The 60,948-nt window shown below is 48.3% G+C and overlaps 1 protein-coding gene across 1 annotated transcript; it reads left to right on the forward strand.

Moving 5' to 3' along the window:
* Window positions 1–4,953: 4,953 nt before the first annotated feature.
* esrrb (estrogen-related receptor beta) lies at window positions 4,954–52,602 on the forward strand. The gene is made up of 8 exons (XM_062470003.1): window positions 4,954–5,344; window positions 9,527–9,595; window positions 18,923–19,332; window positions 25,189–25,305; window positions 31,904–32,014; window positions 32,450–32,611; window positions 45,323–45,592; window positions 48,964–52,602. The coding sequence occupies exons 1-8, from the start codon at window positions 5,295–5,297 to the stop codon at window positions 49,206–49,208; spliced, it is 1,434 nt and encodes a 477-aa protein (XP_062325987.1). The 5' UTR covers window positions 4,954–5,294; the 3' UTR covers window positions 49,209–52,602.
* The last annotated feature ends 8,346 nt before the right edge of the window (window positions 52,603–60,948 follow it).

Below are 60,948 nucleotides of genomic sequence, written 5' to 3' on the forward strand. Positions count from 1 at the left end.
GACATCATAAAGGGACAAACATTCATGAAGCTTGTTGTGGTCTCAATCAAGAGTTGCCATACCTTCTGCAAAGGAAACTTTACTGTGAGTCACTGACACAATTCTCTGGGTGAGGGGCATGTATATAATGCACTGTTGAAGTAATAATAATTGTAATATAAATCTGTGTCAAATTAATTTGACATTTGAACACAAAAAGATCCACTAGTGTACAGAACATTTGAAGTACATTTTACTCTGCGTTGATTAATTTAATTATTAGTGTTTCATAGATTTTAGACTGGGCTTAAAAAACTTTTCATCTTTTGACATGAGTTAATCCATTAAGAATATGAATGAAATCATTTCCATATGGCGCTTTGATGACAGGGTGTAGGTAGTATATATGTGCAGCTCTGCTTTTGGTAGAGACATGTCTGTAATTTGTACAGTTTATGAATTACAATATATTATAGATATATAAATATATAAACTGGCCTTCCTCTATTCTCAGTGGTCAAGTTGTGAGATGGTGCTCCCTCTAGTGGTTACTGCTGATAGGTTTCTCAGTAGTGTCCCCGACCTCAAAGATGCATGACCAGGTAAGGCTATGTACTGAATGGTAAATTGAACATAAAAAAATAATTGTATTATACATGGCAATCAAATAGTTGTATTAAATACGCTATAACTTGTAAAAATAACTTTGAAAACTTTTGTTTCAAAATGTCTCGCACGAGAGTCACCAAGTTTTTAACACTATGGACTGAGACGCTTGCTGTAAAGGGACATCCTGAAAATATGATATGCATCTATGAAATAGGATATTCTTTCCTATTACACAGCTAAACACACTTCCTGAGAATCCGACACAATTTGTAAGCTGCTATGTGATACTGTTGCGACGCTGCTCTCATTCTGCTACAGACGCGACGCTACTATTGTCTTGTTATTTATTCATCAACAGTGGAATCCGACCGACCTTTTCCAGAACTACAGTGGTATTCAAGATTTGTACCGCGTGTCAACTGTCTCTGCTGTTTTCTTGCTGAAGATTTAAACTAACCCAGCCACACGTTGCTGTTAATGGACTCTGTTAGGGAGGGGGAGAGCGCGAATATTCAGTGGCACTTATCCAAATTATCCCCGACTTTTTCTCCGTAACTGCTGCAGTAAAGGTCAGTAATGGCTTCAAACAGCTGCATAGGCACCTAGGTCTTCAACGCTGGTGTAGCCGCGAGGGATGGAGTGAGGACACATGCTGGAGGAGGAGTTGATAGCGGGGCTGTCGTATGTGAAACAGCACATTCAGAATCACATTGGTGAGAGCTCCTACCTGAAGACACCACTCCTACGCAGTTGCACCTGGGGGATTTGATATGACCTATCTTTGTAAGGTAGACTTCTCTCAACCTTACTTTTCCTCCTGCATTGTTTTGACTGGGCCTTTTTTGAGCCTAGACTGCTGGCAAGCTTAGCCAACCGCTCTGAGTTTGTTTTAAGTGTTTTTCTTAACTAAACATGGTTACCGTTTTAATGTTTTAAGTGAAGTTAAAGAATTTAGACTAATCCCTGCGTTTTTGGTTTGCCAAGTTTTGTTCCCGCTATACTTGAATGCGGTCTCATGCACATTCATACTGTAAAGATAGGTGTAGAAAATCTGACAATTATTTAGTATGATGAGTATATTTCTTTGTATTGATTGTGGTGCTGAAAGAGCCATAATTTGGGGCTGGCTGTTTTGAAAGAAAGACTTAATCAATGATGCTGAAATTTAAATCAACTTGAAGTGCGTCGCACGCGCTCGGTAGGCATAATGACAAACAGGAACGTGTGAGCGAGGGAGGGCAACTCTCCAAACGGTCAACAAGCTTGCTGCCCTCTGTTGTATTCCTAGGCAAATTTCCATTAAACTCACAATTCAGATAACTAGTTTATTGAGTATGGTAATGTCAAGTTTTTTTCCTCTCACTCAAATTAACAACGGTAAACGTGTTGTCATGGAGTCTATCCTTCCCACTACCGCAGGCTATAACGAATCCCGGAAAGGCCCTTGCTCTCACGTGCAGTGATGCACTAGCTTCTACCGTCTGTCCAGGTGGGTGCAATGAACCACTAATTAGTCGACACCAATTAGGTCATTTCATGTTAAAATGTGAAACGTTTTTACTTCCACAAATCCACAGTGTAGCAAAATCCTAACCAAGCACAATAATTTGATCTGGCAAATGTTATCTTTATAATCTAAAATCCCCTTAATAACCTCTGTCACCGTCATCAAAGAAGTAAAATAACAGCCATACAATAGGACACAATAAATAGATCTTAAGAGATAAATTTTCCTATAATATTACTTCAGTTAGTCTACATATAATCAACACAATATGTGCCATATGTATTGTGTTAAGAATCATTGTTGTTACTGTTATTCCCCCTCTTAATTTCTCTTTCTACCTAAACTTTAAGATCCTTCCACCTTCCCACAGTAACTACACACGCACAAACCCTTAAAAACACACCCAGGTATAGTTTACACACACAAACTATTTAGCACACTAACGTACACAAAAACTTAGAGGTATGTCTTGTAAATATGTTGTATGCCAATAGATTTGCGACATACTATTTTGATCTGTGTGAAGGAATCATGGCATGTTGTGTACTACTGTATAATTTTGTATCGTAATTCTGTTATCACATTTACTCTCCTCGTGATTAACTGTGTGCCTTCTGCAGGTCTATCTTTTTGTATCAGATTTCCCAATGTCAAATCAGCTGCCACGAGCAGTAAGGTTTTCATAATACAGCTCATAAGGGGTGACGATATGACCAGCCTAGCTTTCATGACTGAGAGGACACTGCAACACACTGTAATATCACCCTAAAAGCTCTGCAAGTAATACATCCTAGAGACACTTGAGAATGCAAGTGAATGAAGTGTTATCTTCCTAAAAGAGACCGTGCTCTCTGAATCCCAGTGTGTTCTCTTTGTAGTTGTGCAGAGTAAACTAGATATACTGAATGAGAGGGGTTTTACTGAGAGAATCTAAACAGTGACCTACTGTGGCCCTCTTGATAAGTATTCAAGTATTCAAGAGGTCGATCCTTTCTTTCCTTGACCAAATCAGTTGAATTAAATATTTATTTTTCTTTTAATCCAGTGTTTGAGCCATTAGATTACATATTAGTTTTGAGAAGTAATCAGTATGACTAGTAAGACTAGTTTGATGCTACTTCAGTAAAACGATAGGCCTGTGTACTGTAGGGTGGTCTTCAAAGTCTGTCTTTCTTTTCTTTGACATATCATGTTGATTTGTATGTTTTACTGAGTTAGTCGGATGTTGACTACATTAAAAGGAAATTATGTTATGTTTTTATCAGAAGAGTAATTTATGTGGATTTTATTCCTCTTTACTTCATGAGCTTGTAATTTTACCTTAAACAAGCTGTGCCGTTGACTTATACAAGATTGTATATTACAATGTTAGTTCATTGACTGCGTCATTTTATATATTTTATAAGACCGGATGTTTTACCCGTGCAGCTCTGAAAGAGATGTTGCTGAACATCAATAGGCCTGTGATGATCAACAGGGATTGCGTGATGTTTTTGCATCGATTATGGAAACGTGAGCCGATGAATAGAGATGGATTAATCTCCAGAGGGAATACCAACACGAGCAGCAGAGGGACATTCCTGTTTCCCCTCTAACAGACTGTTTTAGTACAAGAAAAAGAAGGCTACCATTATCCACCTCTCTCTCTCTCTCTCTCTGTGTTATCTACAGTACTGGTAGAGGGGGTCCTCATTTCCCATAGTGCTCACTGGCACAATCTTGTTTTAGTAATAGTAGACATCTTTTTAGCCTCGGCCCTCTCCTAGCTTAGTTTGAACGATGTGGGCGAGTTGGTCTGTTCCAAGTGTCAGCTCTTTTGTGACCGCTCTTTTCTCTTTTAAGATGCCATGGTGAGCTTTGCTCTTATAATATGGGGATACTGTAACATGGAGACCCTCATTGACTGTGAAATGGTATCTGCATTCTCTGCATTCCTCCTGAGCTTGATCAACAGCGAAACACAGGCAGGTTTAAATCTGGGGGCAGAGAAGACAGGGCTGGATTTTCCGCTGCTTTAGAAGCTGATGTGCTCCCACAGTTTGACTCATGACTCGAGATCATCTCTCACAGGTGGTGAAAGATTCACAATAGTCCTTCACATGCAGCACTCACAAACGAGGCTCGCTACTCAACTCAATAAATACGTTTACAGTCCTAGATTGTTTAAAAGTTGTCTTGCGTGTTGGAACTGATTCAGTTCAAAAGCAACTTCGCTTCATGTTTTGGTTAAAAAGCACCACTTGTCAAGTATTTGTTTTGAGATTGCTGAAAGAATTAATAAGTTCTCTATTAATAAATAGAGTAGCGCATTGAATCTTGTTTTATAACAAGTACAAATTCAATCACTGAGGAGTTTTCTCATTACGGGCCCAAACCATTACTTCAATAAAAAATAAAGCCAAACATTTTGTGCGTACATTTTTAATCTGGGCAGTAAAATATTCAGCTTTCACAAAAACATTTTTATTTTATTTTGCAGCAGAATATGAAGTATAAAACTATCTGTGTGCATATGCTGCGTAATGGGGTTTATCTGTCCTCTCTTGTAATAGTAAGCTTGTGTATGTGTGTTAAGCATGTGTGTGTTTTGTGTGTGGTGGAGTGCGCTATTGAACGAACGAATGTTCAGATCCCTCCTCCCCCGTTCTCTCTGCCGGCCTGTAGCTTTAAGTCCTGCCCCTCGGAGCCAGCCAACAGCAGCTGTTCCATATTCATCAAGCCCTCGAGTCTTAAAGAGCCCTATCCTAACCATGGAAAGAGTCATTCCTCCCGCTTGCTCTCTCACGCTCTCTCCATCTTAGCGCTCATCCTCCACTGCCTGCGCTTCTCTCTCTCTTTTACCCCTCACTCTGTCTCTCTCTCTCTCTCTCTCTCTCTCTCTCTCTCTCTCTCTCTCTCTCTCTCTCTCTCTCTCTCTCTCTCTCTCTCTCTCTCTCTCCGGCACACACGTTCTCTTACATACACACACTCACATACACTCAGACACACATACGCTCTCTCACACTCACGCGGATGCACACCCACCCACACCCTCTCACATCATCAAGGTTCGGCGTACCTGTGCAAGCGGGGGGGGGTGGCAGTGCTGGAGGTGTTTGTTGTCTCTGAGGAAACTGGGCTGGCATTTTGGGGCAGAAGCAAGTCTCAGTTGTCGTTTATTTCTTCTTCCGCTCATTCCTGGAATGCTAAATCTGGACTGATGGACATTTCAGAACTTTGTCTGCCAGACCCTCTCAGCTATCATAACCAGTAGGTGCATCTCTTTACTTCACCCCTTCTTTTAGCCCTGTTCTTCTTCTGTGCTATTGGATGTATTTTTTCTTCCTTCCTTTCTTTGTCTTGCTTCTCTTTATTATTATTATTTTTAATAATATATAAAAAATTTTTTTGAACAGATGTTTTTGTTCTCTTCACAAAGGACCTGCAGAGCTAGGAGCTAAACTTTTTTTTCTGCCTTAGTGAAGATGCTGTGAGCTTCTGCTGGCTCTGTATTCCTCATACACACACACACACACACACTCTTAACACACAATCACACACTCTTAACATGCGCACACACACACTCTCAACACACACACACTATCCAGCTCCCTCTTTATTGCTTTTCCGCGTGTATTGGGGGCTATTCAGTCTCGGTGTCAGTGTGATATAGTGATACAGTGTAACGCAACAGGGCAGGTGTACTGATGAGACTGTGTTGATAGGGGGATGCATGGTGGCCCATTGTAGACGCGTGACACTATTCACGTTTCATTAAAAGCATGGCTGATCAATTAAGGGTGCCTGTTTGCCATGCGTGTGTGTTATTCCTAAAGCATTTGGGTTGCGTGTCCTGTTGGGTTAGGGGGTTGCTGAGCGATGGCATTGTTCCCAGCCAGGGCCACCCTGGGAGGATGACAATACGTTTAAGGAGATTAGATTAAAGCGAATTCACAGAATTGGACAGGGTGAATTCCGCGCTGCAGTGTGTACCTTGAGAAAGACGAGCCCACGGATCAGTCACCTCTGTCCTAGACCAGAGCACGGGAGACAAGCTGCCCACGGGCAAAATGTAAACTTACTTCCTGTAACACGCGCCGTCAATGTGGACCTCTCATTATATGCACTGTAGACTCCCGATGCTGTGACACACTGTTTCAACTCAAGAGTGTTCTGTGTTGATCTGCACTGTTGACAGAGAAAGTCAGAGTTTTTTTTAAACAGGCTTTGGGTCAAACAGATTTTAAACCGTATTTCTATCGTTTCTCTACTCAGTGTTTTCTTATTTATATTTTAGGGAGAGAGACAGAGTACTACAAAAATAACCAATAAATAGCTCATATTGATATTAACTAACAGTAACTTAATATCTATTTTTGCTTTTGTATACATGGACATATAATACTCACAAATTGAATCTTGAGTGGTAGTGTTGTAGTTTTTATTATAAAAATGTTTGCTGCCTGTGTAAGAAGAAAAACTTTAAATGAAAATATTATTTAAGGCTGTTGTGATTTAAATCTGATCACACAAATATCAAATGAGATGAAACTATTTTTATCTTCTCTAGGTGTATAATGAAAAGGTCCCATGAATTTATACTGACATTTGAATTGTTGAGCAGTATAGATTTCCTCCCTGTATAGTATTTCAAAGTGCTTCAAGCACAGGGCTCCTCAATAGAATAGTGCAGAGCGATGGAAAAGGAAACAGACTTTGTCAGCATGGATTTAAAGACTTTCGGTATTTATTGGGATTAGGTTGTAGGCTAATTATTGTACATTTCGAGACAAGACAATGTTGTGAACTCATTACCTACCAAGGTGCGCATGTTGTAATCTCCTTAGTTTTTCCCGGTAATCTGGATTACAAAGGTTCAATACATCTCTGCCATTTACACCTCCAGTTAACAGTTGACCAAGGAGCATTCAATTGTTTATCAAACTAATTACTGATGATTCTCTCAGGTCCTTCTTTGATAAATGTTTGTCATCCAAAGTATATTTTGTGTATTCTTGTGTACATTCTACTGTACATTGATTAAACAAGTTACAAGTGATGTGTAATAGATGCATTGAGAGTAGAGTTCCTTCATGAACATTTTTTACTATATATTTTAAGTGGCCATTTAAAATGGGTATTTTTGTCACACCTATGACAAATGATCCATGAGCTCTCTCCAAATCTGTGTTCAGTGTTAGTTGTCATATCATCATAAAATCATACATGAAAACTAATGTTTCATTTATGTATTTGTATGTTTATTTCCCAAAACCTCTCTATATATATATATATATATATATATATATATATATACACAATATAATACTCTGCTAATATTTGTATTAGAAGAGTGAACAGCATGTTATAATATTTTGAATAATTGACCAATTAGGTTTTGCTTCACATTAGTTCTACAGAAGTTGTGCTTATAAAAATCTTATCACATAGTGTTTAGTGACATTAAGTGTAACATTTACATTGTTTTAAAGATGAAATATGAAATGAGTTGGTCCTCAGCAAAAATGTACATTGTTGTCATAGGAAGCAAAGGAGAAAGAAAACACATTATAAATAAAAGCTGACAATATTGGTAATACCATTAACTGTATACATTAAACAATTTATACATATAAATATATATATTACAAAAAAAATGTATGTTTTTTAACTCACACCAATATTTGATCACAAAATGTAGAACATTTTGAAACAGTGTATTTGGCATATTTCTGATATACACTTAATAACATTTTCACAACAACAGCTGTTATGTGAATTCTAATGTAAAATAAAAAAAATTCTGATAGTTACTCCAACGTTTATTGTAAAACATTAAAAACAACAATCAAATGTTATTGTATTTTGTGGGGGTCAGTGTGTATAACTATTGCAATGAATGCCTTTTTGTCAGTAGTAGTAAATTAATATTGTTTCATAAAGACAGAAAAGAGAGATAAAGCATCTAAAAATAAAAATTAAATCACAAACCAACAATGGTAAATTTACAACAACTAAATCCAATCCAATTGATTCGACACAAGAAGACGTTTTACGTTTCCTCTAGGGCCTCTAGTAAAACAAAACGGTGTTAAATACTTGAGACACTGTGCATGGAACCTCCTCGGCAGTGGCTCTGTGTGTCCCCGTCTGCGAGGACAGGATCTCCTGCTCCCTGTCTGGGCTGGAGGGAGGGTGCTCCGTACAGAGGGTTTGGGAGGTGCACGTCCTCCGTGTAATTAGCACAGCACTGATGTGGAATCGGCACAGTATGGAGTGTATAGACCTGGGGGGGGGTGGCTGTCGTTGCCTCGGAATAGGATTAAAACACTGACAGTCTTTATCTCAGATGATTTACCACGATATCTTATAGTTTATTTGTATGTGAGCTGGAGAACTCAGAGCAAGGGGCTGAGTTACTGTATAAAGGATGACTTTGCGTCTCTTTTTCTTTTATTTTTTAAGACTCCTTTGTTCGCATCTATATCACACCTGCTTTGTGTTTCCTTGTCCGTGTCATGGGGGTTGTGTGTTCAGCCTGGGCTCTCGCTCACTGGAGCCCGCTGGGCTGCAATGTCACTCAGTGTCGTCTCTTTCAGCACGGGAGAGGAAGCGAGGGTCTGGCAGGCTCGTTGCTGCCGTGCCTCTCTGACATCAGCCAATGCTGAGGACTGTCAGTTTAGGTTCATGTGCGCTGGCTTGCAAACACACACCCTGAAAGGTAGAGAATCCAGACTCGTCTTCTCTCTGTGCCTGAAATGTCCTGTCAACACCCATGTTTAGCCATGCCATATTCTAAATGTCCAGTTTGCCTTTATGAAATTAGAGCTTTTTAATGTATTTGTAGAATGGTGGCAGTCTGCTCACTGTGATGAATTAGATTCAAATTAGTTTTACTTCATTCCCAGGTTGCTGCTTCAGGTTCGGAAAACGCGCGTCTCAAAATTCCTCCCCTTTTTCCCCTCCTCTCTTCGTTCTTATTAGGTTTTTGAAAACAAGGCGAGGGAATTGCATTAGTGTATCTTAAGTTAAAAGCTCTTTGCTCTTTGACCAAGTGTTTCAGTGTTATTGGGTTAATCAGATTTTTGCTGTCTTCATGGAGATGGTATCACAGTGGGGTTGGCGGGTAACCCAAGCAGCCCTGCTCAGACACCACCCAGATGGGATCAGCTTACGGTAATTTGGTTTCAGAATACATTACCAAAAGAGGCTTCTGGCCGAGAACGGCCGGCCCGTGTACAGCCTGTGGCCGCAGTGGCCGGGGCCTCCCAGAGCCCCCCCCGCCGGCCCACAGCCCCCGGCTGGCCCAGAGCCCCCCCGCCGGCCCAGAGCCCCCCGCTGGCCCACAGCACTTAACGGGAGGTGTCGGGACATGTATGCCTTTCAAAGAAAACCTAATGTTTTAAATTCAATTTGTCACCCAATTCTAAATGCATCTCCTTGTACCAACAGGGCTTCGTTGTCCAATTCATTAGGGCGATTACTCAGTCCCCTGGCCACACTGGAGCCTTCCCATTTCTGGTAAGCCCTGCATATGAGTATCATTTCTTTCACTGTAAATATGTCACTCCGATGAGGGCCGACCAGGGAGAGAGCATCTCTCCGGGGCATCTAGGGATGCACTGGCATTCCCATTCTGCATCTCTCTCTCTCTGTCTCTCTCTCTCTGTCTCTCTATCTCTGTCTCTCTATCTCTGTCTCTCTATCTCAATGTTTGTAGTGTTTAGCTGTCTGCACAAACTTGTTCTTTTCAAACAGCATTTCCTTTACCCACTCCTGTGTAGCAGCACCCTGTATTCTCTGGTCAAAATGTGTACTGGTCGACTAGGTTTGACAGAATGTTAATGTTGGAGAGTAGAGAAAATCCAGAACTAGGTTGCAGTGTTCTGAGTTCCAGAATGTTTGTTTGATAACCAGGCAATCTCAGAGATGTCTGTGTGCTGTGATGCTTGGATACACTGTGTAGACATTAATAGGTACAGCAAATGAAAAAGTGAAATGTTTTCCCCTCATCAGTGATTTAAACATCTTTGTTTATATTTCACATTCATTCACCGCATTTATTCACTCAAGGGGCTTGCGCCATCGCCTCCGATAAACACACCGCCCACAGCATGCTAGGGGAAGTCAGTGCTGAAGATGTTTTATTTTAGAAGAGGTGACTCAGAAGAACTTGTGCAGTGTCAGGCCTGTCCAGTGTCCTGTGATTAGCTCCCACTATTTCCCAACATCCTCCTGCTCTGAAACCACCAACCTTCACCACAGGCGTCCATCTTGCTTTTCGCCACGGTAACCTTGAACACCTTCGCCGCAGTGTGAGAATTTGTTTAAAAATAACCAGGTCCATTAGAGTGGGAGGATAATGCGGCCTGTGTGGATGCTCTCCGCACCGTGGCAGGGAAGTGCTATCACTGATACGGTGTGTCAGCATTTCTTCCTGTTGCTCCAACACCGAAAGGCCCCTCTTCATTTACACACACACACACACACACACACACACACACACACACACACACACACAACCAGACAGAGAGAGATTTGAGTCAGGGTCAGAACATCTTTAGATTTGTTCAAGCTGATGAGAAGAAGAAGCTGTAATAAAATATTGATTATTATTATTATTATTGTCACCCGTTCTGTGATTGTAAAGTGGAAAATAACTCAGTAGTTACGGATGAGTCGGACCTGAGTTTCTGTGTCCAGTTCTTTCTCAGTCTGGTTGGTGTCCTGACAGACCTGAGGGGTAGTGACCACTCAGGTGCTTTAAGGAAGGGAAAATGCAGAGTCCGCTAATTTATACTTGGTAAGGAGCGTGGCGTGGAGTGGGTGGCTACACCGGTGTTTATCAGGGTATGTTATTGGTATTGAGCGCCCCATCGTTTGAAGGTTATGTTTTGGAGCAGTAATTGAAATGCAAAATAACGTTAGGATCGATGGTTAGCTCTGTTTATTTATGAAATCAATATTGAAACCGTCCGTCACAATAGCACCTCTGATTCCTACTGACGGGTTAACCAAGTAGGAGGCGCTGTGTTAGGCCTGGCCAGACACACGCTTTTGACCTGACAGCCTCGCGCCACACGCCCGCCCACACACACGGTGGGGGTGGGGCCGTCTGGCTAGTTTGGAGCAAGGCCTTCTGGGTAGCAAAGACACGTCTGCTGTTAAGTGACAGTTTTGTGGTGTGTATCAACTCTGCTGGTGTTAAGAGTTCAGGAGTTGACTCTGGGGTAAGTTCAGTCAAGTATCGGCTGTGATGCGATCGTGTGTGTTGACTCCAGTGGACCACTGGTAGGTGTGTCTTTCAGAGAGAATGATGCTTGTTCCTAGTTTGCCTAGAGAGACTAGTCCTGATGAGTAACCATCATTCAAAGTCATTCAGGAGGGAGGGGGGTGGGCTGTTGGTCGCTCTCTTGCCTGCCTCGGCACGTTGACTGGGCACATGTCGGCTATCGACGCGTTCGTGTCCTGAGGCCTTTGTCAATAAGCTCTGCTGTCACTTTGCAAAATGGAAGCGAATGTTAGCGTTCTTCCGTTAACAACAACGTAGTAAAAAAAAGGATTATGTATTTGTGCCACAGACAGAGAGGGATGTTTTTTACATGTTCTCGTCCTCAGTTTGTCATCTGCCGTTTCCTGTCGTCCGTCTCCAGGAAGGTTACAGCGTCCATTTAATTTCTTTGTTTTAATTCAATGTCAAGGTGCTATCTTCTCCACGTAAATCAGAGTCCATTATACGGGCGCTCTGTCCATCCGCCGGTGCTGTGCTGACCCAGGAGTGTCTGTAAACCAGAGTGCATTATAATGTAAATCTTTATTCATTCCTCTGCTGAGAGAAGCTTCTCTGAAGCCATATCGGGAATGTCATACCAGGGACATGGGGGTACATGCTGTAGAGGGGACTGGGAGAGGACAGGGAGAGAGCACATGTGGACAGGGGATGGGAAGAGAGAAGAGACAGGGAGAAGGGACCCCACAGGGATTGTTGGGCTACCTCATCAAACTAAACAAATATTTAAACGTCTCCCCAATTTCATATGACCATCGATCTGTAGAGATGTTTTTTTTTACCCATTATTGTCATTTTCATTTGGTTGTGTGTGTGTGCGCGCATGTGTACGTTTGCCTTTCCTGTGTTTATGCGTTTGTGTCTATCCACGCTAACCGGTGCAAAACGTTAGTTGTCGAACCTGCCAGTTATACGTCCCCCCCCCCTGTGTGGGGCTGTCAGCCCCCCCCTGTGTGGGGCTGTCAGCAGAGCAGGCAGGGACGAGATGCATGTTTAGATTGCCCCTCAAGGAGATGCTCCCATTCAGGAAATATCCCCAAACTTTAATTATCCCTGAATAGTGTGGTGCAGGACCCAGCCGTATAAATCAGTCAGGGGCTCCTGGCTTTTTACTATCAGCAGTATTTATGGGGGATGAGGGGAGGTGGTGGAGAAGACACAGTAAAGAGATGGTCCGCTGGGAGGTCCAGCACATCTCCACACCCATCAGGAGGAGGGTTTCTGCGCTACAGACTGCTGTGGACCAATCCCACTAGACGAAGACCGCTGTGGACCAATCCCACTAGACGAAGACCGCTGTGGACCACTCACACTAAACAGAGACACGGTTGTGATTGGTGTCTGTCCGGACATTGTTAACCAGGACATATTTTTCTAAGGTGTTTTGTCAGTGATGGATTATTTAATCAAATTTACTGCACGGTCGATTCTTCACCAAACACTAGTTTTTGATAATACTCTGTTCTCTACTAGTACACACTGATAGTGATGCTAGTGACAGCTAGCAGGTGGAGGTCCCAGTAGCTTTGTGTGCACCAGTAGCATGTCCATGCTGTGCCTGAGCCTGAGCCTGGACTAACATTTACACATTTGATCGCAAATAAATTGTCACGGGCACCTGAGAAATCTGCAAATTTCAGACAGTTAAGTTTTTACTCGTATATTTGTGTGCGTGTTTTTCCTGTGCATGTGTGTATAAGTGTGTGTGTGTTGCTCTGGTGAAGAGTGTAATTTATGAGTGGGGGAAGAGGGGCTCTTTGTTTAAAGCAGGTAGAGTTTCCCCCTAAACATGGACAGTCTATCAGAGGAAGATTAATGAAGTAATTTCATGCATGGCTCCTTGCCTCTACCCCCCCCCCCACACACACACACACACACACACACATCCCAGCCGTACTCCAAGTCACTGTGTCTAAACCCAGGATTTACATTGGCCTGTGTTAAATGGCCTTAACCCTTTACAATAATACTTCTCTCTGTTGGTAGTAAACACACACACATGGCCGAATACATGCAACCCTAATATGGTAGTTTCACACACAATAGAAACTGTTTACTCATTATTGCCTCCCATAGTCTTTGTCTTTTTAATTCTGTTTACTCCTCTCAACATGTCTATTTTTAAATGTGATAACTGAAGTCTATCTACCGTACAGAGTTACTATACTATTAGTAGACCTGCCTTTCAGGAGTGCTGTCTCTCTCTTTGCTCACCTGACCTGATGCAGTCAGTCGATATGAGAGTGAATGAGTTGAATACAGGTCACTGACCAGTGTGCTGTGGTCACTTGGAAGGTTGGTGATTGAAAAGGATGGAAGTCTTGATGAGTTCAGTTTGCCCACTGTGTTCCCAGCTGTCTCACTGTACTACTATCGTCTACAAAGGATAACATGCTCTTAGTGACGGGGTTGAAACCATTTATTTAGTTTTAAATAAAATGTTTATTCTTTTATCCATTTTATCCAAAGCGACGTGCAAATAATGCATTCTAGAAAGAACAGCAGTAGATGAAGGATCAGGTGTATCTACAGTCGACCTCATGTAATGTAAGGCCACTAATTATTTGAATTAAAAAAGCCACTATTCTATTTTCAAACTGTAGTTAAAATCCAGTGGACTGTAAATGTGTGCCACTGTAGGCGGGTGGTACAGTAAAACACAACCACTTTCCACAGACAGTACAGTGCTCTGAGCGGTGCCTGCTGGGAGCCAGCCTGCTGCTAAACACAGCAGCTGTTAACCCTTCACCCTCCCCAACTAGGTAAGCTTACTCCCAAACAGGATATTCAGCCGTTTAAACCCGATCCTCATCGTTCAGGCTCGTTTCCAGGGACCCCAGCCTCCCTCCTGCCTCTTCAGACGGCCTCGTCAGACTCGAGGCAGCCTGGAGGGAGGAGGGCCTACTTGTCTGTTTTCCTGCCATCATCGTCAAGCAGGAAGGAAGCGCCGGGCCGGGCTGGGGATCGATAGATGTGATCTGCGTCTTGCCTCTGGAACGCGAGGCTCATGTTTTCGTAGTGAGTGAGCTCATGGCTTTATAAAGACTACAGTGACATCGCTGTGGAACAGCTAAATTTAATCCTCTGCTGGAGACTGAACATCTTAATTGCCCGGGCCGCTCGCAGCCAGGTCCTGGTGGTAACCCTGCACCAGGACGGGCCTACGGACTATCGATCTAGCCGTGGCCCTCGCCTTTCCATCGGCACGCACAGACAGCACTCTCTCCCTCAAACCATGCCGTCTCTCTCTCTCTCTCTCTCTCTCTCTCTCGGTTCTCTCTCTCGGTTCTCTCTCTCTCGGTTCTCTCTCTCTCGGTTCTCTCTCTCTCGGTTCTCTCTCTCTCGGTTCTGTCTGTCTCCTCTCTTTGTTTTCTTCTGTAGATCCGCACATCATAAATCTCTGTCAGCCCCTCACCAAGCGTCCCTCCCCCTCCTCCCCTGCCCCTTGTCCCCTCCTCACCTCCCCCTCCTCCCCTCCCCCTTGTCCCCTCCCCCCTCCTCACCTCCTCCCCTCTCTCCTCCCCTCCCCCTTGTCCCCTCCCTCTCCCCTCCCCCCTCCTCCTCTCTGCTTAGAGCGCGACTAATGAATGAGAAGGTCCAGAATTAGGAGCATCTCTCAGACTCTCACATTAGAGTGGAGTCTGTGGGGACCCTTCCACACACACACACGATTTGCTCCCATATTCCCTTGATGGTCATTGACCTAAAACCAGTTATACAGAAAGGCGTCATCCATATTTCACACCGTTTGTCAGTGTGTCCGTTCCTCCCCCTCTCCCAGGAGCTAGTCTCCGTCCAGACACACACAAACACACACACACGGCATTAACATGACTCCGTGAGAAAACACTCCTGCAGTGAAGATTGTTTTGGTGTCTGATGTGTATTTTATATAAGTGTAGCTATGGTGCTGAGGGAGCAGCCAGGCCTCCCATCTGCAGACGGGCGCGGAGGTACGCGGGCGCGGTGAGGGGTGGCGGAGGCCCTGGAGGAGGGGTCAGCCAGGCAGCTGCTAGCGGGCCGGGGCACCAGGCACCGGCAGGCTGAGAGGGTCTGGCAGGAGCTAATTGAGTTCCTTCTCCCACGCTGACTCTGGGGCCAGTGGCTTATCAGGGACATCGCCTGGGGCCCTCCAGACAGATCTGCCCCCACTGGGGCATCTGATATCGCCATCACCCTGCCTGCGGATGTCATCCCCCCCCCTCAATCTCTCTCTCCCCGCTGCACTCTCTCTCGCCCCCTCTCTCTCCAATCCCCCCTTCTCTCTCTCTCTCTCTCTCTCTCTCTCTCTCTCTCTCTCTCTCTCTCTCTCTCTCTCTCTCTCTCTCTCTCTCTCTCTCTCTCCACTAGGACTGGGACGAGGTTGGCAAACGTTTTCGTTTTTTTTTCACGTTTTTTCAAACCGTGTTTTTGGCATCCCACATCACGGGGAGTCGCAACAAGGACTCTGTCTGAGTCCGGACTGAGCTTTCATCCCGGCCCTCGTGTGTCGGGCAGTGCGGTGCTAAGTGTGCAACAGGAAGCACGTTGGAGTGGTGTGTGATGGTGTTCTCCTGTACAGTACGAGGCATTAGCACCCCAGCCAGCAGAGCAGGAAACACTCAGATGGAATACCTACAAATTGGGCCAATTAGCTGCGTCCTCGTCACAGTGTCGGGTTCTGCCCCCGGAGAGAGACGAGGGGACTCGCTCTCCTCAGCTCCTCTCCCAGGGATCGTTAGGCCAACTAATCCAGGTCTCTGCTGCAGTGGAGGAATGATATTAGGGATCCAAAATGCTGTTAGGAGGGCCAGGTGGAATCAGATTAAAACCAAACTGCACAGTGTGCTTTTGCGGGCCCCATAACCCACCACTCAGCATGAATTCTGATCAGTACAAAGGGAACAAAAGGAGTAATAGAGGAAGAGAGAGAGAGGGAGGGAGAGATACTGTATCTCTGTCGTACAGTCCTCCTGTGGGCAGCCTGGCAGCAGAGAGAGAGAGAGGAGCTCGTACCCTGAGCGCGGGACAGAGCTATAGATTTCACAGTCGGTTCACCTCTGGGTTTCTTGTCCTGGATGTGCAGAACCCAAACTAATGAACACCCAGGCCCCATATTTTATTTATTATCCCAATTGATGCTGTCAAGGTATTTAAGACTCATAACTCATTTGACACATAATGGTATTTATAGATTTAATTTGGACCTGTCCCATTTGAGATCAAGAATATTTATAGAAATATTCAAGAAATGTTGATTAATATGCTGGGTTCAAATGGTTAGTATTCCTTCAGTGTCATTAATCAATATATTCCGTCTTGTTAAAAACATAAGCACAGCAGTACTATAATGTGTCATCGCAGAGTGAGTTAAGGGTATTCCAGCCAGCACATTTATTATAAATGACCAGATAGAGCTGGAGGAGAAACGGTTAAGACACTTATGCAATTATGCTAAGTGTCACCCTGGAGGCGACCTTTGAACCGGGGTTAAGCTTACTCTGAATTTGTGAAATAAAAGCTAAATGGAGCCATCGTCTCTGCTTACGTTTTAATATATCGCCTTTAATAAGCCGAGTGCAGGTGCCCTATCGCACAGGTGCATGTGCCATCTGAAACAGAACATAAAGCAGATGAATAGAGTCACACATCCATCTATGTGGATGCAATCTGCATTCATTATTAGGAGCAGGGAGTTAAGTGACAAAGTGAAATGAGCTCCACTTTTTCACATCCAGAGTGTTTCTGCAAGGACATGTACCCAAGATCTTTCAGTACAGAGATATTTCTTATTTTTAAGACGAGATTTCACTTTTGGCATCCTGGCTTTGACGTGTGGGGTTATAATTTTTATGGTTATTGTTTAACCGGTTTTTATAGTTACAGTGGAAAATACTGTAAATCGAGGACCATGGTTTCCAGTAAAATCGCGGTTCTGGGTTTTATATTGTGTACGCTCTATATTGAACAAAAACGAATCCTGGACTCTTCAGCCAGAGGGCTTATTCCACAAGGTCAACGGCTTTAACAGGGGGCATTATTTATTATTTTAGCAGTTAACCTTTTTGTGAATTTCCAGAGGTGTTGGGAACCTGGAGCAGCGATGAATATACATGACAGCAGGGAGGGAAACCCAGGAATGAGATTTAATTTGACTCGCTGACCCCCATCTCCACGGACCAGGAAGCCAGGGTGAGGAAAATAAGGTTGACCCCTGACCCCAGGGCCCGAACCCTGCCGGCACCCACCCTTACAATTAAATCAGCCAGAGAGAGAGAGACACAGAGAGAGATAGAGTAAGAGAGAGAGGGAGGGTGTCCGGCACGCAGACAGGCCCCTGCGTCCTCCCTGCCTCCTCCCTGCTCTCCAGCTTGCTGGGTTATCCATCCCACCGCTGTCCGTGGCCGAGAGACCCAGAGGAGAGCTCCCTCTCTCCTGCTGTGTTGACAGGAACCCGACATGTCAACAATGTAAACATCGCCATTAGTTGGCGATATGCTAATGGTGCTAATGTGCTACGGCAGAACCTGGGCTGTCTGTCTGCCACTCATCAGGTAACCCTGGTGTCTGAATTAGCATAAACCACGCCAGGCTCAATTTCAGTAATGTGGGCTGGCACTGGCGACCTTTCACCCCGCTGCTGGAGCCTAATGCAGAGGTGCCTGTGTGTGTGTGTGTGTGTGTGTGACCTCGCCCTAACCCTCACAGGTCGCCATGGCTACACAACCTCTCCGACACGGTGAGGTGATCTGCCCCTCCGGGTGCTCGGTCGGCCTCGCTCGCGGCGTCCCCCGTGGAGAGACCGTCTCCTGGCTGATGCCGGGCCGCTCTGTGCTGCGGCTGGACCCCCCCTGTTTGTTTGGGTTAGAGGGCGGAGCTGACACACTCGCCTGAATCTGTATGAAGGAGGAGATGCTGCAGTGTTAAAAGCTGCACGGTATCGACACAGCCAGAGGCAGCACTTAACTTTACTCACAGCACAACATTAGATAAGATGTAGTCCCAAATACCGTTATTAGGCAGACGGGGAGAAAGTCAATATCCTGCCAGGCTGTGTCGTCCTGCCTGCTGACTGGAGGAGAGCGGGAACACACTCCTCATCCTCTGTGTCACACACTGGCAGCTCACTTCTGCTTTACCAACGTATTTAAGGTGTTTGTGTGTGTGTGTGTGTGTGTGTGACACACATCAGAACATTCTGCAGCTGGTCGACTGTGAGGCTAATGAGGCGCTCCTCCCTCCTGGTTCATTTGTTCACGGGCAGGGTTAGGACACACTGTGGTGCTCACACACATACACACACACACACACACATACACACACATACACACACTGACTCACACACACACTCATACATACACACACACACACACAGACCTTTAATGCAGGGTTAAAGATTAAAACTATGGAGAAAAGGTCTGACACGCAGATGAAGAGAAATCTGTCTATCTAAAAAAATCCCTGCTTGTGACTTGTCAGTCTAAATTCCCTGCTAATGACCCTTTTCCCCTGTTGTCACTCCCTCTCCCCCTCCCCTCATCCTCCTTTCTCCCCTCCCCCTTACCTCCCCGCCCCCGCAGGTTACTGAATAGGATGGCTGCTGATGAACGTCACCTGCCGTCCAGCTGTGGGTCGTACATCAAGACGGAGCCGTCCAGCCCCTCGTCAGTCATCGACACGGTCAGCCACCACAGCCCCAGCGGCAACTCGGATGCCAGCGGAGGCTATGTCAGCACCATGAACAGCCACTCCAACGGCCTGGACTCCCCCCCCATGTTCACACCCGGCGGACTGGGGGCAGGCGCCTGCCGCAAGCGGTACGACGACTGCTCCAGCTCCATCATGGAGGACTCGCCCATTAAGTGCGAATACATGTTGAACTCCATCCCCAAGCGGCTGTGCCTGGTCTGTGGAGATATAGCGTCGGGGTATCACTACGGAGTGGCCTCCTGTGAGGCCTGCAAAGCCTTTTTTAAAAGGACGATACAAGGTAACTCCTTCCTTCTGCCCCCCCCCTGCAAACACGTAAACACACTTCATGCAAGAGAACCCCCCCCCCCACACACACACACACACACACACGTCCATGACCAAACACTAAAACACACTCCAAACAGGGAGGATACCCCTAAACCTGCTGAAACACGTAAACACTCTCAGGGTTAGGGGGTTGACCAACACTCTCACTGCGTTCCCCCCTCTCTCCCCAGTCAACAGCATTCCCCAAAGGATCTACACTGTCTCCATCCTGACCCTCTAACCTAGTCTCCCACTGCCCTAAACACACACACACACACACACACACGGTCACTGCACACTGCTTTGTTGCATGGACCTTTTATACTGTATTGTTTGAAAATAACTATACCTTATGTTATGCTTTCATTGATTGTACTGGAATTGTGAGGTGGGGAGGGGGAGGAGACTGTAGTGAGAGAGAATCACTTGCTGCCCTTGATGGTGACAGGCAGGCAGACGCATGCCCACATGTGGACATCTTCACATGGGGCAGGCTGGTAGTGAGAGACCAGGATGACATCATCAGCCAGGGTCAGGCTTGGCAAGGAGCAGTGATTGTGACATCATCAAGAGGGGTCAGATCTGGGTTGGGAGCGCTAGTACTGTTTGTTCAGATGCCTAGAGGGAGCGCAAAGTGTTTGGTTGATTATTCTCGTCCTCAGTGTGTGTGTGTGTGCGTGTGTGTGTGTGCCTGGGGACTAGATCTGCATGATGTATCGCAGGTTCCTGTTAGAGAGGTAATGACAGACCCCCTGTGGAGAGTGTCTCTGTTTGGCCCACATTCATCAGAGGATGCAGGAATGACTGAGCCGGTGAAATCCTGTAGCACGTGCTGAGAGCTCAGCCCGATCTGACCGGCAGCCGGAGGAACAGACACCATGCACAACGCCAACTCAAATAAGATCAAATAATAAAGTACTGTCAAATCTTGACCAGTATTTTATTAGTATAGCAGTAGAAGTAGTAGAATTCCTAAATAGCCACAGTAAAATTCTGTGAATTCGTGAGTTTATGAATTTGATTTTTAAGTTCAAGTTGAGGGTGTGATTGCAAAAGATGCCACAAGGAAAAACAACTGTCTGTCTGTGTTCTGTCAAGTGCAGACGGCCTACTAGTAGGTGTTTATTTAGCCTCCTCATCCTCTGTCAGCTTCAGTCTGTGTACCTTCTGCAGACAAACAAAAGCATTAGACGTCCCTGTTGACTGATGTTGCCATCCACAATCCTGTCTGTTGACAAAAGATGAACATATCCTCTCAAGCAACATCCAGTACTGCAGCTCGGCTTTGGTCCCATCGCTAAAAATACCAACGGCAGCACAAAGCAAACAGAACAGAGCCATCGGAGAAGAAAGAGATGTCTTAAGTGGAGCAACGACCCGAACAATTAAGAAAGAGGTGGATGAACGAGAAATGGAACAAAGTTTTTCCTTTTATTTCTGCTCCTTTCCTCTACTTTGCATTGTCAATTTGAAATCCCTCTCTTTTCTCCTCTTGGAGGGCTGCCTGTAATGGAGCTAATCTGCCGTCGTTTGTCCGAGCCACAGGAGTTTTGTCAATAACAATCAGCGTTTGGAAAGTGTAATTAAGGACGAGGCTTTTCATTAGGAGGAAGGGTGGGGGCCGTCTCCAGGGACGAGCCGGCCAATTAGAAACTCAGGCACGCGTCGCCGGGTAATTTCAGGGAAAGGGGGGGGGACAAAAACCCCAGGACTTCTTTAGATTGGAGAGGGACCCGACTGCTCTTTCAGAGGAGGAGAGGAGGAGAGGAGAGGCTTAATGGCATAATAATCAGACAGGGGTCCCAGCCACAGCAGCTGGGTGAAGGGGGGAGAAGGGGGGGGGGGGGGGGGAGGGCGCCGTCGGGACTTTTGGAGGGGAGGGAGGAGGAGGGAAGGGGGGGTGAAAGAATGGCAGGCAGGATGGGAAGCAGGGCTGAGGCGGTGATGGGAGGGATGGAGAGCCCTTGGAGGGAGAGGAGGGAGAGGAGAGAGAGAGAGGAGGAGGGAGAGGAGAGAGAGAGAGAGGAGGAGGGTGAGGAGGGAGAGGAGAGAGAGAGAGAGGAGGAGGGTGATGCGTGCGACAGCGTTGGCTAACGACCACAACAGAGGATGTGTCTCCATCCGTCCGTCACGCGGGCCTGAAGATAAAACCGGAGGAGCGGAGCGGGAACACAAGCCGCTTTATGTGGACGCTAGTTTAGGACCCGTCCTTGATATCAGCATCATCGTATCCCTATCCTGTGTGATAGACACAGAGCTTTATTTGTGTCTGTAGGGCAACATGCAAAGCGTATTGAGTTGCACATTTATCCAACAATACAGGGTACAGTGAAGCGGCAAGAACACTTTACCTACCCGGAAACATTTTAAAGAGTATTTCTGTTTGTCTGTCTGAGCTAGCTAGCTTTGTTCAGCTTTTCATCCACTTCCTTTCTCCCCTCCGCTTCCTGAGGTTGGGACTGGAACTGATTCCCCTTCCCGTACAACAAAAGCGGGATGGCAAATCCATCTTCTGTCACCTATTTGTCCAGTGAACTGCCCCCTGAACTCCTACCTGGAGATAGTTACATTAGTCAAGCCGAGGCCCAAATTACCGTCAACCTAGATCACCATCCATCCCAGAACCCCCTGCTCTCAGAGCTCCCTAATCGTACAGCCATCCTAGCAATACTCAAGCCCCAACAATCAAAAACATACATCTCTTATTGAACCTTATTTTCTTCCCATTTTGAACCCAAGTGTAAAATTGCTTGAAAACCAACTGAACTGTATGGCCCTCTTCTTTATATGGAGTAATAGACCTTGACAGTAAGCCTGTAAAAGTCAGTTTAGATTTTGATGAGAAATACCTGCCATTTTACTGTAATTTACTTACAAGACCTGACTTTCCCCTCTGTGCCCTGGCACAGGTCCTGAAAAGCCATAAAATAAATTGAGACGAATACATACCTGTGTCCAGCGAAGGAAGCCTTCGTCTTCTTCTGCACTCTGTTCTTATGTTATCCGTTTAATAAGGTAACCTCGGTTACGGGAGACGCCCCTGGAGCCAGCTCTGGGTTCCAGGCGCTGAGTTAACCCTACAGACGCTTGACCCACTGTAAATCTAGGAATGCATCCCTCATATGTCTGTCTGGTGTCCCCTTAAGGCTCTCAAACAGACCCCAAGCGGACCACAAACATTTTTTATGGTCGATTTTAAATTTGTGTTCTTATTGTCATGGTCGCAGATCTTGTGAGAATTGTCAAAAGAAATATCAGCTTTGTGTTTTGTGATTGTTATGAAGCTTCATAACAACGTGAGTGTGAGGTGAGAGAGGAGATGAAACACGTTAATCCCCCTCCCCCCCACCCCCCCGCTCAGTGGGGGAGATGAGTGGACTGTCCCTGCCTCAACATGAGACATGCCCCCCTCCCCCCCCCTCACCCCCCCGCTCAGCGGGGGAGATGAGTGGACTGTCCCTGAGACATGCAGGGGCTTTGATGTCCCAGTGGGCACAGGGGATTTGTGTTTGTACTTTCTGTGTGTGTGTGTTCCCTGTGCATAACTGGGTTAGTTAGCCTCCAGTTGGATTGTGTGCACATGTCCCCCCTGAGAAGAGGGAGGGAGGGGAGGGAGGGGAGGGAAGAGGGAATTCAAATGCCCCTGTAAACACCAGTGTCCTGAGGGACCAGAAGGGTCAGTCCTGAAGCGGGGCTCTGGGCCTGGCAGGCAGACCGGCACCACACACACACACCTGCCACACACACACACACACACCTGCCACACACACAGGCCACACACACACACACCTGCCACATGCCAATTTTGCCTTTTTGCAATCATGATATAATGAGGCAAAATGACAATGATGAACAACATCTCCAAATATTTTGCCACGTTTAAATCCATAAACAGAAAGGATTTCAGGAATTAGAATTGAGTCGTAAAATATATATATTTATGTTTTATATAAACTATTCATAGCAGCAGAGTAACAATGAAGACTTCAGGCTGATTGCATTTTCTGAACAGATGGGAAATAGATGGGATTATTATGGTCTGGTTATGCTGTGACAACAGAGAAAACAACAGGAGTGAGAAAATCAGACCTCATCAACTCCTTTTTTCACACCTTTATTTACTCCAATCCCAAAGAGATCAGAGTAATTAGCATAACGGTTTCTAACCCAGATATAAAGGAGGAATTTCTCATTATTTAGCATATCTTGGGACCGTCTACTTGATCTGTCCAATAATGTTAACATAATTGCATAAATTGTCAAAAGGGTTCTAGAGGTGGAAAGTCACTGGAATATTACACAGCTCTCTCTCTCTCCCCCCCCCCCCCTCTCTCTCTCTCTCTCTCTCTCTCTCTCTCTCTCTCTCTCTCTCTCTCTCTCTCTCTCTCTCTCTCTCCCTATAACAACCTGGGATTGAGGGTCAGCACAGTAGCTGGTTGAGGGAGTCAGGATGGAATCCCGATGTGTTTGTTTGTCTACATTCAAGCAGGGCAACCAGCAGGCTGACCTGCTGCACAACACAGGCCCAGTTTCCCAGACATGGATTAAACCTAGTCCTGGACTAAAACCTGTTTCAGTGGAGATCATTGAATTTTCTTTTTACTTTAGAATTGGGGTATAACCCACGTCTGCGGAACTGGGCCCTACTGCTCTATTGGTTAATTAGCCTTACGATTGTATTATACAAAGAGCAAATATTCACGTTGGTACTTTATATGTATAGGGGATTCTCAAAATGTTCATATTTTGTTGACACAGCCTACTACTGCAGTAGAATAGATGGCATGGCAAGTGATGTGACTGAAAATATTATTTTCCTAAAAAAGGAAAACAAGGTCTGAGAAAATCTCAGTGCTGAAAACAATAAAAATGTTTTTGTCCCTTTACAATCCAAGCTACACCATGATTTAAATTCAGAACCAGCACCACCAGCTATTATTTAGAAACCCATTATTGAAAACCCTTGAACAGCCCTCAGTAAAAACACAGGTATTGGGACACACAAGGAGATCTGCACCATACATCCTGCCCTTTATGTCGCTAATGCTACACTACAACGGAAACATCTCTTTCATTGTGTTGCAGTGAAACAGTTTTTTTTTTTCTTTCTTTCTTTTTCCCTAGCGCTGTCCTGGACTCAGTCCTCTACAGTGGCTGGGCTGAATAATGCATAAGGACTCAGACCCGTGCGTTATGTAAATAGTCAACAATGGCAACAGGGGTAACAACAGGTTTGGATCCGATGGAGCATTATGTAAAAGTGTACAGGGGCCTAGCTCCCTACCCTGCTATCGAGGACGGTGGCTTGGGCCCCCAGGAGTGTGGGGAGGGGGAGTGGAGGGAGGTTGGGGGAAGGGCAGGCTGCACACGAGACTGGAGGGGGACTCGTCTCAGAAAATTAATGAGGCCAATTTAGCAAGGGGCCAGGGTGTGACTGTGGAAGGGTTCCTGGAGGACTTTGTGTAGGTCCCCCCCCTCTCCTTCTCTCTCCTTCTCTCTCTCTCTCTCTCTCTCTCTCTCTCTCTCTCTCTCTCTCTCTCTCTCTCTCTCTCTCTCTCTCTCCTCTCTCTGTCTCTCTCTCTCTCCATTCCCTTCCTCTCCTTGGTCTCTCTCTCCATCCCCTCCCTCTCTCTCCTGGAAGTTACCTTGTCGCTGGAGGACAGATGTCTCACCCCAGCCACTCCGCCCCTGAAATAGATTCCATAGGATGTGATTAGGCCAGCGTCGCCCTGTGGGGAGCCAGACGTGTGTGTGCTGCTCGTGACACAAACCGCTCTGGGGCCGTCTCTCTGTAGCCAGGGCTAACCTCCTCTCCTCTCCTCCTCAGGAAACATCGAGTACAGCTGTCCGCCACACCACGAGTGTGAGATCACCAAACGGAGACGCAAGTCGTGTCAAGCCTGCCGCTTCATGAAGTGTCTGAAAGTGGGGATGCTGAAGGAAGGTGAGCCCTCAGCCCCAGCCCCAGCCTCCCTGTCTTCCCCCTACCAACACAGCAGTAAATAATGTGCAGTTGAGATGGGGACAGAAATATGCTGAATAGGTCGATCCGCTGTCTGAGTAATAGAAAAGTAACAGTATTCCGACTGGAAAGGCTTTGCCCGGGTCCCTGAGCACACACTCGGGCCGGTCACAGCTCTCCCCGGAATATTGATCCGCTAAATGTTTTCCGAACATCTCAGCTCTCTTCCTGTGGATGTTTTTTTAAAGTCACGCCAGCTGGGAATTCAGTGACAATTAAACATGCTGCCAATGGATTTCTCTGGAAGCCACCACCCACCCCCCCCATCCCAATCCACACCCACCCACCAAGGCCCCGTGGGACCCCTGTACTGGGCCGCGGACCCCCCCATACCAGTCCTGCCCTGCATTAGTGACTGTCCTCCTCCTCTACCTCCCTGGTTGGGGCCTGTATAGGACCAGACACAGGACCAGACATAGGGCCAAGGAGAGATGGCTGCTGGGGATCGAAGGAAGTGATGTCACGGTTACTCATCTCTCAGCTCAGGGCCTTTAAAAAGGAAACACATTTAGTTTTCCTGAGCAACTGCTGAAAACAGGTCATGTGGTGATCATGTGATACGGTACAATCACCTCCTCTCTCTCTCTCTCTCTCTCTCTCTCTCTCTCTCTCTCTCTCTCTCTCTCTCTCTCTCTCTCTCTCTCTCTCTCTCTCTCTCTCTCTCTCTCTCTCTCTCTCTCTCTCTCCTTCTCTCTCTCTTATGGAACACAAGGACAAACAGGAAGAAAAACTACATTAGCAAGAGATCTTTATGCTCTCGCTCAATTACTTTTTCACAATTTTGCGGTATCTTGAAATCCTATTCCATAAGACGTTATCAATGCCCTCAATTATTGTCTCTATCCACCTATTTCTGCCCCCCCACCCCTCCCCCGACATTAAGTGCTGTAGATATTCAGCCCCCACTGTTACTCACTAGAGAATGGAATCTATAGACATCTATATTTCAAGTCTCCAACTCTCTCCACAGAGTGGCCTGTATGGATCTCAGCACAGTAACAGAATCCCCCTGACTTCAGCCAGCGAGAGAGACACAGGTCCAGAAAGGGAGAGAGTAATCACATTACTGTCTGATGAAAAATTCATGCTAATATATCATTTGGGGGAATAAGAGACCACAATATAGGTAACGATGGCCATAAATGAATGACCAGTGCCGGATCATAGTAGAGAGAGTGTGGAGTTGGAATAATCTCTTAGACTGAGACACATGTTCTAAGGCTCCTGTAGATGCAACCTCCCCAGATTTACATTTAGTCATTTAGCAGACGCTCTTATCCAGAGCGACTTACAGTAAGTACAGGGACATTCCCCCCGAGGCAAGTAGGGTGAAGTGCCTTGCCCAAGGACACAACTTCATTTTTCACGGCCAGGAATCAAACCGGCAACCTTGTGATTACTAACCCGATTCCCTAACCGCTCAGCCACCTGACTCCTCAGATTGAGAGGAGCCCTTGTTTTTACCAACGCGTCTATCAGCATCAATGCTGTGCTGCAGATGCTGAGAGTCAGGTGATGTTCTGTGAGGATCCAGACACCTCCCCCCCTCTCTGAAATCTTCAAACACCATCAAATAAGCGAAACAACCGAAGAGAAACAATTCTGAACTTCATGAAATTCAGAATACGGTAGTGTAAGGAAATGGGAACAGGAGACAGAGAGAGGGAGACACAGAGCGAGAGAGAGAGGGAGAGAGAGAGAGAGAGAGAGGGAGAGAGAGAGATTGAAGGAAAGATACAGAAGAGAGATAGACAGAGGGAGACAGACGGAAAGAGAGAGGGAGAGAAAGAGATACAGGATGGACAGATGGAGAGAGAGGGAGAGAGACATCGCCTGTCTCTGGACAGTCTAAGCTCCATTAGGCCGCAGGCTCAACACCGTGGTTAGTGTCCGGGTCCAGAGCCTGGCTCTCTCATGTGACTGAGGCCTGCTCTCTGACTTCATTACTGCAGAAAGGTCACTACTCTCTCGGTGGAAAAAACTCCTAATTATAACTTTACAACTCCAGCAAGGTGTAACACTGTCCCCTCCCACACCAGGGGGACCAGAGGAATTAGATCCACCACACAGCTAGCTGACAGCACGACGAGGAAGTGTGTGTGATCGTCACATGTTCAGCACAGGGGACAAGGGACTGTAAACTAGCTTTTATTTAGATTTATCGTAAGATGGTGGTTTAGCTAAGCTAACATGGGAGAGGTGTAAGGTAAGAGATCTTGGAAGATGAGCAGTCTTAGAGTGGATCTTCCAGAGGCCAGTGTTGAATCGCTGTACTTTCCCTCGACTGTATAAAAGAGGAAGTGATCAATAGGGGGAATCAAATGTCACGGGCTACAGGTTTTTCCTCTGATCAATGGACGAGGATCAGAGCTTAGAGGGAGAGGAAGAGCAGATACAAGGAGAGATTACACAGGGGGAGGCACCTTGTTCCCTCCCCACTTCTCTCTCTCTCTCGGTCTCTCTCTCTCTCTCTCTCTCTCTCTCTCTCTCTCTCTCTCTCTCTCTCTCTCTCTCTCTCTCTCTCTCTCTCTCTCTCTCTCTCTCTCTCTCTCTCTCTCTCTCTCTCTGTGTCTCTCTATGTCTCTCTCTCTCTCTCTCTCTCTCTCTCTCTCTGTCTCTCTCTCTCTATGTCTCTCTCCAGCTGTATATCTATTTCCCTCTCTTCTTCTCTGTCACACAAACACCCTGGGAAATCCTGGAGAACGGCAGACCCGGCCCATCCATGTCTCTCAGTAGATCCAGAACATTCACATCCACCCTCTCCTGGTGAGCCGTGCGCCTGGAGAACAGAGACTTTAGAGGACTGAGTCTCAGAGGCCTCCTCCCTGCCTCCTGCTCCTGCATGAGGCAGACAGGCAGCATACACAGACACGTGTGGGACAAAGGCACAGGGTTAAGCAGGTTCCCTCCTCCCTGTATATAGCTCTTACTGTGTGCCAGGCATGCACAGCCCCCCCTCCTCCCACTATAGCACATACAGTGCAGACACACCAACCACAGCATACCCAACGAGCGAACAATGAACACACACACACACACTGTGTCAGAGATGCAGTGCAGACACACCGTGAGGTGGATGTGGAAAGTCCGATATTAAACCCGTCAGGTTGTTCCACTGAAGCGTCATTTTAAAATGTCAGGCTTGTTTAAACAGCGTGTGCAGTGTGAGAGGGGAGCGTGTCCATCCTGATGTGGCTTCCCCGGGCCAGGGATCTCTCCAGGGGCCTCGGGGGACGGTGGCCAGGCGGGGGGGCCTAATGGAGGGGGCCTGACTTGTGACCATTTTTCCGCTGCCCTCGCTCATCACCACTCGTGATTAAAAACGCTGCGACACGCTCACAAGCACGCCAAGCTGGCAACAGGGGCCCTTTGAAATAGTGCTGATGGGGGTTTAGCAGGTCGGCTGCCTTGAAAGGCAGGGTTCACCATGCCTTGCCATGTGGCCTTCTGATTTTCCCAGCTAAAATAGGGTCCGCCTAAGCCCCCCTTGGCACTGCCAACCATCCCAGGCATCCTGACACTTTCCCCAGGGAGAGTCGGCCCCAACAGGTGAGACGCCCAAAATACGGGCCCCTGCCCCTGCCGGCCACACAAAGTGAGTGAAGACAGGCCCTTTTGTAGGAGTGCGCTCTGAGGGGGATTATTATTGTTTTTGGAGAGAAAGAGGAGCCCCAGGTCAGCTGGCCTCGGCCCCCGCCCGAGCCCTGTGCTAATCCACGCGCGAATGCCAGCCGCCTTGGCCAGGATCCCTCTCTCCCGCACCACCCTGCTCTGGAGAACTGACACCCGAGAGCTCCGCTACCGACACCACCCTCCCTGCAGCCGGCCACGGAGCGTGCACCTAACCACAGAGCTGTCTGGGGATGAGGCAATCCTCCTCTCTCTCACACACACACACACTCACACACATTCTCACACACACACTAAAACCCCGTAGAGCCCCGTAAAGGTACAGATCACAAACAAGACATTCTGCAGTGTGAGGATCAGAGAGGTGGTAAACTTTAAGAGATGAGTTCAACGACAAGACTGACTAAACAAGTAAACGAACAGGTCCACTCGTTCTCCTTCACACCCTGCTCTCCCTCCCTCTCTTCTCCCCTCCCTCCCTCTCTCTCCCCCTCCCTCTGTCTCCTCCCTCTCTCTCCCCCTCCCTCTGTCTCCTCCCTCTCTCTCCCCCTCCCTCCCTCCCTCTCTCCCCCTCCCTCCCTCCCTCTCCCCCTCCCTCCCTCTGTCTCCTCCCTCCCTCCCTCTCCCCCTCCCTCCCTACCTCCCTCCCTCTCCCCCTCCCTCTGTCTCCTCCCTCTCTCTCCCCCTCCCTCCCTCCCTCTCTCTCCTCCCTGTCTGTGCCTGACCCTCCTGCCTGTAAATGAGACAGGTTAGTGCCAAGCTTTAATTCCTGTCAGCATCTGTTAATTATGACCAGGACTGCTCTAATTAAAACAGCCACCCATGTACCTTGGAATCCTGCTGCTGGCTTTGCTGGGCTGGCCCACACAGCCACACATCTCCCCAGCCAGGTGGGTGAGGGGAAGGTGAGGCAGGAGGCAGGCCTGCCTCCACCTGACAGTGATTGAGCGCTTGAGGACAGAGGCAGGAAACAGTAGAATGTGGTGACATCACAATTACCACGATAGGAATTTTCCGTTCCTGCAGCATGAACAGAGCTTAAACCCAGCACCCAAGAGGTGACATTCGAGTCCATCTTAGTATGAGTCCATCGTCATGTCTTCAGCCTGAGACGAGATCGACCAGAAGAAGCATGTCCTCTACGTGTCCAGAGAGGAAATGTGATTTTTACTGTAATGTGGCAGCCATCAGATGATCACCCAGTGCATGCTGGGAAGGATGAGCCTCTATTGGGAATTGTGGGTAATTAGGTTAGTGGGTTGTCAGTGTCAGGAAATTGAAAGACAATCCTAATCAGATTTGCGTTTCCAGGGAATCAAATAATTTATATAAGTACAGAGAAATCTCCTCAATTCTTATCCTGCAAGAAAACCCTGGGTATTATCGCGGTGTGTGTGAGGCAGCCAGGGACAGCGGCGGAGGTAGAGAGGGGTGAAAATGAAAAAGTCTGTTTTCGTAATCCGTATCATTTCATTCCTTTCTGTGAAATGAATCTCCCTGCTGCATGTGACACCACATCCCTGCTCTCCCTCTCTCCATGCGCTCGTCCGTCCAGCGACCTTTAATCACCACCACCGGACTCATCCGGACTCATCCCCTCCGAGAGAGCCGGCAGAGGGGGGAATAATATTAGGCTAGTTTGCCGTGGCAACACGCTGCCCTGTTAGTGATGAAATCATCCAGGAAGTGTCCTGGCTGTGTGTCAGCTCTGAGGGAGTCCTATCCTCCCTTCTCTCAGCAACTCTTCAGAGTTAAATTACAAAACAAAAGAGCTTTTTTTCCCCTCCGATAGAAGAGAAGCTGGAAGAGAATGACTCCCCTGAGAATGTGTGAACTGTTTCTTCATGCTGCTGTCCGGGTCTGTGTGGCGATACGACCAAAATATGGAGATGCACCATGTAAATGTAAACACATAACCATTACACCAAATCACCAGGCGGTAGTATCAACTAAACACAGCACTGCAGATGAAATATTTTTTTAACTACGTCCCAAAATAATAGGAACAGAAAGAGACATCCCAATGGAAACATTCTTATCAAATAATGAGATAATAAATAACTTATGTTATGATGAGGCCAGATGACATTTACAGTATCAGTGCAGCACCTGGGTCGTGTAGGCGTTGCCGTGGCGATAAGACCTCTCCAGCGCCTCAGAAACAGAGCTCAAATAAGGCTCTTTTTATAGGAAAGCTACACCTAGCTATCTATCTGCCAGAGGACACTGGCTGGACCTGTACACAGGGAGTGTGTGTTTTGTATTCCGAGGGCCGTGCTGCTGGTGTAGTCTCTCTCAGTGCTGGCGAGCACAGCCTGCTGACTGTCCTGGTGCCTGCATAAGCAGCCTGTGTATTAGTATGCTGTCTGCCTCACCCCAAAAGCTAAATAATTAGAGGGCCAGTCTGTGAGATCATTGACCCTGCGTTAAATATGCATATGTTTAGAACAGGTCTGGGCTCAGCTGTGTCACAGTAGACCAGCTAGGCAGGGAGCACATATGGGAACCCAGGCCTGCCTATGACACTATCTCACACACACACACGCGTACTTTCACACACACGCGCGTACCCTCACACACACTCTCACGCACGCGCACGCACGCACGCACCCACACAACACAGACACACACATTCTCTGCCTCTCCAAGAGCAAACAAAAGATTTCCTCCCCTTTCTCATCTCAGTCGATCACACCTCAGTTTTAGACGGCAGATGTTGAAACACTGCTCATATCTTTGTCCAGATAATACTGTAGCTACTGAGACACAGATCTCACATCTCATGTGTGTCATGTGATCGCTGAGTCATTGTGACAGGGCTGCCCAGGTCTCTCCAGGACGTGATTGTTTGAACGGATCATGCTAACACGAACCCTGCTCCCTCTCCCAGGAGTGCGGCTGGACCGGGTACGAGGGGGCAGACAGAAGTACAAGAGGAGGATGGATGCAGAGAACACTGCGTATCTGGGCCTGACCCTCCCTCCACCTGCCAAGAAGCCCCGTAAGTACAGCCGTGTCACCCCCTCGTATCCCTCCGCCGAGTCCCGTCACCCCCACCCGCCTGTCACTGCCAGGCCAGGCCGGGACTAGCGCTGGTATTCTGGAGCCAGACTGTCTCTGCTGTAGAGGGCTGTGTTCTCTCAGGAGAGCCGGTCTCTATGTAGGCCAGGCAGTGTTGCCGTCATGGCTGAATGACGCTGCTTCTCTCAGCAGATGACCGATATCAGACAATGAGGCTTTAGGGACTTTACAGCCCTCACGCTGTCTCATACGAGGAGAAAGTATTTCCAGGAACAACATACTGAATGTATAAAAACATTATTATTTATAGAATTTTATGTTTGAGAGAGTTAGAGATAAAAAATGTATGTGCAAATTAGGACAACTGTATGCTGGTAATGACCTTTGACCCTTGCCGTGACCCCTCCCTCCCCAGTCACCAAGATCGTGTCCCACCTGCTGGTGGCCGAGCCAGAGAAGATCTACGCCATGCCCGACCCCACCATGCCCGAGAGCGACATCAAGGCCCTCACCACGCTGTGTGACCTGGCAGACAGAGAGCTGGTGGTCATCATCGGCTGGGCCAAGCACATCCCAGGTACCCCTGCTGCTCCCCCTGGTCCTAGAGACCGCGTGAACACTGACCCCCTCTCTCTCTCTCTCGTTCTCACTCTGTCTCTCTATGTCTCTCTCTCAAAAATATCCCCCACACAAACACACAGTCCTGCGTTGCGGGTGGGTGCGACTGCAGACGTGGTGACATCACGGTCACATGGGAGATTGAAAGCAGAACATCAGACACTTTTAAATAAGACATCACATGGCCATCCCTCCCCCTCCGCACTCACACACGCGCACACACACACACCCCCACTTGAATTGAATTATTGATGGGCATAATCATGTTTCTCCTCTGGCCCATAGCAGAGCTGATAGAGGGGTTAGGTTAAAAGAAGCTGTCGAATTAAGGGTCCTGCGTCTCACGTCAGCAGAGATTCTGCTTCCTTCAAGAGTTCTCCTCACATTCTGACAGAGAACACATTGTTTAGGGACTCTTTCTGCAACCAAGGCAGATTCTCTCTGATCTTGGGCTTGACCCCCATAACTCCAGCAGGCTGCAGCCCTACAGGAGCGCCTGGATGGATGTGACTGTTAGTGTCTCCTCTGTAACCTCCTCTCTCATCAGCATAACTGGGACAGAAGCATCATCATACGGCTGTCAGGATGTCAGGGAACACACACTCGTGTACTCCAGCACACACACACGCACACACATGCACGCGCGCACACACACATGCACGCGCACACGCACACACACGCGCACACTCACGCACACACGCACGCGCACACGCACACACACACTCACACGCACGCGCACACACACTCACACACACACACGCACGTGCACACTCACGCACACACAGACACGCACGTGCACACATGCACACGCACACTGGATCCAGGGGTCCACGAGAAAACTGCCACAGGTAATTAATCCTGGAGATAATTCTGAGAAGGGGGCAGGAGGGATATTAGGCAGGTACAGGGAGATCTGAGGGATATTAGGCAGGTACAGGGAGATCTGAGGGATATTAGGCAGGTACAGGGAGATCTGAGGGATATTAGGCAGGTACAGGGAGATCTGAGGGATATTAGGCAGGTACAGGGAGATCTGAGGGATATTAGGCAGGTACAGGGAGATCTGAGGGATATTAGGCAGGTACAGGGAGATCTGAGGGATATTAGGCAGGTACAGGGAGATCTGAGGGATATTAGGCAGGTACAGGGAGATCTGAGGGATATTAGGCAGGTACAGGGAGATCTGAGGGATATTAGGCAGGTACAGGGAGATCTGAGGGATATTAGGCAGGTACAGGGAGATCTGAGGGATATTAGGCAGGTACAGGGAGATCTGAGGGATATTAGGCAGGTACAGGGAGATCTGAGGGATATTAGGCAGGTACAGGGAGATCTGAGGGATATTAGGCAGGTACAGGGAGATCTGAGGGATATTAGGCAGGTACAGGGAGATCTGAGGGATATTAGGCAGGTACAGGGAGATCTGAGGGATATTAGGCAGGTACAGGGAGATCTGAGGGATATTAGGCAGGTACAGGGAGATCTGAGGGATATTAGGCAGGTACAGGGAGATCTGAGGGATATTAGGCAGGTACAGGGAGATCTGAGGGATATTAGGCAGGTACAGGGAGATCTGAGGGATATTAGGCAGGTACAGGGAGATCTGAGGGATATTAGGCAGGTACAGGGAGATCTGAGGGATATTAGGCAGGTACAGGGAGATCTGAGGGATATTAGGCAGGTACAGGGAGATCTGAGGGATATTAGGCAGGTACAGGGAGATCTGAGGGATATTAGGCAGGTACAGGGAGATCTGAGGGATATTAGGCAGGTACAGGGAGATCTGAGGGATATTAGGCAGGTACAGGGAGATCTGAGGGATATTAGGCAGGTACAGGGAGATCTGAGGGATATTAGGCAGGTACAGGGAGATCTGAGGGATATTAGGCAGGTACAGGGAGATCTGAGGGATATTAGGCAGGTACAGGGAGATCTGAGGGATATTAGGCAGGTACAGGGAGATCTGAGGGATATTAGGCAGGTACAGGGAGATCTGAGGGATATTAGGCAGGTACAGGGAGATCTGAGGGATATTAGGCAGGTACAGGGAGATCTGAGGGATATTAGGCAGGTACAGGGAGATCTGAGGGATATTAGGCAGGTACAGGGAGATCTGAGGGATATTAGGCAGGTACAGGGAGATCTGAGGGATATTAGGCAGGTACAGGGAGATCTGAGGGATATTAGGCAGGTACAGGGAGATCTGAGGGATATTAGGCAGGTACAGGGAGATCTGAGGGATATTAGGCAGGTACAGGGAGATCTGGTAAGGAGATAATGGCCACAGACCCGGCTTCCTTCTCCTGGCTGGGCAGCAGGCCGCAATGTTGACTCAGCACAGAGAGAGTTTACCCAAGAAGCTTAACCAGCACAGACTTCTCCTGACCAGTAACACTGTCCCCCTGCCTCCAGCCTGACCCCAAACACACACACACACCACACACACAATACACCACACACACACACCACACACACAATACACCACACACCACACACACAATACACCACACACACACACACGATTGGATACATGCACAATATACTGTGGTAAAACATACTAATCACTCTCAATGAGTAATTAGTATAATTGTAAAACAAACAGTAGATCTTAGATGAAGGACTGTTTCAGTGATTTATTTAAACTCAGAAATGTATGATTGTCGCAGTCGTCTGTATAGAATGATCTCATTAGCGTGTACAGAGCTGTCATTACGGAACACAGGACGTGCTCTAACTAGAGAGCTGTTTATGTTCCCTCATCTAAGTGCTGTGTTCATCAGATTAGCCTGACACCTATTGTGCACTGGGAAGGAGAGTACTCTTAATGGGATTTGCTGTAAACGCCTTGACAAAACGCTTGCCATTCAGAACAACTCCATAATGATCATTTAACCCAAAACTTCACCAGCAAGCCAGAGTGTCTTGACAGGTAGAGATGTGTGTGTGGGTGTGTTTGGCTCAGTGTAGACTGGAAACAGCCTGTAGTGAGTTGATGAGCTGTAAGAAGATTATTCTGATCTGCCTTTATGCTCACGCGATGTGCGCGCACACACACACACACCCTCTCTCTCCACACACACAAACCAGTTTCTAACAAGTGCCTCTTTATTAGAAGTTCCAGGAATGTGATGATCGGTTGACCACAGTATGTGACAAGTAACAAGTACTGCCGTGGTTCAGCTGCAGCTGAGTGTGTGAGTGTGTGTGTGTGCGTTCCCGTGGCGTGGTCTGTATTAGGACAGTTCGTCTCCCCTGGCTATGAAGCGGCTGCATAATTGAGTTGTACATGGCTGAACCTGATCAGAGATGGTTGAGTGACTGAGTCAGACTCCAGCACTAACACGGCTTCACCCCAGGGCGGACACTGCACTCCTCCTCTCCTCCTCCTCACCTCCTCTCTCCTCTCCCCACCACTGAGCGCCTCTCTTCTCCTCTCTCCTCCTCTTCTCCTCTCTCCTTACCTCCTCCCTCCTCTCTCCTCCTCTCTCCTTACCTCCTCCCTCCTCTCTCCTCTCCTCCTGTCTCCTCTCCTCCTATCTCCTCTCCTACTCTCTCCTCTCTCCTTTCCTCCTCCCTCCTCTCTCCTCTCCCCTCTCCTCCTCTCTCCTTCCCTCCTCTCTCCTCTCCCCACCACTGCCCCCGCTCTCTCCTCTCCCCACCGTGGGAGGACAGGACAGAAAACTGCTGATTGCATTCTGATAGATTTTTTCGGCCCTTGGCAATGGAATTAAACAGATTAACAGTTCATTATGAAGTAGGCCACATTGATTTGGATGCTGACAGATGGGCAATAACCAAAGTCCAAAGGTAACAATTTAGACGTCCAGGAAATTGGCACTTAAGTTCTCCCCGATTGATTTTTCATTGCCTCTTTTATCCGCTAACATTTGAAAAGTGTTTTAAAATCGGGGGATTTGCAGCGAAATCGGTCCATCCCATTGAGTACTATTAACTGTGGAGCCATCGTCTCAAAATATGCAATCTCTAGTTTTCTCTAATATCTGTCTCCGTTAATGACTGTGAAACGTGTTAATTTACCATACAGCTCATCTACACTCTACATGTCATTGGTACCGAACATTAAGAATATTAGCAAAAAAAAAGAAATTCAGGAGCGTTTGCCGATAATGACAGTCCAGTGAACAGGAAGTGGAGTCTGGTGTCAGGGGTCTTTTTCAGGTTGCCTGTCATCACGTCTTGTAATAGTCCAGCCAGGACTGCGAATCTGTGTCTGATGAATTGGTAATGACATTGAAGCTTTAGACGCTAGTGTCATTTCTGCTAATAGCCTCGGTCTGGGCTAATATGGCCAGGGTGTGACAGGAGCACGGTCATTAGGGCCGGCGCTAGGCAGATGATGACAGATGGCTTGTTGCTCCTAAGGTGCTAACAACCTCTGACACACATAGCTGCCCATTGTCTCTCCCCTCTTCTCCCCCTCGCCAGCAGCATGTCACAGTGTCCAAGTGCTTTAAGTTGATCTAAGTATACTGGCAGTGACCACATACTGTGACCTGCTCGGACCCCAGACATTGCTCCACTCCTGGTGAGAGGCGATAGCCACGCAGGGTCTCCTGACCCCTGACCCCCTCCTCCTTCCTCCCTCCCTCCACCTGCCCCCCTACACACACCCAGCCACTGTGCCAACGCCTCCATCTGTGGAGTGTGTCGTGAGCTGGAGGCCTGTCACCTGCTGCCCGCAGGCTGAGTCGATGTCCTCGACGGGGACGCTTCAGAGCTGTGTGACGCTTCAGAGCTGTGTGACGCTTCAGAGGTGTGTGACGCTTCGGAGGTGTGTGACGCTTTAGAGGTGTGTGACGCTTCAAAGCTGTGTGACGCTTCAGAGCTGTGTGACGCTTCCGAGGTGTGTGACGCTTCAGAGGTGTGTGACGCTTCAGAGGTGTGTGACGCTTCAGAGGTGTGTGACGCTTCAGAGGTGCGTGACACTTCAGAGGTGCGTGGCGCAGGGTGGACGTGGCGCTGGTGGCGCGGCTTCCTGTGGTGGTCAGCAGGTCTCACCTGAGCATGATCTCACCCAATCAGCTCTGAGCATCCAGGTCTGTGCTTCCTATCCCCCGGCGACCATCCAGACCGTCAATAACTCTTGACTTAGGTTTCTTTTTTTATACCCTCGCAATGACACTTTTTCCACCATTGCCTTGAGCCTCGGAGACTGTAGTGAACGGTCCTCATTTGCGTATCATTTTATTTCTGAATGGTGTTTGGGGAATATTTATCATCTCAGCTTTATTTTATTTAATCTTGTCAGCAGGAAGACAGGCAGCTTCAGCTGCTAGCGTGGAGAAGACTGACTCCATGTTCAGGAGAGATCACTCCTCCTGTATGTTGTTGTGTTTGTGTCAAACCAACCACCCTTTTGCCTCCTGCCCCCCCACCCAGGGCCCCCACCCAGGGCCCCCAGCCCCCACCCAGGGCCCCCAACCTCCAGCCCCCCACCAGCTCCCCTGCAGGCTCTTGTTTTCTCTTTGCCATTAAATTGTGAAATCTACTTACTGTGTTCCCAGGCTTATCCTTTTCAAGCTGTGTAATCTCCTTGTAATAGAGTGTGAATACTGCCGGGCAATAAATCAGCACCTCATCAGTGCACTTTATTAAATATAGACACCAACAGACAGCTCTTAGTATATTCAATTTACCCTCTGACGTAGGCCTCAACACAGGAGATAAAGATAGATGGAGCAATCAGGTGGATGCTGAGGGCCAGGCCCAGGCAGGCAGCGAGGCTGCTGGGAGATTGAGATGGGGGCGTATCAGAGACAGGCAGGCGGGCAGGAGGGCTGGGGAGGGGCAGGAAGGGGACATCTGCCAGGCAGGCTGGGGGGAGGAGGGGGGTGGGGGGGGGGAGGAGGAAGAGGGGGGTGGGGGAGGAGGGGGCTGGTGGCTTTATTTAGTCACCAGGGTATATGTTTACGGGCATCACCAAGCCCTGTGTGTCACAGGGATTCGGATGTGTCGTACATGGCGATAGGAGATAAGCGCACAACAACAAAACGTGTTTCTAAGTAAACGTCATGTTGGTGAAAGGGAACGTGTTGGGTAGGGATGTGCCTTTAAGGTCATCAGGGTGCCACTTCTCCCTCATTAAGCAGTGCTGCTGGTTGGCAGCCGAGATCAATTAGGTGTAATTATGAGGATGATTAAAGTGTGAGTCTTCCTGGTCTTGGGGCTGAACAGAGAGATATCATGTCCGCTTTGGGCTGAGGGGCCCTGGGGGGAGATAAATACTCCCTGGCTGGGGTCACAAGGTCACAAGGTCACGAGGTGCAGATTAAGACAAGGGGATTACTGTATTTAACGTTATACAACCTCATCATGTTCACAGGCCACTGGTCAAATCACCCATTTCCAGCTACTTACAATGGGATAATGGTTATCGTGTTAAAAACAGAGATAGCCAGCTCTGCTAACAGGCATCGGCTGAAGTGTTTCATTTCAGACCAAAAAATATATATATAACAGCCCCGGCTTTACTTGTCTAGTGTTACTACACAAAGCTGTTTTGCTATATTTTTTTCTAGGTTGAATTTCTGGTTGTATTGACAGGTTTCTGCTGTGTGCCATGTGACAGGCTGGTTGGCGTGCAGTGTGTGCTGAAAACACCCAGGAGGTCTCACTGCAAGCTGAGCTGGTGTACATGTGGCCAGGCTTCAGGTCAGATTATTTATGTCAAGCGCAGCAGTTTATGAGAGGCAGCCATTGATTGGGTCCTCCTGACACTGTCATGTAAATTCAGGAAGAATCATGGTTGGCAGCTGTAAGTTACACGTGCAAACACCCTCATGTGCACTCACTGTGCTGTCCTACCCCCCACACACACACACACACACTCTCATGTGCACCCACTGTGCTGTCCTACCCCCCCCACACACACACACACACACTCTCATGTGCACCCACTGTGCTGTCCTACCCCCCCCACACACACACACACACACCCTCATGTGCACTCACTGTGCTGTCCTACCCCCCCCCACACACACACACACCCTCATGTGCACTCACTTTGCTGTCCTACCCCTCACACACACACACTCCCGACATGTTGTATAGTTTGTTTAAATTGTTATATTGGCATTATATTATTTATAATCTTGCTCTTTCATCTGTTCACCCACACACACACAAGCACCCACACACACGCACAAACACACACACACACACACAGGCACTCACACACGCACAAACACACACACACACAAGCACCCACACACACGCACAAACACACACACACACAAGCACCCACACACACGCACAAACACACCCACACACACACAAGCACCCACACACACGCACAAACACACACTCACACACACAAGCACCCACACACACGCACAAACACACCCACACACACACAAGCACCCACACACACGCACAAACACACACACACACAAGCACCCACACACACGCACAAACACACCCACACACACACAAGCACCCACACACACACACAAACACACACTCACACACACAAGCACCCACACACACGCACAAACACACCCACACACACACAAGCACCCACACACACGCACAAACACACACTCACACACACAGGCACCGACACACACAAAAGAATGCTTCAGCTGTTGTATACATCTTACTGAGCGAGCGTTCAGACAGCGGGCAGCGCAGCTATGGTGAGTCAGGACAGTGAAGGATATCCCTACGTTTTTGGCCTTTCATCTTTGTCTTTCATTGAAAGATGATCGGGACGCCCTCTCTGAGAGCAGAGCTGTGATGGAAGGTAGGCTTGCCTGGCTGTGATGGCCGGCCCAGGCCAGGGCTGGAGGAGAGCAGGCCAGCCTGTGGGGTCCTCAGGGGAAGCTGGGGCCGGCCTGGAGCCTGGAGAGCACTTGACTTGGCCGAGGTGAGATTGCCGCGAGCCAGCAGTCTGCAGGGCCTGCTTGTCCTTCTGATATCTGGCCATGATAGATCTGCCTCAGTCCAGACACAACTACTCTCTCTCTCTCTCTATTTCTCCCACCTCTCTCTATCTCTCTCTCTATCTCCCCCACCCCCTCTCTTTATTTCCCCCACCTATTTCTCTATCTCTTATCTCTCCCTCTAGACTTTATCTTCTATTCTCTTTTTGCTCCCTCTCTCTATCTCTCTTTCACTCTCTCGCTGTTTTCTCTCCCTCCATGTCCCTCTCTCTGTCTGTCGACGGAGGGTGAAATACGAGGGGGCTGCAGCTGGAGGGGTCCACCGTGCCTCGTAATCACACCTCTTTTTATTACCCACACTAATGGCCTCCAGGGAGACGGAAACAATAATAAATTAATAGAATATGAACTCCCGCTCAACAGAAATCTACAGCATTTCATTTTGGGTCCGTGCTCTGGCAGATGAAACGGTGCCGTGATTAATCTGTGGAGGGGAAGCAGCCGGGAGGGGGCGGGGGAGGGGGCGGGGGGAGGGGGCGGGGGGGAGGGGGTATGGATTAGGGCTCCCTATCAGTTAAAATCCACGTGATGTTTTTGAGAAACAGTCCTTGTATGACGCGTGTTTCTTGTGGATTGTCCGTTCTGAAATACCGACAGTATTTAAGTGATGTTACACACACGCCAAAACAGTGCGTTACGGTTGTGAAAGCCACTATGGATTTGGATTCCAGTGAGATGTTCTCTTTTTGAGTCGCAGGGCATGAAATATATCACCAGCAGAGCGCTGAGAGTGGTTTACATTACATTTACATTTAGTCATTTAGCAGACGCTCTTATCCAGAGCGACTTACAGTAAGTACAGGGACATTCTCCCCAAGGCAAGTAGGGTGAAGTGCCTTGCCCAAGGACACAACATCATTTGGCACAGCCGGGAATCGAACCAACAACCTTCTGATTTATAGCCCGACTCCCTAACCATCTGACTCCCTGAGAGTGCTGGTGCTGTTCATCCTGGTTCAAGTGGCCATGTTTACTGAGTGCCGTAAACACAGACAACAAACTGGTTAGGTTTACTGTAGCAACCAGGCTCGCTGTGGATGCACAACACGCTGAGTAGTTTCTACTATACCAGTCAGTGTGTATCTATGGGTAATGCGGTCAAATAAATAGACGTGTTTTACTGTCACCTGCAACACCCTGTTGCCCCTTGAGGGAAGGTTTAATATACACACACGCATTACACAATCCCTGTCAAAGTTCATTATTAGAATGGTGCTCAAAGCTACCGAAGGTGTTTCGATGCTAGCTGTCGATAAAGATAATCTACTTTGACATGATCCGTTTTTTCTTGGAGCGCGTGTCTTTTACAAACAGTCTCATACTGTGTACCAGGTGGACGTCGTTCATCTTGAACCAGAACAAAAGCAGTGCTGCTGCTGCCTCTGAGAGGCAGGTCTGATACGAGGCAGGTCTGATACGAGGCAGGTCAGATACGAGGCAGGTCTGACGTGAGGCAGTTCGGAGGCAGCTGAGCCAGAGCACTCAGCTGTCTGTCTGAAAGGCTTTTCCAGAGCACAGACAGGTCTCTGATTTGGTCAATATTGTGTCATGTTTGGTCAAACCCCACCAAGGCAGCGGGCTGGAAATGAAGATGTAAATATTGATATTTCATTAGAGGAAATCACCCACTCCGACGGCACTTAACCGGGCCGCATCGCGCTCGCCGGCCGGAGCGCGGCTGACCCGCCGAGTCAGGAAGTCACTTCATTACTCGATTAAATTGAGTGGAAAAAAGGCGAGTCAACGACAAGAGATCCCATTTGGAGCGATAATTTAGGCCCTGAAGAGAGAGATGGGAGGAGGGGAAAACACCACCTCTCCATCTCACAACACTGGATTAAATTCAAGGACTTTTAGCGTCAAACGTAATTGCAGGCTGCTCGGGCCCCGCGCTGGCGTGCGGCTGTGAGGGCTCTGCTACAGCATGCCGGCGGAGACACAGCCAGGGAGACGCACAGCCTGTCACACTGGCCAGCGTGTTAGTCTCGCTTCAGTCCTCTGTGGCATTAAAAGGGTACACAGTGCTTTGTCTGTGATTGTGATGCCAACCTGATGCAGCAATCAGACTGCTCCGTGTCCATACCTGCATGACAATTTCCCGCCGCCAGCCCCGCTCCCTGTCTCGCTAATGGTGACGTGCTCCCTGGTTTTTTTCATAGCAGACAAGCAAATTACACAGCAAAAGATTTTAAAGATGCATTTCTGAGATGTAATAGTCCAGGCTCCCCGCGCAAACAAGCCTCTGAACTGAGGCTGCCTCTGATTAAAGTCAAATGCTTTTCCAAGCCCTCGGAGGACTTTGTTTTGTGTATATGTTTGGATCGGTGCGTGTGTCCTTGTGTGTGCGTCTCTGGTCCTCTCGGAATTCTCCACAGACGCACTGACAACCCGGGCCAGCCCAGCCTTCTGCTGTTTGATCAGAGGCCTCTGTTCTGCCCACTATTGATTCCCCTTCACAATGTGAGGGCCCTCACTTTCCGATCCCAATCTGTTAATTAATGTATCCTGCAGCTCTTCCTCTCCTGTGGTCATCACTACGATAAGGGAAATTGAACACTCAGGTTCCCTCTTTTCTCTCTGCTTCACTCTTTCTCTCTCGCTCTCTCTGTCTCTCTGTCTGTCTCTCTCTGCCTCTCTCTCTGTCTCTCTGTCTGTCTCTCTCTGCCTCTCTCTCTGTCTCTCTCTCTGTCTCTCTCTGCCTCTCTCTCTGTCTGTCTCTCTCTGCCTCTCTCTCTGTCTGTCTCTCTCTGCCTCTCTCTCTGTCTCTCTCTGTCTCTCTGTCTGTCTCTCTCTGCCTCTCTCTGTCTCTCTGTCTGTCTCTCTCTGCCTCTCTCTCTGTCTCTCTCTCTGTCTCACTCTTTCTCTCCCTCTCTTTTTCTGTCTCTCTTTCTTTCTCCTCCACCTTCTCTCTCTTCTCCTCACCTGGGGTGTGTTTATATGCTTGTGTGTGTCTGTGTGTTTGTTTCTATGTGAGGGTGTGCGTGTTTGTGTGTGTTTGTCTCTGTGTGTGTGTGTGTGCCAGTGTCCACAGCATCAAGACTGGGAGGAGATAGAGATCAGGCAGTGACTCTGCCTCAATGAGATCATTTATATTTAAGAGAAAACATCAGGAAGATGTGTGCTGAGCGCCCTGGTCAATACTGTAATCTATCGCCTCTTAATCACGCCGCAGCAGAGAGCATGGCCACAGCAAACTTGTAAAAGCAATCATTTTAATCAGGGGCGCACCGCGCCCGGCTAATATGCTGTCAGAGTAGGGCGCCAGGGGCGAGGCGCGAGGGGGGGCGGCTTCACAGAGGTTATTGACAGCTGAAGGGAAGTAGCAGGGAAGAAGGGAGCAGATGACTATCTTCGTCTCCTCTCTTCCTCTCCTCTCTTCCTACCCCCTCCCCTCTCTTCCTCCCCTCTCTTCCTCTCCTCTCTTCCTCCCCCCTCCCCTCTGTTCCTCCCCTCTCTTCTCTTCCCCTGGCTTCACTCCCTTTCATTTGTTTGAATCACTTGCAGTCATCTTCAGACGATCTGCCCGTTGGTTGTTTTGTAATTTGTGGTTGTGTGTGTTGGTGGAGGCAGTGGTGGGTTAGGGAGGTGTGCGTGTGAGGAGAGAGGACAGAGCTAGCTGGGTTAGGGTTAGGGAGGTGTGCGTGTGGAGGAGAGAGGACAGAGCTAGCTGGGTTAGGGTTAGGGAGGTGTGCGTGTGGAGGAGAGAGGACAGAGCTAGCTGGGTTAGGGTTAGGGAGGTGTGCGTGTGGAGGAGAGAGGACAGAGCTAGCTGGGTTAGGGTTAGGGAGGTGTGCGTGTGGAGGAGAGAGGACAGAGCTAGCTGGGTTAGGGTTAGGGAGGTGTGCGTGTGGAGGAGAGAGGACAGAGCTAGCTGGGTTAGGGTTAGGGAGGTGTGCATGTGGAGGAGAGAGGACAGAGCTAGCTGGGTCAGGGAGGTGTGCATGTGGAGGAGAGAGGACAGAGCTAGCTGGGTTAGGGAGGTGTGCATGTGGAGGAGAGAAGACAGAGCTAGCTGGGCTGTTTCTGCTCATCCAGCTGGTCTGACAGCAGTAGAGGACTTAGGCCTTCAGGGTTGGGTCGACCTATGACCCTGACACCTCCACCACACACCCCACCCCTGTGTGTGTGTGTGTGTACCTGTCCCTGTATGATGGCTCTCAGCAGCACCAGGACAGTGTGTATGTGTGTGTGCGCGTGTGTGTCGTGTCCTCGACCCCTCCAGTCAGGGTGCGTCTCAGTGCTAATCCCCCTCACATCAGCGGCAGCGTGACAGACAGGAAACAGAGGGTGACCACTTGGCTTGGTGTCTCCCAGACCCCTGCACCGATTTCCTGTCTCCACGTACAGTACAGCCCACTCCAGCTCCCTGACAAGCCTAACAGGAGCCAGAGCAGGGCCTGATCCCCACACAGGAGGGGGAAACCGAACTCATGTTCGTTTTGCTGATCAGCCCCGGACACAAGGACTATAAAGCCGAAAATTCATATGATTGTGATTGTCCACAATCTTTGCCACATGAGCAAAGTTTTTTATTTTTCTGAAGTGATTTTTTATTCTTTGTTGTGGGGTCAGCAGGACATTACATTGAGGAGAACATTTAAATAAACATAGATTTTTTTTGTAATTGTGTCACTCTCAGAGGTCGACACAGCAGACATCCTTTCTAACAGCGGCGCCCCTGACTCTCCCCCCCCCCTCCGTGTCTCCAGGGTTCTCCAGCTTGTCTCTCGGAGACCAGATGAGTCTACTGCAGAGCGCCTGGATGGAGATCCTCGTGCTGAGCATCGTGTTCCGCTCGCTGCCCTACGAGGACGAGCTGGTGTACGCCGAGGACTACATCATGGACGAGGAGCACTCGCGCCTCACCGGCCTGCTGGACCTGTACGGCTCCATCCTGCAGCTCGTACGCAAGTACAAGAAGCTGAAGGTGGAGAAGGAGGAGTTCGTCACCCTGAAGGCCATCGCTCTCGCCAACTCAGGTACGGCCGCACCACCTGCGTACACGCCGGGAACAACTCCACTGGGAGGAGCGACGGCTGGCTGCCGGAATATTCTGATCTGAATGAGAGATGGGTGTGGAGAAAATGATGGCAGTGCCGTTGTGTAATACTGTTATGAAGTCGTACAGTTTGGGTGAGAATTGTAAAACAAATCAGATGTTACTGATAGAAATCCCGGTAGGCATTAGACAAAAGCATTAGGCATTAGGCATTAGACAAAATCTGAAACATTAATATATATATATATATATGGGGAGGGATATATAGAGAGTCAGGTGGCTGAGCGGTGAGGGAGTCGGACTAGTAATCCGAAGGTTGCCAGTTCGATTCCCGGTCATGCCAACTGATGTTGTGTCCTTGGGCAAGGCACTTCACCCTACTTGCCTCGGGGGGGAATGTCCCTGTACTTACTGTAAGTTGCTCTGGATAAGAGCGTCTGCTAAATGACTAAATGTAAATGTAATATATATACACAAAATATTAAAACAGTTGTTTAATCATATTGGACAGGTATATAACTATTTATATCATTTAAATGATAAATTAGCTGAAGCTGAATTTGTCAAATGGGAGCAAAATTTGCTGTAATTTTCAGAATTCTGAAAGTAAGATTTGACTATAAAATTATAAAATGATTCCCTGATTTGAACATTTTCACTTGGTGCTCTCACTCAAAACAAAAGCCTTTCATTTGCACGGAAAAAACAATGCTATTCCAACTAAAACATTCTTTGACATCGGATCTCAAATTACATGAAAGTGTTCAAAGCGAGTTTTTTTAGTCGAACCTTCAGTTTAGAGTGTGAGATGAGGTCAGAGAAGAGACAGGAAGGGCTGAGAGTCACAGAGCTTTTAATTGAATGGTTGTGGTATCTGGCTGTGGTATCTCTTTCTCTCTTTCTCTGTCACCCCTAACCCCCCCCCTCTTTCTATCCCTCCATCACCATAACAGTAGCCAGGGGGCACAGCAGCCACGGGAGATAAATTTAGCATTTCATTAGGAGCACAGGGGCTGTCAATAAAATGTGTTAAGTCGAATGGAATGAGTATCAGGGAGTGATGGCCCTCGTTTGTAGCGATGCAAAGACGGCGAGCGGCTATCGACAGGCCGCACCTGAGGAGGCGCGGGCTGGTGCTCGCTGATCGATGCCTGGCTGGGTCACCGGCGTGCTCAGCCTGGTTCTGTGTCTGGCTGAAAAATGAAAATGCTGATGGTGGAGCTTTGCTTTGCTTAACAGACGGCTGAGCTTTGTAGAGAGGAGAGTGGAGGGAGGGGGGAGGGGAGGGGAGGGGGGAGGTGGGAGGGAGGGGGGGGAGGAGAGGAGGGGAGGGATGGGGCGAGAGGCGTCCAGAACGTTAGAACAAGGTCTCTGTGAGATCACTCTCCTGGGAGCCCCTCTGTCTGACAGCTGTGAAAATTCATAGCGATTGATTTTGTAATTAGCAGTTTATCAATCGGATCGACGTGGGCTCTCTGATGGATTGCAAGGAAATTGTTTCTTCAAAGTTTTTTTTTAAAGCCCATCCCCTCCTCCTGTGTTCATCTCTGCCTGTTCTCCCTCCTCCCCTCCCAGCTGGTGTCTCTCCATCCCTCCTTTCATTTAGCCTTCCTCTCCCCTCCTGTGTCACACACACACATCACTCCTCATAGGCACACAAACACAGGACACACACTCACCAGACACGCATGTTTTCTAAAGCAGTTACATTCACCAGGATGTATTTCATTTTACACCTAAAGTAGAAAAGCGTTGGCTATTTGACCACATTTCCCTCTTGTCCCTCCCTGGTCTCTCTCTGTCCCTGGTCTCTCTCTGTCCCTGGTCTCTCTGTGTCCCTGGTCTCTCTGTGTCCCTGGTCTCTCTGTGTCCCTGGTCTCTCTGTGTCCCTGGTCTCTCTGTGTCCCTGGTCTCTCTGTGTCCCTGGTCTCTCTGTGTCCCTGGTCTCTCTGTGTCCCTGTGTGCCGTGAAGCAAACGGCTACGTGTCACATCAGTCTCCCTTCCTGGCCACTGCTCATCTTCTCTTTTGTTCTCTGTCTCGCCCCATCCCCTCCCTCCCTCTCTCCCGCCCTCCCATCCCAATTCACTTTCCAAAACGACCTACTTCATTTTACCGCTGTGGATTCGAAACCGTTAGGGTGAGAAATGTCTCAAGGTCTTGGGAATACAGTTGTTCCAGTCAATGAATTTGGGGCGAAGTCTGAAATCTGTTTTGCCTTTTATTGTCCCGCATGGTGAAATATGCACCGCCAAGGTGAGACAAGTCAGCCAGCCAATGACACGCTGTCTCTGGAGGGCCAGACACTGGTTAACCACGGAGAGAGACACAACCCCACACTATCCCTGAGAGAGGAGGGGAGGAGGGAGAGGGGTGAAGTGGAGGAGGGAGAGGACAGGATGAGGGAGAGAGGAGGAGGGAGAGGACAGGATGAGGGAGAGAGGAGAGGACAGGAACAGAGTGTTTCCAACACTGACTAAACAGGCCAGGCAGAAGAAAAGCTTGATCTTTTGTGTGATTTTGATAGATTCTTTCTTACAGGAAGATTCACTCGCAGCCATTTCACTTATGTGTCGTGTGATTTCCCACAGTAGCATAATCACTAAACATTCAAGCATTTGTCGCCCTCTACTCTCATCAGAATCAGTTTTATCAGAACAGAATCTACTTTATTAACAAAGTATGCATACAAACAATAATTATGTTTCTACGAAAACAAAGACACAAAAAAAACTGTGTAGGAAGTTTAATTTACTTTTTATTGTTGTTTTTACGTCAAAGCTAGTTTACACCAATTCCCTGATGGAGTATTTACTAAAAAACAATCCATTGTTGAGCTGTCCTGAGGAACTGTGAGGTGTTTAATGTGTGTTCATTCAGCCGGGATCAGATGCTAGTCCTTCCATTGTGTGCTCCAAGAATCTAGAGGACTACATTGATTTTCAGTCTCATTGGTCAAAAGGCCATATGAATATCTCGTCCAGGACACCGGTGGAAAGATATTACTCTTGTTGTTGTTTTTTCCCTGTGGTTCCCATCCTTTATCTTGTCTAGTCTTGGATTTATACTGATAATGTGTCCTGTACCTCACTGTACTGATAGAGCAGCACAGATCCAGCAGAAGATTTCATTTCATTTTAGTACTGATACGATTTGGAGGACTACCATCTGCCCTTTCTAAATAACAACTCTCTATCTCCCTTGGCCCTCGCAGTAAATAACATTGCATTCTCCTGAAAATTAACTCCATGCCATTCACATGCTTTAGATTCTCTGATGTCCCGTGTGTCATTCTGCTTATAATCCCAGCCTCCTGTCCAGACTGACCCTTCCCTCCCTCTGTTCCTGGCAGACTCCATGCACATAGAGGACGTGGAGGCCGTTCAGAAGCTCCAGGATGCTCTCCACGAGGCCCTGCAGGACTATGAGACTACCCAGCACCAGGAGGACCCTCGGCGGGCAGGGAAGCTGCTGATGACCCTCCCCCTCCTCCGCCAGACGGCCACCAAGGCCGTGCAGCACTTCTACAGCATCAAGGTGCAGGGCAAGGTGCCCATGCACAAACTGTTCCTGGAGATGCTTGAGGCCAAGGTCTGATTGGAGGAGCCGGTTGCCCCGGCGATAGCCACGGCGACGGCCGGAGGCTGACAGAGACTGGATGAACTCAGGAGAGGAATGAGGGAGACTGTGATTGACAGGCAGGACGGAGACACAGACCCAGTCCTGCCCCCCGGGAACCCTGAGAAAAAAAATGCAAAAATGCAAAACTTGATTATAAGTATAAATATAAAATGATGCAGATTAATTTAAAATATATAAGAAATCCTATGTACAGTAATAATTTTATTGTTTTTGTTTTATGGTCTGTGGTCATACTGTAAAATGAAAATGGATCCCTCATTCTTACTGATATCTTCAGATTGAATAATTGCAGGTTCTTGACTAACAAGAAAGTTGGTTTTCTTTCTCTGAGCATCTCAAAGTGAGGTCCCTGTTTGTGTGACAACAGAAATGTCAGCCACCATGAACACTCTCTTGTTAAACAGTTGTGTTGAATCCTGGACTTTTCCAGGACTTGTATATATTTATTACTGGGAGGACTGAGTGGACAGTTCAAAGTCTGGTAACTCGTGGCAATTTTCTCTTGTTCTGTTACTCTGAGGTTAAGAAAAAAAAACACAAAAAAAAAAGAATACAAAAAAAAACTGAATCTGTTACCTAAATGTGAGCTCTATCAATCTAAATGTCCTTGAATATACCTCTTCAGAGCGGCGAGCCATGTGATGTGTCTCAGTTCAGACAGGAAGGCAACTTGGTCCCATGTTTAACCAAACTAGCATAGGCAGGTAGTTAGTAATCTGTAGTAACACAGCAATAACAGGAGCCGTTAGCCAGCCGCGCTAACAACTCCTCCTCTTCTTCTCTGCTCCTCAACGCTGCTGTCGCTAGAAGACCACGCCCTCCTCCTGGGCGGCCAGCTCCTTCGTTGCACTGTAGATCCCCTCCTTTGTTGTTATTTGTTGTTGTTGTTGTCGATGATGTTGTTGACGTCAGCCCCCCCCCTAGAAACCCCCAAATTTGGTCACTCGTTGCAGCCGGGGGAAGTTGACTCCTGGCAACTGAGCGAATGACCGGATTTGGGCTGAGTGAAAGATGATCAGTGGGTCTGAGGCGGGGGTATCAAAGGGGTTTATGCAGAGTGGCTGAAGTCCAGGAGATTCCTTGTTCAAACAATCACAGACCCATATGTCAAACGCTCTATTTTGGGTGCTTTAAGCCCGTGGCAGAGTCGTCCCTCACACAGCCAGCAAGGTGCACAGCATCTGCTCTCACCAGTTTAGAAGCCGGCCGTCTTTTTATAGCCGAGCCTGCGTTTGTAGCTTCATCCAAGCAGAGGTGAGTGGCAGGTGCAGGAGGGGCCTGGTGGTGCTCCACGCTGGGTTTATTTTGAACCCAGAGGGAGGTTGTTGCCCCCTTGTTGGATCACAGTAGACACGTGGAGCCCTGCTTTACCGCATGCCGGCTCCGTGGCTGTGGAGCGCTGTGTCGCTCCCCCATCGGCAGTGAGACGGGCCTGTGTCCAGAGGCCCTCGGCTCTCCTGTGGCGCTCCATGTGAACAGCTATGCAGGCAACAAAGTGTCAGCATGTTTCTGAGGGTATCGCTGGCCCCGTGGTGGGTGTCAGGACAAGGTGTGATCTCTGCTGGGAGTGAGGGTGATTCACGAGGAGAGGCCTCCCCTGCGCCTTGTGAACAGACTGACCTCCACCGTGGTGCATTGTGGGACTTGTAGTTTTAAAATCTAGTTGACGGCTGCTGCTCTTGTTGTCTGTGAGGGAGAAAGCGGTGCGGGGTGGGAGGGGGTGGGGAGGGGGGGGTTTATGTGATGTTATAAATTGTGCCACTGTCACAACAAGATGATACTGTGATCAAAGGAATCCCTGACTTTGCGAAGAGGTCGCTCGCCCCACCCCCAGGCTTCTGATATCATTGGCCAGCGTCCGGCAGCAACCCCTCTTTTACTGCAGCCTGATTGGCCACTTAGTGAGAGATGACAACACACCCCTGCGCCCAATCACGGAAGCTTGAACTAGCTGCTGTCCACTTAACAGGCTTCACTGTAGAGGGTGACGATGTCACTTCAGTCTGTTAACTGTTGTGCAATACAACAGGGACCAATTCTGACTGAAACCATGCTTGAAGCATGCTTTTAATAAGATTTGGGCAAATTTGAATACCATTTACACATTAGAAAATTCGCTAATCAGCAATATACATAGATATATATTAGATCAGAACCACACTTGCTTTGATTTCCTATTAATAAGTGCAGTATGAACAACCAAATGGTTTTGCTGAAAATCTTTACAACTGGCAGTTTGCAGTTCAAATTCTCCAGATATTGGAAAAACAACTATGGAAATCCAGTCTCCTGCCTCCCCTGTGTTTTTCTTAGCATTCTGGCACCTTTAGAATACGGAGGTACATGTCTTACCCTACACACTGTGTCTATATAATGTGTGTATATATATATCAGTGTCAATACTGGACAGTATACAGTAGGTTGCAGAGTTATGCTGTGTTCACACCGAAAGCGAAGCAAAGTTTTTGCGAAGCGAGAGTACATGTAAAGTAATCGCAAACACGCGAATTCGCGCTGTTCGTGTCTATCGCGAAAAATTCGTGTGACACTGTCGCGAAAGTTTATCAATGTTGAGATGTCACTGACGTTTTTGACGAAATGGAGGTCAAGAGTATTGTAGCTGTCTGTGGGCATCCTCTGCTATACGACGCTACTTCGTATTTGTTTATAGTAGCCTAGTCGATTCGGACATGGTTGACGCCGAAAAAAAACGGTTGGCTCCTAGCGATTCGTCCGAATAAACACAAATGAACGCGAATTGAAAATTCGCTTCATTCGCGAACTGGTGTGAACACAGCATTACAGTTCAAAAAAGGCCTACAGCAAGCAGCGTCTTGCTGACTGCTACCTCACTATCACTACTGTCAATACTCTCGATTTGAACACGTACTCATCATCATCATCATCATCATGACTGTAACAGACCTGAGTCGTCCTTGTTTCTATCAAAGATTTACTGTCTCTGGAAATGCTCCTGCCAAGATATTTGTAATTGTATTCACCAGTTGTCTCTGGTCATCCATATTATCTGTTTGTAAAGGTAGAGCATGCTTAAAGGTGACCTCATGATTTGACCAGCATTGGGTGTGCGATCCATTTTGGTTATAAAGCGGGTACATGTTTTTACTAACATCAGTGTGTCAGAATTGGTCCCTTAATAATAAATTGCAGAAAGGAGCTTTAAACGCTTCCTTTTCCTGCAGCCTAAGTATTTATGGTGTGGATTATATCATTTGGCAACAGTGTACATTGATATCTCTGATCGGTGAATCACCAATATCTGTGTAACTTTTATGTTTTGATTTCCAAAAAGGTAAAGAACAAAGAATTAAATACTCCTTGAACTCTGTGATTCATTTCAATTCATTTATTATCCTCCTCAAATGTTTAAGATGTGACATAAGCTGGGGGGGGGGGGGAATCACACACAATTGACATGCTCTCAAGTCAGAAAATAATTTCTGTTTCAAGAAAACGTAAACGATCAAAATCAGATCAGAAGGCTGGAGTCCTTGTTTGTCTGTTCTGTGTGTTTGCTTCATGCCACGTCTGGCAGGCACCATCTCCCTCCACAAGCAGAGCCGCCCCACCACCAGCCCCATCCTGTCCTCTGCGTATTTACACAAGCCACAGAGACACCATTCCATGTCTAGTCCATGAGGTTTGCACACACTCTGCACGCCCAGCTGACAGAGAATGTTCAGGAGGCATGAGAGAGCATGAAACAGGAGTCCCTGCAGACCGGCTCTTCCAGACACCACCCCCCCCCCCACCCCCCCACCCCACCCTCCCGCAGGAAGCTAACTGCCTCCTCAGGGCTGGAAACTGGACTTGAACCATCGAAAATGGATCAGTCACAGAAAACACACAGGCACACTGCCTCTGGCAGGGGAGGGGGGCAGGGGGGTGAGGGATGGGGTGGCAGGGGAGAAAGAGAGACTAGGGAAGGGGGGCGGAAGGGATCGGTGGGGGAGTTGGGTGTGCCATCCTTTCAGGAAGCTGAGATTCCTGGGATTTGAGTATTCCCTCCTCTATATAATTATAAGAGGCAATTTCCCTTTTTGAAATAATGTCTGGGTAACCAATTAATTGTAATAATCCTCCATGTTCAAACTCTGGTGCTAAGGAGCGTGAGGCTGGAGGAAGGAGAGAGGAGAGTGTGTGGTCTGATGCAGGAGCAGCTCTGGAGGCTCACATGTTCTGGGTTCCACCTCCTGTCCAATGACAGCCACCGTGACGGCTGGGTAACTATCCTACAACACAGCATGCACAGTGTACACTGTGTGTTCATCTAGCATCACAGTCCTCCCTGTTGAACGGTTATGCATTACATTACATTTGACATTTTAGTCATTTAGCAGACGCTCTTATCCAGAGCGACTTAGAGTAAGTACAGGGACATTCCCCCGAAGCAAGTAGGGTGAAGCCCAAGGACACGAAGGAATCGAACTGGCAACCTTCAGATTACTAGCCCGACTCCCTCACCGCTCAGCCATCTGACTCACATGCGTTCTTCATTGGTAACAACAGCTTTCCCTCCTTGTCAGATGTTGAGAAGTCCAAACTCTTTTCATCAGGGCCTCCACATGTCTCATCAGCAGGCGATCTCCATGGCGTCTGGATGACGGCTGTGTGTTGCTAAGTGTGTTTCATTATTCTCAGAGCAGTGCTGATGATGGGGAGGGGAAGGATGACGCGTCAGTGGGAGTGATTGGGTTTGAACAGAGCTGCTGCACACACTTTGCATCAACCAAGGGCTCAAATTACACTTAGGTTGAAAACGAAGCACGTAAAAGCCCAGGAGAGCTGGTGGCAGAAATAAAGCATGAGCTCTCACCACCTCCTCCTTCCCCTCCTCCCCCCCCCTCCTCCCCCTCCTCCTCCCCCCATCCTGCTCCCCCCCTCGTCCCCCTCGTCCCCCTCCTCCTCCTCTTTCCCTTTCTCCTCCTCCTCCTCCCCCTCCCCGCCTCTCTCTTCCTCACTCACACACTCACACCCTCACACACACACTCTCTCCACTTCTTCTCCACCTCTCTCTCTCTCCCTCTCTCTCTCTCTCCCTCTCTCTCCCTCTCTCTCTCTCTCTCCCTCTCTCTCTCTATGTTCATCTTCCTCCTCCCCTGTTCTTTCTGCCAGGCCTCAGTCCAGTTCACAGCCCTCTTACAGGGGAACTCATTGTGAGAATGATTTTGTTTTGTATATTTATTGCTCCATTTGTGAAATTGGAGGCAACATCAGACAAGCCTATTACTATTCAATAACAGGAGCTGGGCATTTTCACAACCCTGAGGTATCCATGTCCTGGACAGGCTGTTACATCACACTCCCCTCACCCTCCAAGGCAGAGTGAAGCTGAAGTATTGTATTATATTTGAGAGGGAAAATGGACAGTTAAAATGTATCAAGAAGGGTTCTGTTTGTTTTTATAGTGTACTCAAAGTGCATGAGACACCAATAAACGAAACGAAGCAGGGCAGCTTGTTCTTGCACTAAAGTCATACGCAGACCTTGCAGTTTGTCATTCCAGGGACAGTGAAGAGTGAATACGGAGAAGGTTTGGTGTGTCTGTCTCCCAAGCCTGAGTCCTCTACCTGTTACTGAAGGAGAAGATGATCCAGGCTGCTCCTCTGAGCATCTCCTGGACTCAGCTGATCGATAGGCTGTGGACCTGCCGGCGGGCCTAGCAGGAACGCTACTCGGCTGAGATTTCGCCCTCCCCCTCCCTCCCCGTCCATCTTCCCTGTTTTAAGTGCATTTCTCAGGTTACACGCACTGCTCTGCTCTTAACGGCCGGCCCTGCCTGAGGGAGGGGCTGCTGTGCGCTCCCCCCCGGCCTTCACAGAACCAGCGTCCGCGCCGGGGCCGAGATTTGTTATCAAATGTGGGTGGGACATTTTTTTTTTATAATTGAGGATGCGGCCGTTAAATGTAATTAGTAAAAAGTGACGGGGCCAGATTAGCTGTTTTCAAAAAAGTGGGTGGGGACACATGTCCCACATGTTTGATGTAACCTCCGCCCCTACGTCTAGGATGGAGATCTCTGGAGTCCCACTGCGCATCAGGCGGTTGGGAAACGGAACAGAGCGTGAGTAGAAGCCTGCGAGCATCACCTGGATCCAGCTCTCCTTTTACAGACGGTGTTTCAAACGCAACGGCCATCTCTCGCTCCGCGAGCGCTGACGTGGTTTCTGGAGCGAGCGCTAGCTGAGGTCAGTCACACCAATTGGAGAGAGCTGGCTGAATGGCTCCGTCGGCTCAGCTGATCAACGCTATAGAAATGAAGTGATCCACAAAATCCCCGGAGCGTGGTCCCAGAGGAGCTCGTTTAAAGAGGCTCACAGGCGAGGAGCAAGCATGCATGTCCGGCTGGAGGAGAATATTAGGACTCCCGGCAGAGGGGGAAAAATCGTTGCAAAAGCAGCAACAAAACATGCTGTAATTCAATTACATCTTTAGACGTTGCAGACCCCACACTCAGAAGTGTTTTGGTGAGCGTGTAGGCTACACCAACACACACGCGCGCGCACACGCACGCGCTTACTGATAACCTCACTCGAAGTTGTGTTCCTTCCTTTGAGATTTATATAGCCAGCTGTATCTTTATCGGTGCTGCACCCTGATATGAACCTGCGTGGGGAGCACAAATATTCCCAACTATCTGAAGAACGTATCTTCTATTGCCAGAGCAGAGAACTGCTGTGCGGCGCGAGGCTTCTCTCCTTCTGTTTTATTGCCTCTGCCATGTATTCCCGCTCTCTTATGGGCTTTTCCAATTTAGCCACTGGTTTGGAAATAATGAAGGGAGATAAGAGGCTCTGATAAGCATGAATACGTCCATCAAATGGAGAAAAACTCAGTTGCACACAGTCCGGGCTCTCTTCACAGGAATTTAACACAATTGCCCTGATATTAAACACCACTACTGAACATCTATACACATTAAGCTCGATTTAGACGTTTGTTTTATGAAAGTGTGTGAGGACAATTGAGCATACCATGTGCGCTATACACAAAGTATTTCAATTTGTGCTATTTTCCAGTGAAGGGAATGTTTTCCACGGGTTTTTCACCAGTATTTATTTCTATAGATGTTCCTGCGATTTTGAATTTTTTGATAATTCCCTTCTAGATTTTTAAAAATCATAATTTATGTATTCATTCACTATTGCACAAACTATGCTTAAATAGTTGTATTTTTCATTGTCAATCAAACAAAATAGTTTCCATTAATATAAAAATCACACTGTACTTATTCGAAAAACATTTGACAATATAAGCCAACTATCACATCAGAGTTCACGATGTTCTCACTGTATCCTCCCTAAATGACAACACTGCTTTCAGTCTCAGACTCAGTGTGGCCGAGTGTTTGTTGTTGCAGAGGGATTCTCCGTGTGGTGGTAGCAGCAGTGGCAGGGTGGGGACTGCCGTTTCAGGGGGACAGTTAGCCAGAGTTCAGGGTCCCCTGGAGCAGTCCTGGCAGGAAGTGGTCAGCTGGGAGGCCAGGAGGAACGTGACCTTTTCGGCATGTCAACCAAAGGTTAGAAATGTCCACTGGCCTTAAAAGGAAGGTACTTGTTTGCCATAATGGAGGAGGCCCCTGCCGATTCCGACCAGGGAGGAGAGACCAGGTCCGATCCCGGGAGAGTTTGCACTCGCGGAATTCTCCCATCCGCACACACACACACGCTGACACACACGCTCACACACACATGCTTACACACACACTGACACACACACAACGGCTTACACACAGGATTACACACACGCTCACACACACAGGCTTATACACACACTTACACACACACACACGCTTACACACACATGCACACACACACGCTTACACACATACGCAGCCTTGCACACTCGCAGGCACAGAGCTACACACAGTCTCCTCTGTGGTTCTCTTCCCTGTCCTCCTCTAAGTGCTTTGCTTTCTTTTCAAATTATAACACACAGAAAGTATCTATTAAGATATCTGCTACAAGTAAGTATCCTGATACAGAAGTAAAACAGAACATTTCTCTCTATATTTTTTTTAAAATTGCCTTATATGGATGTATTTTGCACGTCAGATTACGCTTATTAATATTTCATGTAATTTGCGTTTAAGAAGGATGTGTCAGACGTGAGAGGATGAGAGTCTGTGTGTGATGAAGAGCAATAAGTGATCCACTGCATGATACCCAGAGAGCAAATCACCTCATCCTCTTCCAAGATACAGAAAATCTCATAAATATTGGCTTGACACTCTGTCTGCTGCCTATAGACATATTGCACATCATATAACACATATGACCGCTCGTAATTCACACATTTATATTCATAAACGTGATTTTGTATTTAAAATACGACTCATAAACCATGATATATGGAAATTGACAGATCATATGTGAATCCTGAATTAAATATGGTATAGATCACCTGCCTCGTGTCCTTCCTCTCCTCTTTCCCTCGCTTGGGAGAGGAGCCTTGACCATGCAGGTAATTTACTGTGTTATGGGATGGGTGCAAAACATGCAGTAAATAAATAAGAGTCGATCCATTTCATTTTAGGACAGGGAGAGGGTGGCCTCCCCAATGTGTCCCTCAGAACGCGACGTCCCCTCACGGAGCGCATCTGTAGGAGGGGGCCACATGGGGGGCAGAGAGAGGAGGGGGCCACATGGGGGGCGGCGAGAGGAGGGGGCCACATGGGGGGCAGAGAGAGGAGGGGGCCACATGGGGGGCAGAGAGAGGAGGGGGCCACACGGGGGGCAGAGAGAGGAGGGGGCCACACGGGGGGCAGAGAGAGGAGGGGGCCACACGGGGGGCAGAGAGAGGAGGGGGCCACATGGGGGGGCAGAGAGAGGAGGGGGCCACACGGGGGGCAGAGAGAGGAGGGGGCCACACGGGGGGCAGAGAGAGGAGGGGGCCACACGGGGGGCAGAGAGAGGAGGGGGCCACATGGGGGGCAGAGAGAGGAGGGGGCCACACGGGGGGCAGAGAGAGGAGGGGGCCACATGGGGGGCAGAGAGAGGAGGGGGCCACACGGGGGGCAGAGAGAGGAGGGGGCCACACGGGGGGGCAGAGAGAGGAGGGGGCCACATGGGGAGCAGAGAGAGGAGGGGGCCACATGGGGGGCAGAGAGAGGAGGGGGCCACATGGGGGGCAGAGAGAGGAGGGGGCCACATGGGGGGCAGAGAGAGGAGGGGGCCACACGGGGGGCAGAGAGAGGAGGGGGCCACACGGGGGGCAGAGAGAGGAGGGGGCCACATGGGGGGCAGAGAGAGGAGGGGGCCACACGGGGGGCAGAGAGAGGAGGGGGCCACACGGGGGGCAGAGAGAGGAGGGGGCCACACGGGGGGCAGAGAGAGGAGGGGGCCACACGGGGGGCAGAGAGAGGAGGGGGCCACACGGGGGGCAGAGAGAGGAGGGGGCCACATGGGGGGCAGAGAGAGGAGGGGGCCACACGGGGGGCAGAGAGAGGAGGGGGCCACATGGGGGGCAGAGAGAGGAGGGGGCCACACGGGGGGCAGAGAGAGGAGGGGGCCACACGGGGGGGCAGAGAGAGGAGGGGGCCACATGGGGGGCAGAGAGAGGAGGGGGCCACATGGGGGGCAGAGAGAGGAGGGGGCCACATGGGGGGCAGAGAGAGGAGGGGGCCACATGGGGGGCAGAGAGAGGAGGGGGCCACACGGGGGGCAGAGAGAGGAGGGGGCCACACGGGGGGCAGAGAGAGGAGGGGGCCACATGGGGGGCAGAGAGAGGAGGGGGCCACACGGGGGGCAGAGAGAGGAGGGGGCCACACGGGGGGCAGAGAGAGGAGGGGGCCACACGGGGGGCAGAGAGAGGAGGGGGCCACACGGGGGGCAGAGAGAGGAGGGGGCCACATGGGGGGCAGAGAGAGGAGGGGGCCACACGGGGGGCAGAGAGAGGAGGGGGCCACATGGGGGGCAGAGAGAGGAGGGGGCCACACGGGGGGCAGAGAGAGGAGGGGGCCACGCGCGGGGCAGGGAGAGAGGGGGGCCACGCGCGGGGCAGGGAGAGGGGGGGGCCACGCGCGGGGCAGCGAGCGGCTCTGTTCCGTCCATTTGCTAATTTCAATATGGCGTCTGTCTGTGTCGCTGTGGCCTTGAGCTCGGTGGTAACCCCCCTCTCTCAGCTCTCCACTCTCCCTGTCTCCCCCATGTCCTTTTGACCTTGCTCTCAATCACACAGAGACTTAATAAACAGGAAACACACACACACATACAAACACACGCACACAGACACACACGCATACATACACACTCACAAACCCAAACAGATATATACCCCCTTGCAGCGTGGATATAATTTTGGATCACTCCTAGTTTCAAAATACAGAAAACACTGTTCATAAACACAGCACAGGCACATGAACACAAACAGTAAGCTGACAAACAAACACACGCACACAAGCAAACAGCATATTGAGTATTGATAATCTTTTTTGATCATCAATTAAGGACCAATATTTACTCTTAAACAATGTTTAACAACAGCTTACTTCACACAGTTCAGAAAAAAACTTGTCCCATTTCAGCTCCTATACTACCCCAATCATTTGACTAAAATGTCTGTGACCCAAAGTTTACAAAAAAAACATATTTCTCATGCACACAAATGCAACACTTTCTTTGAAACGCCAATAGGTGATTTAAAGCTTCCTAAAAGTTCCCCTGTCCTCTCAAAGACATTGTCTTAAAGTATCTTTTATACTGTCAATCAGGAAACACACACTGCCCAACACAAAAGATACCTCTGTCAATTCCTGACATTCGTCAATAGCATCAGTGCCAAGCTTCAGGTGTCTCTGGTGTCTTTGTGTAGTTAAAGCTCACATATTGGCAGCTGTTTTGGGGCATTTTCAATGGAATTAACACTGTCACTACTCAGCTAATGAGAATTGTCAGAGAATAGATTATTCTGGAAACCCCAATGACTACTCTAGCATGTCCCATAGCCTTTCCTCCGTCACAGAACAGTTACACGGCACAGTTGTATTATGATACGGCATGTGACTAAATTAATGGGGTAGGATATTTCCAGTTATCTGACAACGATTTGACCTCAAGAGGAATACAGTTATTGTTTTCTCTCATTGATGTCAAGTCCTAGACTGAAAACCAAAAGACTGAAAAATCATTGTGTCTCTGGACTTCATTTGAAGATGTTTCCATTGTTACATCCATATCCCAGCCCTGGTGACAGACAGCTTTTTAAAAGTTTACTGGCCCATGAATCATGCTTAAAACCTCTCCAATGAATCTCTTTATTGTTGTTGCTGTTTCTCTCCTGTAGTTTCACTGTTGTGAGTGTGTATGTTTGTCTGTGTGTGTGTGATTGAGGGGGTAAAAGAGACAAAATAAGAGAGAGAAAAAGAGAGAGAGGAAGAGGAGAGGGAGAGGAGGAGAGGGAGAGGAGGAGAAGAGGAGAGGGAGAGGAGGAGAGGGAGAGGAGGAGATGGGTGTCAAGTAAAAGCAGAAGGGAATATCACACAATTCTCTTTATGCATTATTGTAATTAGATTTCCCATGATAGCTCAATTAAGTCACATAGCTCCAGGGAGAACAGTGTTTTGTGGTTTGACTCTCTCACAAGGGGTCCAGTCTGTTAAGTAAGAAAGAGGAACGTGGCTATTAATATATGGTCACTATATCAATTAATGGAACACATCGTTTAGGCCCCGCAG

This window comes from Osmerus eperlanus, chromosome 9, assembly GCF_963692335.1.
Source record: "Osmerus eperlanus chromosome 9, fOsmEpe2.1, whole genome shotgun sequence".
NCBI lineage: Eukaryota > Metazoa > Chordata > Actinopteri > Osmeriformes > Osmeridae > Osmerus > Osmerus eperlanus.

Coding starts and splice junctions, on each gene's coding strand:
- esrrb (XM_062470003.1), top strand. CDS start 5,295: ATGGACATTTCAGAACTTTGTCTGCCAGACCCTCTCAGCTATCATAAC. Junction 9,596..18,922: donor CTGGAGCCTTCCCATTTCTG/GTAAGCCCTGCA, acceptor CCGCCCCCGCAG/GTTACTGAATAGGATGGCTG. Junction 45,593..48,963: donor CATCGCTCTCGCCAACTCAG/GTACGGCCGCAC, acceptor TGTTCCTGGCAG/ACTCCATGCACATAGAGGAC.